Source organism: Metopolophium dirhodum, chromosome 6 (genome assembly GCF_019925205.1).
Source record: "Metopolophium dirhodum isolate CAU chromosome 6, ASM1992520v1, whole genome shotgun sequence".
Lineage (NCBI taxonomy): Eukaryota > Metazoa > Arthropoda > Insecta > Hemiptera > Aphididae > Metopolophium > Metopolophium dirhodum.
The window spans coordinates 37,243,554-37,315,642 of NC_083565.1; the positions used below are offsets into that span (position 1 = coordinate 37,243,554).

General features: G+C 29.9%; 1 protein-coding gene and 6 pseudogenes across 1 annotated transcript; all 7 read right to left on the minus strand.

The window, feature by feature from the left end:
* Positions 1 to 2,984: 2,984 nt before the first annotated feature.
* On the minus strand, positions 2,985 to 5,025 carry LOC132946971 (cleavage and polyadenylation specificity factor subunit 5-like; annotated as a pseudogene).
* Positions 5,026 to 20,426: 15,401 nt separating this feature from the next.
* On the minus strand, positions 20,427 to 22,599 carry LOC132947781 (uncharacterized; annotated as a pseudogene).
* Positions 22,600 to 25,567: 2,968 nt separating this feature from the next.
* Positions 25,568 to 30,865, minus strand: LOC132947782 (uncharacterized; annotated as a pseudogene).
* A 9,292-nt stretch (positions 30,866 to 40,157) lies between these two features.
* On the minus strand, positions 40,158 to 41,826 carry LOC132947281 (uncharacterized; annotated as a pseudogene).
* A 91-nt stretch (positions 41,827 to 41,917) lies between these two features.
* Positions 41,918 to 43,408, minus strand: LOC132946085 (uncharacterized). The gene is made up of 4 exons (XM_061015907.1): positions 43,259 to 43,408; positions 42,948 to 43,148; positions 42,769 to 42,837; positions 41,918 to 42,674 (listed from the first exon to the last, which is right to left on the minus strand). The coding sequence occupies exons 1-4, from the start codon at positions 43,341 to 43,343 to the stop codon at positions 42,460 to 42,462; spliced, it is 570 nt and encodes a 189-aa protein (XP_060871890.1). The 5' UTR covers positions 43,344 to 43,408; the 3' UTR covers positions 41,918 to 42,459.
* Positions 43,409 to 51,870: 8,462 nt separating this feature from the next.
* Positions 51,871 to 52,439, minus strand: LOC132947784 (uncharacterized; annotated as a pseudogene).
* Positions 52,440 to 55,470: 3,031 nt separating this feature from the next.
* LOC132947785 (uncharacterized) lies at positions 55,471 to 56,004 on the minus strand (annotated as a pseudogene).
* Between the last annotated feature and the right edge of the window lie 16,085 nt (positions 56,005 to 72,089).

Here is a 72,089-nt window from a genome sequence, read left to right on the forward strand (position 1 = left end):
ATAATCTGGTCACAATAAATTTATTCATGAAAAATCACAATCAAGGAATAATAAAATAATAACAATACTAAAGTAGGTAATCAAATTAACATTGTTTTCTCAAAATTATTTTACTTGAAATTTGAAATATTATATTGTTTAAACTAAGAATTATACAGTTGTAAAAGGTTAGACTGGAGCAATGCTGGAACCATGAATTGCGGCCAATAACTATTTATATAATGTTGGACCACGCCAGAATAGCACACAGCAAATATATGATAACTTTTTTTGAGTTCATGAAGAAATCAGTTCAGTAATTTCTGTTTGACATATGTTTTTAAGACAAAATAAAACACAATATACACAGTATTAGGCACAGACGTATAAAAAAAAATAATACAGATTACAGGCAATACAGAAAATCAACAATATGTCAATACACATTAATCGCACTATTGCACAAGTAAATAATATAATAAGACGATTACAGTGAAAGTTAATTTTGAAAAAAAAAGTGATTTATCCGTACACGGTTACCCCTATTTTTCCTTTAATAATTAACTAGTTAATCTTCTGATTTTTGGAATAGGTAAATATAATTAAACGAGAAATTTCTCAGTTATTCCTTAGGTCTTGGACTATGTTTAAAATTTAAAAATGTTGATTGTTGACAGATTATTATTAATTACAAAAATTTTCAAATACCTATATTCTATACCTACAGCTTCCTAATCCATTATCATTGAATATTATTTGTACAAAAAGTTAATGTGTTAGTAAAAACTATTTTTAAGAATTTTGAATGACCATATTATTGAAGAAAAAAGGGGGTTGGGATGATTGGTTAATCTCTGTAATAGGTAATACCATTAATCTATACTATTATATAAAGAGGAGTTGTTAGTTACGGTTGTTGAGGGTAATCTCTGGAATTACTGAACCGATTTCGAAAATTCTTTTACCAATGGAAAGCCACATTCTTTGTGAGTGTCATAAGCTAATTTAAAAAAGGGAATTGATCACCCCCCCCCCCCCCCTAGGTTCTCAAACAGGAATTTTAAGGTTTACGATAGACATTTTTGTTTATTTATGATTGCTATGGGTTATATAAGTTGAGAATAATATTTATTTATTATTAATTTTTTTTTTAATTTGAATATTAATGAAGCTTTTCAATCTCATTTGTTTCAATTAGTCGAAGTTACGATCAGACTAGTACATCCACTTGCGTGACGCCATCGCTACTGAAGGAGACGCGGCCAACATTGGTCGTTTGACCATTCTCTCAGCTACTAATGTTAGAAGCCTTTGTATTATACATTCAATGGCGAATTGCAATGGGAGCAAGACTATGATTGAGATGTGCTGGCTGAAAGAGTCGAACAAATGTGCCGAAAAAAAGAGCCAATAGACACCATCTTCATCTTTTGTTTAACATAATCACAAATCAGTGGAAAACTATACCAATACTAAAACCACTAAATAGTTATGGTGAAACTTATTTACTCGATGATATTCGCATATTTGATCTTTGTGGTATTAAGAGTAATTCTCAATATTTTCTTAAATCCGGTCATATTTTAGATTCAAACTATCATTGAGTAAATAAGTATAATACCTATTTAGTGGTATAATTTTCCACTGATTTTTGATTATGTTAAACATAGAAGGAAGATTGTGTTTGGATCTTTTGCTCATAATTAAAACATAATGCAACAAGTAAAATTTAGTGCTTCTAACTCATTACCAAAGACTGTATGACAGCATATAAAGCTTCATCTAAATATTTTCTACCTACCGACAAAATATATTTGAAAAAATAAGAAAATAAAATATAAAAGTATTATATAGTTGCAATTGTTATTTAACTCCGAAAGTGGTTCTTTATCAACAGTACACTCAAAATATTCATGGGAAACAATTGGTAACCGAAAGTATTCCATTAAGTCTGGTAAATGTTTAATCCGATTTTCTCAATCATACTTGATCCATTTCATTAGAGATTTATACACCTATTAATAATTAGAATATTATTCAGTTTCAGTCAAGCCGTTTGGAGCAGTTCAATAACAAACGCAGTGGCACAACATTTTTTTATATTAGATATACATATCTACTTGATATGCTGTTGCTCAATGTCCGCGATCCGACGTAGTCGGATTGCCTACCACTGTGGCTGAATTGCACTTACTGCTGTAAGATACATCCAAAAGGATTTGAAAATGGGCAACTAAGTGCACAGGGTCAACTATTATAAATAAATGTAGGTTGTAGGTAGTATTATTGGTATAAAATATAGTAGTATATTAAATAAAGTATAATTAAATATTTTTTGTGTAATAGTTTAATTATTTTTTTTCATAGAATTATGAAACATGATCAAATTATTATGTTTAAGTTTAGGCCAGGGCATTTAAGGGTAGAGTTAGTGGGTGTAACTATCGCGAGTAACTATATGAAGTAAAAATACCATGTTGAAAAATAATAAATTAATGTGTCAAAAGGGCATTTGATCATAAAAAATTGAATACAAAATTTTTATACTTTAAGATCAAAGAATATTTTATTAATCGCGTTGTATTAATAAAGAAAAAAAAATACAGCGTTTTTTTATAAAAATACCCAGCACAGTAATTTTGATGTGTAATACTAAATTTATTATAGTACAAAAATAACCAGTTCATGTGTAATTCAAATTACTATACATACAGTACAGAAAATTTGGTTTAATGTATTAATTGTTCAATTAACAATAATGAAAATAAAATTAAGATAGATATTTAAAATTCTAATACAGTATCAAACTGAAATTAATGGGAAATTGGGTAATTTACAAAAATTAATGGCTATAAATCACTTAAAAAACCCACAACAATAATTTAAAAGATTAGGTTCTTAATTACATATTATAAATGAAGTTGAATCTGAAAAAAAAATTATACGTGTTAGTAAAAATAATACAATTGTTAACCGTATTAAATATGTGAAAACAATCAATAATGTTACCTTCCGAGTGCTTGAGGCAATGTGGAAATAATAGATCCATACCCTTGAGAGGTTATCAAACAGCTCAAACAAAGGGGCTGCCACCAATTTGTAATTTTTTGGCACATCAAACTTTGCTAAAAAACATTCAAATTACCACATAATTTAAAAAACAAAGAGTTTGATTATATAATATAATTGAATTTACAAATGAATCAATAAATGTAATACATAAAATAGTATATTTCAATTAAAGAGAGTAAAAATTTACACCTATACATAATTTTACAATATATTTTAATGTTTGTTTAAAAACATCTGTACAGAACAAATATAACATAATAGAAATTGAGGGATAAGAAGATGTTAAATGACAACTTTGTACACTAGTTCTTAAATTATATTTTTTAAATTTAAAATGGAATTTTTTGAAATGCTTAGAAATACAACATTTATTTTTAACTGCAGACAGAATTACTATATTTAATAATAACTTGATACTATTTTTAACAAACATATTATATGCCTTAGACAACGGCTATAAGTAAAAATGTTTATAGATAAATACATTTTCAGTACTTTAAGGACAATTTTAATTTTCAATGGCCTCTTCAAATATTTAAATCCAAAAATTGTTTATTTAGATAAATAATCTTAAATGTAATAATTTTATTTAAAACATTACAAATCTTGTACACATAATTAGATATTTTAAAATTATTTACTGACAAAATAAACCCCCAAACAGATATTACAAAAAAATAAATATTGTGACAGAACATTATGATGTTTGTAAATAAATAAGATATTTAGTATTTAATTTTGTTAAGTATTAACCTAAACCCTGAAGTTTCTATAACTCAATAGGTAACTTTGTTATGTTTTACATATAATACAACAACAAATTGATTCATTATTCATTTACCTTACCTTTATCAGGCAGCTGAACTAAGAAAAGTTTTTTATGTTCCTTGGGTTTAGTTATGTGTGGGTGGTATAAACGGATAAATTGGAGGTTCAAAGTTAGGTCGCCACCAATTGCCAATGGTATCTTCAACAGTCCATTCTGTCTGAACACCATCTTGTCTGCCTAGAGTCTGACATAAGTAAATGCAATAAAAATATTTTCAAATGTGTAATATATAAACAAATTAATGATAAAATAAATTGTGAATTTACTTCAGTTAGTAATCGTTTAAGTCCTTCGACCTCACCTTCTGCTGGATTTAGTTCTCCACCTGGCCTGAAAAAGATTATTAAAAACCTATAAAATAATTATGAATATTGAAATCTTAATGATATATATTTTTTATTCTTGTCATTTGGGCTATGTCATGCCTAATTAATTATAATATCCATTTAATCTTACAATTTATAAAATGCTGCGTCAGCTTCAATAATAAAACATGCGGGAACCCATTTTTATGAACTATTAAAACACCTTCAACACTACGGCGCATACCAGTTTTTTCAAATTCATCATGCATTCGTTGAAATCTAGCTGGTACAGAAGGATCCTTTCAAATAAAGGTTTTTTTTCTACCAAATTTATAATTTGATAGAAGATACCTAGAACAAAAGAAATATAGATTACATAGCATTGTACCCTGCATTGTACAAACTACAACTTATATATATAGTTGCTTTAATTTTGAATTTGATACTAAATACAATCTATTACTAATATTTGAAAGACAAAATATACCCATCACCAAACAAAATTAAGAAAAATCGTTTTCTTTCTATTTATTAATATCATAAGTAAGCCTAATCTCAACCATACTACTTAGATCCAGTAGTAATACTACAAAACTAGTGTAATAGTCATCAAATGTTAAATTGATGACTACTAGGGCTAATAAAAAAAGAGGATAGGAATCCTTTGGAAACACCTAAAATATCCCAGCTCACGACTATATACTAACAAATTTATATTTCCTGTAGAGTAATTGACACGTAGACGATTTGACTGGAGCGGTGTGCATAGGCCACCCGGTTCTTAGTAACAATTGGATATTGTTCTGTTCCGGGTTGGCTGGTCGTTGTGCTCAACGCCATTTCCGATACCGCGTTATTCGACATATTGGCGATTTTCGATAACGACTGTGACGAAATAATATTTAAAAATGTACACGGTGTCTCACGTCTTAACGTCAACCAACACTTAATCCTGTGGAATATATCGTTGACAGCTATACGATCGATCAATTCCACGTACTTCTTCGATGGTGACCGGTTCAACGTTTTCGTTGTGTTAAACACAAGTATACGACGTAAAAATATTGTAAAAATAATTTAAAATTTTCTACTGACTATTGCGAGTTGAGCACGTACGACGGTAGATCAGATGTACAACGAAACGCCGCTTCGTTCTCATATATGAACTATGAAGGCCTGAGCGCCCAAAATGGCGAAACTCGTTTGTTTTTGTTTGACGTGCTGCTTACCAACTACCAGAGTTTTGAGATTATCTGACATTGAGATATCGGACGATATCATTCCTCAAATGGATCGATATCGAAAAACTTGGACGCGTGATTAATGATCACTGATTACTGATAATGTAAATTTAAAATTATTATAAAAATAATTTTATACTTAATTTTAACCTGAATTAAGAGCATGAAATATATTCATTGTTATGGAAAATGCTATATTATAAAAAGACATATAATATATCATTTATTGTTACATTAGTATAATAGGTATAAATATTTGGAAGACATTTTAAATTATTAATAAAAATGTATGATATTGTAATTTTGTATCTTTTTATGTTGTAAGAAAACTGTTGCAACCCCTCCCCCCCATCACTCCCACTGAGAAGATAATTGCTTTGTATCCTTGCCCTGACATTATGTATTTTATATAAATAATATATATAAATGAACAGTTAACTACTTAAAATGTTTAATGTAGCTCACTTGTTGGATAAGATTGACGACCTCTGATATAGCAGGATACTAATTTAAATCAAATTTCAGTAAACATCAGTTACTTGACAGGGAATACTATCTTCATAAAATATTTTGATATCGCCAGCGCTAGCAAACATAAATTCAATGCAATTTTTAATGCACTTCAATAAAATTGGTCCGTCGCATCCGAGTTGGGTAACCAATTACTATTAAAGAGGGACTGATCGCAGGTACTATACACTAGTTTAGTATAGTTGGGGCTTTGTTATTCAGGTACCTTATAACTACTCTATTAAGATTCCGGATTTTTCTGTGTCGTTATTAAACTATATGGGTCCCATATATTTTTCGATGAGTATCTACTAATAATTACACTATGTCAAACATTTTCCTTCCAATTTAAACAGAATTCGGACTGTCTATGATCTGTTTGGGCTAATATAAAAGTTTTTTTTTTTAGTTTCTTCGCTATTTAAATTATAAATTACCAAAATTTTAGAAATTAAGATATGATATGCAGTCTATCCAGATATCATACAAGTATAGGTAAAATACCAAGAATTTATGTTGTATACATTTTTTACCAACACAAAAGAGATTATTTTAAACAACATTTTTTTTTTAATGTGGCCTATATTAATATGTATAGGAATCCTATCTAATATGTAGGTTGTAGGTATTTTAGATTATGAGGAGACTAATGAATGTATTTATTCTACAATGTGTTTTTGTTGTGTATCAGTCATAACTTTTTGGGACGGTCAAAATGCTTAGGCTAGTATCTTAAGTGTCTTTGGGGAGTCAAAAATAAAGAATTCCCAATAATTTTCCAAAGCGTTATGGAAAAACAAACAAAAATTTAAATATCTATGCTTTTAATATGCAATACAAGTTCGGTTAAAGTTTTCTATATCAAATAAAAAAAAGTTTACTGGGAGGTCAAATCAATATTTTACGAGATTTTGAAAGCTAGGACACTGGATTATCACCCACATTAACAAATTCTCATACATACAATAATATTCTGATTTTGTCGTTATTCTAAACCTATTAAACCATTTAAATCAAATGATTTATTTTATAACTTTCTATAAATGACAACATTATTCAAAATATTTTGCCTCTTTTTGAGTTATTTGGTAGACATTTGAAATTTGAAATTATTTAGTTTTTTATAAATTTCAATACAATTTTAATCGTTGCGTCAAAAAGCTTGAAAATGTTATACAAAGTTCCATATAAGTTGTTATAATAGCAGTTGTTACTTATAATAGATCCATTAAAATACTTCATTTTTGACAATCTATGTAGGTATATAATATATTATATATTAATTAATGTTTGTGTGTGTGTGTGTCCTTTATGCATTACTAAAACGGCTGGATCGATTGCTATGAAATTTGTTACAGAGATAGATTAGATCTCTGGGAAGAAGATAGGCTAATTAAAAAGAGTAAATACTAAATTCAACCCAGGGAGGGTGCTCAAACAGGGATTATGAGATTTACGATGTACATTTTTTTTTTAAATGGTTGCTATTGGTTTTGATAATAATAATTATTATTAAAAACGATAACCTGATAAAATACTGTATAATACGCATGTTGAGATGGCGATACATTAAAATGTCATATATTTACAATTAAAAAGATATTGCTTCCACAGCGTGTTACATCCAAAAAGAGTTGACAATCAGGATTTTTTTCCGATAATGCCGGGGTAACTTCAGCTAGTAGCTTATATTATACAAACTAGTTAATCCCCGTGCACTTAATTGCCCGTATTAAATGACAACTCTTAAAAAATTATGATTATTTAACTACTTTTGGGTGTAACTTCCTGCAGTAAGTGAAACTCAGCCACCCTGATACGTAATCCGACTACATTGAATCGCGGAGAAATGCAACTCATCTACCTTGGTGGGCAATGTTCGAAAATGCGATTTGATTAATTATTTCTATTTATTTCTAATTATTTATCCTATAAACCAATAGCAACCATTACGTATATAGGGTATACAATTTACACATACAATTTTGTTTTTTTGCTGATTTTAATCCCTTAAACTGTTGAAATTATAATACTTATCTGGCTATAACACGATTAGCGAACAGAACCGCAAATTTGCCGGAATTGTTTTGATCTTTAATAGCCATTGAAATAGATACACCGAAGTTCCGCAAATTTCATAAATACATACACGATTCCGCATAATTTTAAATGCAACATTGCCATTCCGAAAACAAAATATATATTATTGTAACATAATATTATATTACAAATCATTTTGCAAGACTGGACAAGTTAACGATTTTTTTAAACTCATTAAGTTAAATTATTTTTAAATAATTATAAGTTAAGTTAAAATTTTTTTTAAAAAGAAACTCAATGGTGTCAATATGGAAATATGTCACTGACTAAAATTCATTTCCCCTGGACATGTTAGGATTTGGGAAAATATTGGAACTAATTTTATCTCAGTGCAGTAGAAATGTAAAATATAATATAAATATGTATATAAATATAATATTTGTAGTGTTATTACGTTATTACGTAGCGTAAACGTAATTGACATTAAATTTTATCTAATATATTAGATAAAATTTAATAAAGTAAACTTTATCTACAAAATTAAATTGATGGACTTATAACAATTGGTATTTGATAATGTGGGTGGCATTTGAAAAGACGAGTTTATGTACCTATATAAATTAATGCTAATGAAATTTCATATAAAGCCTTTTATAATTTTATTATTCTATTATTCTAAAATATATCTCATCATAAGGAAACAATATTAACCATAAGCCCAATTTACAATATAATGTGTAAAATGTAAACTAATATCATGTTTTCTCAAAGTTTTATTTTCAAAAGCGCAAAATCGTTTAAAGCACAAACTGACAAGGCTGGGCCTCAAATTAAGTTTAAACGTTAAGTTAATTAACTATTTACTTTTTTTAAAACTATAATATTATTATGTATAGATAATTAACTTAGAATATGGAACTTAGTAATATGAATAATACAACCAGAAACTTCAGAATGGATTTTAGTTTATTTAATAGCATATAATGCACAAAGTGTTTAACACTTTGCTTGTCATGTGACGCTGACGGCCATATGTTATTCTCAAATTGTATACTTTTGTGATTAATGTAGCCCATAATTCATCATTACTACGTGTTAAAAGGTAAATAAATAGTTTTAACTATTATTTTGGACCAACAATGATAAAATTAAGTAAAACAGTACCAACAATAAATTTTCCCGAAAACTAAAGTTCAAAAATGATTTAAATTTATGATTAAACAATTTATCATGTGTATATAAAACAAAAATTATAACAAAAATTGGTCTAATAGAAACTTTGTTAAATAATTTATGGCTCTCTGATAAAAGATTCGTCAATCATGTACCTATACTATTATTACGTGCTTTATATTATGACGACTAAAAGAAAAAAAAAGAGAAAGTAGGTAACCCCACTGCTATTTAGTAGATATTCAGTATGACTTGTCATTGAGTATCAGTTACTGTAATGCATGTTTAATATTTGAATTCGATAGGCATATAATTTTAAACAAAAACCAAATCTGAGCAAAGATGATCTGTGATCTGTTGGTCCATATTACTTAGTATATTTATGATATAATTAATAAAAAAATTATTCGTATTATATTTTATTTTATTATAAGTATTAGAGTAAGTTAAATTAATTAATCCTAAGCGTCCGTGACCATGACATGTTCAATGTTGTCTGTTATATTGAAGTGTGATCCACCGTCGAATGACGTTAAACCGTAGGTATTGGTGTTAAATAAGTAACACGTAGATTACGTATACTAAGATTACCAATTTATTAAATTAGACACTTGTTGTAATAATGTATATAATGCTTTTATAAATTGATATTAATACTAAATATTTCAATTTGAACACAAAATAATTAATGTATATATAATTTAGGTAATGAATCTATATAAATACTGACACTGAGAGAGGTTCTGATTAAACACTATATGAGGCTCTGTAATAAACTATAAAAGATGCTCTGACCAGTAACACGGGTGTTACTCACTCTTTCGACCTTACACGACTGCCGTCCGCCGGGCGAGGCCCGCCGCAACGGTCCGTCCAGGCCTATAAGAATGTGCTGACCCAGCCCTTTCGGTCACGTAGACCATCGTGAGAACCGAATCGGTCACACACTCGTCTTACCCCGAGTCAACACATTTATCCCTATATATGTATTACATACATACATATATATACATATTACATACATACATATATATACATAGTACATACATACATACATACATGCATACATACATACACGTGCATGCATATACAACAATATTATTAGGAAAAGGCCGTGAGCACGGTTATCTACAACACGGATGTATGAGCTTCGACATATAAACTATAGTTTATATGGTCAAAGGCCACGAGTAAAAAAAGGCCAGACATGAATTAAAAAGAAATCGATTGATAATGTTCCCGATATCTAGTCCGTGTCACTTTTTACTTTCTAGCACAATTTAAGATAGTACTATCTATAATTCATAGACCAAGGTGTATTGATACACACCTTGAATACACCTTGTCGTAGACTGTCCTAAGTCTGTGAAGGGGGAAGGAAAAATGTATGTACTTTAATAATTTACTTATTAATAAACAAATATTAATATTAAGGCATTAAACTAACTATTAAAGTCTAAAACTCTAAAAGGTGACTAACCATGTAGTTTTGTGCCCAAACAAGTTGTCTTTTTGATATATGTGAGCAAACCAGTACCGCCCGGCCAGAGATCGTACCAACCTACCTGCGTTAACGGTTCTCTTTTAGAGTAGGTACTTCATAATATTATGCCCTTTGCTAGATGATATTTTTTACTGGTTTTCGTATATAATACCGATTATTATAGACTATCTTCTTATTCTAACTGAATTGTATGCACCTTTGATACGTGCAACGTGCTTATATTTTATATTGAAATATAAAATTAATTAAATATAATATTGATTTAATTAAATAAATAATAGGTAGTCATAATTTTTCTAAATTGTTGAAACCGATTGAAACTCGATTTGATTGATTTTTTTCATTCGTTGCACTTATAATAATTCAAAAATGAAAACAAACTATTTAGTGATGAAAATATTTTAATGTTTAAATAATATTTAGATACTTAGGTACTTAAATACAAGTCTATTAAATCGGAATTAATATATTACCGTTTTACCCCGAATCTGACATTAAAAAAAACTCCTTTTTAAAAAGCAACAGTATTAAAAGCAAAACAAAAAAATTAATTATCTCATAAATAAGGATTCAGCGATTAATTAATATTAATATTAATCAACGTACGTTTCTCCAGCCCCCCCCCCCCACCCACATATCGAATTTCAAACTTTTTTTTGGTTAAATATTTAGCGTGCAATTAGCGTGAATTGGCGTTACTGGTTTTGAAATTTGCGTAGCACTAGGTCAGGTTTAAAAATGTAAACAAAGTGGGGGGGGCTGTAGAAACGTTTCTACAGCCCCTCCTCATCCGAATTTTGAACTTTAAGGACTTTTTTATGTCTCAATATTTAGCGTGCAATTGGCGTGAATTTGCGTGACCTATTTTGAAACCGTAAACCCAAAGCCCCAAGTACCGTGGGCTTTTCCCCTTTATTGCCATTTCCCCAGCCCCCCCAAACGACAAAAACATTTTTTTCGAATTTTTTTCAACGCCAATATTTAGCGTGCAATTGGCGTGAATTTGCGTGACCTATTTCGAAACCGTAAACCCAAAGCCCCAACAACCGTGGTCTTTTCCCCTTTATTGCCATTTTATACTGGATTTTATAATGATTAATATACTATACAGTCTACATTTAAAAATCAACGTTTAATTGTTAATTATTACATAATAATAAAAACATATTATTACATATATAAACAATAAATACATACCTATATATTTATATAGTTTATAACTTTCGTAAATTATTTCGTATGTTCTTCGTATTTCGTATTTGCAAAGCCCAATAATTTTTTTGTCGTTTGGGGGGGGGGGGGGGCTGTAGGAACGTATGTTATTAATCAAGCGATGAGGCCGTCGAACTGGTCCGGCGACGGCTATGACATTGACATTAGCCCACTCGTACGGCGACGGCGTAAACAACAACAGTGTTTTCCCTCTGCCCGTAACACAAAGTGCCATAATACTATAATAGCTGTGTTGAGTAAATTACCTTTAAAAAGTAATGACATTACGTTATTCGTTACTTCAAATATTTTTTATTTTAATTACATTTGCGTTACCTAAAATTTTTTTTATCACGTTACATTACTTTTTCATTTATAAAGTAGTGTGTTATAAATAACGTTACTTTTTTTATCATTTTTTTTAAACCATATTCAATTCATATGATTCAATTATTATGTATATATTTTACAATCATAGTGACCTAGTGATAATAGACCTATTAAAGTATTACGTACAAATGTACAATAATCTCACCTATATGGCTATATGCGGGCTATACAATCATAAGTCATAAATCATAATTAATTTGTATTCAATTTTATTTTTAACCCCAATTCTATTCTTTCTGCTAATAAAGTGATAACATTTATTCCTGGAATGTTTAGTAATATTGTTGACTATTATCGGAATCAAAAATAAATTGTTTTTTTTTTTTATTTTTTTTTTTATTAGGATTAAGGCTTCGACTACTAGGATATTAGCCTGTGGTACTGTAGGGGAAGGTACTGTTGATTTGTTTTACACGTGTGTGTTTGTTTTGGCAGCATTTTTAATTTGGGCACCCATAGGTATCTGCCATGCCCGGGTGGGGGATGGCGGCACTTGTTCTCCGGACATCGTGACTTGCCAGAAGAAAAATGCCGCCCGCGACCGAGGTGTCGAACTCGGGTCGGCTGTGCTGCAGCCGACGCCTTAGTCCACTCGGCCACTCCGTCCCCCAATTGTTTTATTGTAATACATTCAAACCTATTATTTTAATAACGTGGAAAATAACGCGTTATAGTGCGTTAATAGAAATTACTTTTCAAAAGTAATTTTGTTACAATTGCGTTACTTTAAGTAAAATGTAATGAAATGACTGCTGCGTTACTGAAAAAGTAATTGCGTTACAGTAATTTCTAATTTACGTTACGTTACTACTCAACACTGTATAATAGTTGTGTAAATGATAATAAATAAAGTAATATAATGCATTAATGCTATCCTATCACTTATTGTATATTATTATGGCTCGAGGAAGATTATTTTATAAGATTAACTTTTCTGTTGCCCGGAATAAAAAGTCTGATTCTCAGCAGTATATTTTTAGGTAGGCAATCTACCTGCGGTACCCCGAGCTTTTTGTACGTAAGTGTATGATTTAACTCTAAAGTATCAAAATTGTACCAAGTTTGACATTTTTACTTAATTCCACTTACGGACGATTAACACAATCAATTAATACAAAAGCCTAACGCAACCGTACTAAAATCCAATGAATAAAAAAAACAAATTTAACACTTTTTAAATTAGCCTATCTTCTTCCCAGAGGTCTAATCTGCACACAAACATTTATTTTTATCTATACTAATATATACAATGATATTGTTTGTTTGTATGTTCGGGATAAACTCCGAAACTACTGAACTGATTTCGAAAATTCTTTCACCAATATAAAGCCATTCTTTGTGAGTGTCATAGGCTAATTTAAAAAGGGAAGTGATCACCCCCGGTAGGTGCTCAAACAGGAATTTTGAGATTTACGATAGAAATTTTTGTTTATTTATGGTTGCTATGGGTATATACGTTGTTGTTGTTTTTGGCCATGTCGCCAGGTGTGCACTTAAGAGGCCATAACTCCGGAACCACTTATCCCACAGCGTACAAATTTCACAGAAACCATTTACATATCAATCTTAATATGTCTTGAAATTTTTATCGAAATCGGTTTGGTGGATCTTGAGTTATAAAATTTATTCAAAATGTACACTTATTTTTATATATGTATAGATACGCGTAGGTATATGGTAATATTAATACACGCATGACCTATAATGTAATATAATAATCACTACGTCATTAAGTGTCTATCAAGTAACAATTAAGCATCTGAGTAAGCCCTATAAAATCGACGAACATTTTTCCAGATCATAAATTGTTGACCAACCAAACTATAATATTATTATGTCCATCTCGTGTTGTCATCAACATGATGCCGCCGATCTTATTTTGAACTTTTAAAGACGCTTTTTCTTAAAATCCGTAAAATATATTACTTACAATGTCCGTTAAATATTTATTATATATAATTAGTGCCGAAACGTTTGCAATATCTAACTGTAAAGTATAATATGTGATTATACGATTATACCGATAATCATAATTCACGAGCAATATAAATACTACGATAAAATAATGCGATTCATGCACTTGTATAATAAAATCCACGGTCACTAGGTGCCTAGGTGGGACTTGTAGCATGCAAGACATTATTGTATATTATGGCTCGAGGAAGATTTATAAGACGTAAAGATATAGTAATATCAACACACATGACCTAGGTATGCAGGCCTGGCTCAAAGGGTAGGCGACATAGGGCCACGCCTAAGGCGGCACTTTAGTAAGTGGGTGGCATTTTCAAAATACTGATAATACTCTGTATTATCCGAGGTATTATCAATAATTAATTTCAAGTATTTTACACAACTAAAGTAACATAAAAACATATTATATTATAACGCTTGTAAGTTTGATTTTTGAGGAGCAACTGTAATATTGTAATTTTATTCAATTATTTACTTATTTCGTTAAATTTAAAATAATATATAATCCTCTAGTTAATTTACAGACTAGATATGGAACTAAAATTCAGTTAAAAGTCTATTAACTTTACTATATAATATATAACAGAATAAAATTGGGTATTATTATATGTTATATTATATACCGTGTATGTACAGAAACATGGGAAACTGTCACTCAGTACCATGATTAAGGATTTAATTGTTAGATTGTGCTCAGTACTTTCTACATATATTTGAATTTGGTTTGCAGAACATACACAAACCGAATTCAAAAATATGTACAAGGTATTCTATACGGTAGCTATAGAGTATTCTTTGTTTACTCACTGAACACAAATATCTATACCAAAATATGTAATATTATTCAGGTAAAGTATTACTTAACTTTAAAACAATCAAATTCATATTGTTGATAGTGAAAATAATGACTGTAGTATGATGAGTATTTTTAATAATATTTTAATAAAGTAATATGTAGTCATCATAGGTATGTAAATTAAGATAAATATTATTTTATTTTTTACCTAAATATTAAAAATGTTGATGGATGATGGTAAGTGCATCTACATTCTATATTATATCTCTGTTTCAAAATACATACATTATGGTTTTGCATTAAGAGAACGCCACACAGGGATTTGTTGTCTTCGTCTTGCAAACATACAGCATTTTAAATTTGACGTTCATATAATTCATTTTACTCTGTCATTTCTGAATTTAAAATTAATTTACCTCTTATAAAATTTAAATGCAAGATTATTGTCTAGGGAATCTCTGAGGCTTTTAGTTATATTTTTATTTAGAACTAAGAAGGCAGTTATGACATTTTTTAGAATGATTATAACTTACTTAAAAATATTAATATAAATAAAATCCTCTGAAACGCTCAGGATAATTTTCCTGTAAATTCACTTCAATTTTAGAAATTACAGAGTAAAATGTGTTATGGGGAAGGTAAAATTTACAATTTTGTATGTTTGTAAGACGGAGGCAACAAATGCCCGAAACAAACTTCTTTCCACTTCACTTACTCTATCTTGAGCTACTTCATTAAAGTAGTCTACCCCTGGTTGTATTTTGTCTTATTATCTTGAAACAAAAAATAAATTATCTTATCAGAAATGTTTTGTTAAAACTTCAATGGGGACAATACAGATTATAACCTGTTTTGCATTAGATATTGTAAGATTCTTAGCTGGGCGATGAATATATTGGTTTTACAATGATATTATGGTTTTACTCATCCTTGTTATAATAGGAAATTGAGTTAAATATATTGCAAGAACCTATAGAAGTTATCCTCATAGCATTTTTTTAAGTGTATTAAGTTTAAATTTTGACACAATTTTCCTAAATTAAAAACATAAGTAAATTAATTTGTGGATAGTAATATTAATTAAGTTTATAAAATATTCAATTTTTATAGCTAATGCTCGAACATTTAGTACAAGGTTCCTCATAAGGAGTTCTTGTTAAATCCCGAAAATCTATCAATAAATAAACACTATTTTACTTAAAGTTATTTGATGTTTAAATATTGACAAAATTGTAGCAATGTATGTTATTTTGTTGGAATTCAAAAATATTATTCCGAGGATACACATTGTCTGAGATATAATTGTACTTAATAACACAATAACATATAATATTCAAATTATTATTTAGATTACTTTTCTATAACTTATGCCTACCGTTTTACTAATAGTAACATTAAATTACTTATTAATATAAGACAACAGACTATCTCCACTCAGAATCATTTGTAGTTTACCATGATTTATCATTGAATTTAAATTTAACTCATACATTACAGTTACTTACTCAATCACGAGATACACTCAACATCCACAGAAGAGAAATTCCCATTATTTTTAAATTTTTTTCAGTATGAAAAATGTTGTCAAACTTCAAATAACTATGAAATTAAAAAGAAAATGCCTGTGTAAAGAACAACTTATGAGGAACATGTATTACATTTTCAAGTTTTTTGCCTGATCTTTGAATTTGTTTTCAGTACTTATAAAAAAAAAGACGAAACTTTTTTAGTAATTCACTGTTGAAAGTATAATCATATACTATTGTCAACGAAATAATTAGTCTTAGTTCTTTTAGATTAAAGATTGGTAATTCTAGACTTTAGTATTACATTATATTGATACATACCAAAAAACATGTTCCAACAAACATTTGCGCTGCTGGCGTGAACTTGGCAGTGCGTAATTGGAAATTGGCCAAAAAATTCTGAAAATTGTCCAACAGTGTCCAACAAATGGAGACGAACAAGTCTAGCACAAAAAACATGTTCCAACAAACAGTTGCGCCGCTGGTGTGAACTTGGCAGCGCAAAATTGGAAATTGGCCGCCTGGTTAAAATAAGGCCCAACAAATTCTGAAAGTTGTCCAAAAGTATCCAACAAATAGAGACAAACCTGTCTAGCACAAAAAACATGTCCAGACAAACAGTTGCGCTGCTGGCGTGAACTTGGCAGCGTAACTAGAAATTTTTTTTTACGGTGAAAATAATGTCCAACAAATGTTGTAAGTTATCCAACAATGTCCAACATTCCACCAACAAATTTGTTGGATTGATTGGATCGATGTCTGCTAATGTTGCGCTGCCAAGTTCACAAGGATAAGTTTAACTGTATGTAAGATCTATAAGACGTGTAACTCATCATACGCGGTCGTATATCGACGTGGGCGGCTGCAAATGGCGAATGTAAATATTATAAATTATAATGCAATATTGAACCAACAAATGGCACTTATGAATTTATTACTTGTCTTACATGAGTGCACGGTGGACGACAACACGAAGTGCCTATCTTCTTAATCTTAATCTTAACATATTATTATAAAACTAAGTGCCTTTTTCTCTCTGTATGCTTAGATCTTTAAAACTACGCAACGGATTTTGATACGGCTTTTTTTAATTGATAGAGGGATTCAAGAGGAAGGTTTATATGTTTATAACAAGCACCCCCGGGAGGTGCTAAAAGCAGGAATTTTAAGATTTACGATAGACATTTTTGTTTATAAATGGTTGCTATTAGTTATACGAAAAACATAGACAAATTATAACTGGAGGGTGTATACAGCTTGATTTTTCAACTCGTATAGGCTGTAAATAGGCAAAGGGTAGCTCAAAAAGATTTTTTTTAGCATACTCAAAATTAAATTTTTTATGTCATTCTAAATGGTTGCAATTTGTTACATATTATATTAATATTATAATTATAAGAAATATGGTATATACATTTTGTACAAATATATTTATTAAAAAGTGGGTATAAATAGATGTCACTCTATTGTAAAGTAGGTTACAAGTGGGTCACTGTAATGGATGGTGTAAATTTGAATTCAATGATATAATATCACTGGATAAGAAAAACGATTCTGAGCGAAAACGGTCAGTCAGCCTATGATATTACTAAGTATATTTGATGATATTATTGTGAATAAAGTAATTTATATATTTACCTATTTACGTGGAATTTTCAATCCGTAGTTTAAAAGTTGAACATTTTATAAAATTTTAACTAAAAATAATTATTAAATATTAAATTTGATAATTTTTTCAAAATTCAAACTTTAAATTCTTATAAAAAAAAATTGTGCCCATGTATTTCAATATTTTTCAACTGCTATTGTAACAATATATCCAGAGCCTTGCATTAAATTTTCAAGCTTCTTTACCCAACAAATAAAATTTTATCGATATTTATAAAAACTAAAAAAAATTGAAAACTGACAATAAACAGCTCAAAAATAGTGAAAATATTTTCACAATTTTATGGTGTATAGAAAATTATAATATAAACATTCAGTAAAATTTTCATGTATCTACAGTTATTTGTTTTTGAACAACAATAAAATAACAAAACCGCTAAATGAGAAATCGAGTGAATATCCAATATTTTAAAAATATTCAAACTTCAAACGCTCATAAAAATTTATTTTGATTTGCTTTAAGGCATTTTCAAATCTTAGATTTAAAAAGAAAAATTTTTATGAATTCCCAACTCAAAATAATATGCTAATTTTCGTGATTTTTTGGTATTTTGGCAGGATTTGGACTTTAAATGCTTATAAAAAAAGGCTCTGACTGACTAAGAATTTTTAACGTTTTTCAAATGTCATCGTAACAATATAGTAGGAGCCTTGTATTAAATGTTCAAGCATTTTTACCCAACAAACAAATAATGTTTTATTGACATCCATACAAAATAAAAACTAATAAAATTGGAAACTGAAAATGTTTCTAAACAGTTCAAAACAAATCAAAATATTTTTAAAACTTTATCGTGTATAGAAAATGCAAATATAAACAACCAGTGAAAATGTCATGTATAACGTTAACCTATTTTAAAGATACACCAAAAACCAAAATCGATTTTGTCAAAAACTGATTTTGCGTAAAAATTCCCGTTTTTCCTGGCGCTTTTCAAAACTATTGAGGATTTTATCCTGAATGCACCAACTATAGACTTTGGTATCAAACAAGATACTGTTGAAAAAAATCGAAGCAGTTTTACTGCCCCAATCCGTGATGACAGATACCAAAAAAACATATATCATTGTTAAATCAATAAATAGAATCGGCAGAATCTAAAATGAGCAATTTTGAAATAAAAATGTATTTTATATACTTTAAATGACTATAAATTAATTAAGTACCTACCTATTTAATTTAAAACAATATTGAATACATAGGGATTTAAAACATTCATATTTAATTATTATTATATTAATTATATAAATGTATTATCATTTATGTGTTTATTTTATAATTGTTAAGTCTACAACTTTAATAAATTATAGATTAAGACGTATACACGAGATAGATACAATTGTAAAAGATATAATTTTTGTTAGGTAGGTAATACAAAATATTAAAATATAATTTTTTTTTTATGAAATATTTTCAAAAACATTAAAATGGGGGTGTACATGCTTGGTGAAATGGTGAATCGTCCTGTATATTATATTATGATATATTATCAACACGTCGCGTCATCATCATGATTTGAACGAGTAGTTTTTGAGTTGTTATATTAGTTAACGTACAGGTATGAGGGAGGTTATGTTAGGTTATAACAAAATTACCATCGTCGACATAAAAAGTACTACTGATAGAAACCGATAACAATTAACATAAATCATTTATTTTGATATCAAAAAAGTAAAGTTTTTACAGTAAGTAGATAATTATAGTAGTTATAGATAGTATATAAATATAGAATATAGATAGGATAGAATATAACCATAAATAGTTTTCAAAAAAATAGTTCCATCAATCAAGTTACTCAGTATAATATTACAGAACCTATTGTAGATATTTAATATTATTATCAACAATTAATATTGTATGCATGACAAAATATCTGTACACGACATAGTTATACATAATTAACATGAAAGTCTATAACAAAAGACAAACAGTACCTAAGTATGCGTATATATAATTATAGCTATATCAAAATGTAAATACTTTATCGACATTTATGTATACTTACATTTTGATGAAGGTTTACTAAGTTTTATTGTTTTTTGTTATACTTTTTTATACACTTTCATGTACCTACATATGACGTGTACCGATGTGTATCAGGTCATATATAATTAATAATAAATTGTTGATAATATTTTTATATTATACTAGGTTCTATATATTGTAATAGTTAACTTGACGGTCAAATTTTTTTTTGGGCATATTATTATGCTGTGTCCATATTGTTGAGTTCTAAATAGGTATCGTCTTTATGGTTGGAGTTTTTTGGGCATTCCCGTATCCATACATACGGCGAATCTAGAATAAATAACAATTTTACATAAGACAAGACGTGCTAATAATTGCTCGGTATGTGTACTCTAAACGTTAAAATGTTATAGGCTTACAATTTAACGATTGCCGGTGATTTAATTAAGTTGTACTATAGAAATATACAATATAAGTGCTTAGCTCGAGTTCGGTTTATAAATTATAGGTACATTAATATTGTTTGCTAATGTATTAAAAATTTAAATTAAAATTCGGTAATTAAATTTAAATTAGGTGTGCATTACATCACGGGGTGACATTGCCCAAAGTTTCTCGACTGATGTAAAGGGAATGTATTGAACATATTAAATACCAACATTTTAGATTATAATATAGTAGATAAACAAAAACAAGGCTCCTAATTTTTAACATAACTCGAAAACACGAATATCCGGGATTGTGACCTTTGTCGATGAATTTCTCGTGCATCAAAAACCCCCCTTTGACGAATGTACGAATTCTGACGAAATCCTCATGGTGCCTTATCGAGAACAAATTTATAGGTAAACGTGCAATTATTCGACAGTTAATACGATGTAATATTATACTTTTTCGACGATATAACTCCATTTTTGTTTTAATCAATTGGTCTCTCATCCTATGCACTGTTTCGGTGATGTTCATCAACTTTTGCAAAAGCTTGGTGCGCTCGACCTTTATTTCCTCCAACGATTGACCGCACAAGTTCGACATCTCGACGGTGCGAGCTTTCACCGGTTTGTTCCGAACCAATTTATAAGGTAAACCTAAATATAAAATAACATATACTGCGTAAGACAAGTGCTGTACGCGGTAAATGTGTACTCAGATAATTTAAGAAATATACTCATGTCAGCAAATTCCCCAAAAAAATAATATTTTGAAAATGTTATTAGGTAAGTACATTCTAAATTAATTTAATCAAAAAAAATATTGGTATTTAAAAAAAATTCTAAAAAATTAACTACTTGACTTAGATGAATGTTTTTACCATCAAAATTGTTCTTATTATCACAAATTGGCTATTTTAAATTTTTCCAAAAAAAATCCAATTACAATCATATTAAATTTTTTTATACTATACGTGTATTGCAAGTGACAATAAATTATATATATCAAAAAATATTTTTAATTATTTATTAAAAAAAAATTTATTTCATCTGTCTCTCTATTATATCCTGTATATAGGTAATATACCTTGAATTCAGAACTAAACCTGCTACCGCTACCTGTTAAAAAAATGTATTTAAAAATTACTTTTTATTACCTATACAATATTTAAAAAACCACAATTTATTAGGACCAATATTTACATGGAGTAAACACAAGATACAAACATTTTTATCATAAATAGATTTAAATATACCACATCTGGTAGATATTTTGAAATATTTGGAACTAACTACCAAATAGTTGGTAACCTATATAATAAACCTCCCAATTAATTTATTTAAAAATAACATTTTCCAATGGTTATTGCTTATTGGAATCTCCTGTCAAAATAATAATATTGTATACATTTGCCCTAATCGATGTAAAATAATTCAATTTTAATCCTGTATACAAAGTTTTATTATTTATATAATTTGATTTAGAACCTCTGGGCCCCAACACATGTCTCCTCAGTAGGGCCCAGTATTTAAATGTATATGAAATTAAATAAAAAAATTACAAATTCATTTCAACGGGCTCCTAAAATAGCAGGGCCACAGTACTCCAGATCTAATAGCCCCCCCCCCCCCCTGTGGGGTCCTGGTTGTACTTTATACATAATAATATAATATTATACTATTATCATATTATAGGCTTACAAATAAACGATTTAAATACGTTGTAATAATAATATAGAAATTTACGATACTATAATATTGAATTGTATTATAAAATATTATACTTTTTTGACGATATAGCTTCATGGTCGATTTAACTATATTTTCTTGCATTTTGTTCACTGTTCTATTGACGCTTAAGAGTTTTTGAAACTCCATTTTACGTACATCCATATTTTCAAGAATGGTTGTATAAGGTACCTGCAGCTACTGGAAAAACCTCAAATGTTTTTTTACGGCGAAACTGTAGTGTAATGGCATTTATTATTATAATAACATTTAAAATGTTTACAGGCATAAACAATTTTTTGCGTCGCTAGGTATAAGAAATACAAAATAAATAGTTGTTATGTGTATCAAATAAAATCAATAAGTTAAAAACAGTAATAATTACACGCGAAAAATACAGAAGTCCAATTTATTTTTATTCTACTTGAGATTCGAGCTCGACTGTATTTAGTTCATATTATTGCTGGACAAGAAAAATAAAATTTGTCCTTTTTATAGTGATCGATGGATACATCTAAAAACCTCCTCAATAGACCAAACAATAAAATGATTTTCGAGGGGGTGTATTATGTATACTTAATTTATGATATTATGTAGGTATTCATTAAGTCAAACATAAGTCGGTAAACATTTTATAAGAATGTATCTACTTTATTAATTTTATTTATTTCCAAAAGCAACAACAAATAATATTTGTTACAGACATTTTCATAAAAATAAATTTGAAAAACTTGTAGTAGGTACTTAGTACCTACACTTACCTGTTATATATAATGTAATTTTTTTCTGTTAAACTACTCTACTTAGTGAATTATTATTATTATTCTAGGATCGACTTAATACAGCCGGTACACATTATGAGCGCGACATGCGACGAGATAACACATGCTATCCCGCGGACCTCAGGTCTCCGCCGATCGATGACCGCACCATCTGTACGGCAGTCACACACACGCTCCCCTCCTAGTACCCATGGCTTAGATATAATTATAAAGTTCTTATAATCATCAACGATCACCATACCTTTAACTAAATACCTAGAGTATCGGCCACTCATTCGCTATCTGCGCATATGTGACCCTCCCCCCTGTCACCTGTCGTCTGTTCGTGCCACCTAAGATCGCCGGGTATTGGCTGACAGATCAAAAAGCCCGCACTACATTTTTTCCCGTCTCAGCGAAAACAAAAGCATGAGCGAGTAGCAGCCATTTTTGCTGGTGGCAAAAAATTACCTCCGAGTAGTATTATAATATTATAATATTACAAAATTGTGATTGATCGTTGTTGTATTATAGTTGTGACTCCTCGTTCAGCGACATTGTATTGAAGTGGTACTTACCGCGTGTTCCATCATTTAAATTGACTGTAAGGTTATGACAACTGTTTACTGTTCAGTCGATTAGGCATCATAATATTTGTTTGTTTGATTAAATAAATGCTTGTAAATGATTTAAAATCAATTATTATTAATTATTGGTGCAATTACTTATCAGATATCGTATTTTTGTTGAACTATATATTATTATATTATTGTTATTATTACGACAGTGTGATGTTCATTTTGCCTTACGTTTACGGTCATATTTTCGTGTGTTTTAACAATAACGAATTCATTTTGGGTTCTAATATACCATCATAACATATTTGTCACAACAAATTTATTTTTAATTGCCTTGATGCATTCGCACCGCCGACTGCACCACCGCGCAGTGGCGGGCTAATATCAGGACGGAAGGATACCTTTCCCAGTGTCTGTTATAGTTATTAAAATAAAATTAGAGTTAGGATGTTTATGACTTTTATGACCTGAAAAATACTAAAAAACCGCATGCAATTATAATTATAAAAAGGTGGGTAAGTGGATGTCACTCTGCTGTACAGTAGGTTACAAGTGCGTCACTGTAATGGATGGTGTTAAATTTGAATTCAATAATATAATATCATTGTATAAGAAAAATGATTCTGAGCTAAAACGGTCATAGAAAATGCTAATACAAACATTCAGTAAAATTTTCAAGTATCTACAGTCATACGTTTTTTTAAATACAATGAAATAAGAAAATCGTTACATGAGAAATCGAGTGAATATCAAATGTTGTAAAAATATGAATTTCAAACGCTCATAAAAATTTAATTTGACTTTCTCGTAAACATTTTTTTTTTTTAATAAAGGTAGACAAACTTATGAGGAATCTTGTTTTAAAAAGAAAATTTTTCATGAATTTCTAACTCAAAATAATTTGCAAATTTTCGTCATTTTTACGTATTTTGTCAATATTTGAACTTTATATGCTTATAAAAAAAATTGTGACTGGATTTTTAATATTTTTAATCTGCTTTTGAAACAATATACTATTAGGAGCTTTCTATTAAATTTTTAAGCTTTTAACCAACAAATAAAATTTTATTGATGTTCATAGAAAAAAAAACTAAAAAAAAAAATGGAAACTGAAAATGTCCGTAAACAGCTCAAAATAATTCAAAATATTTGGAAAATGTTATGGTGTATAGAAAATGCTAATACTTGGTACTAATTTGTATATTATGTGGTACTAAGCAATATGGCCTATGGATAGGGGGGCTTGAGTCCCTCCAAAAAATGTAGTCAATTTACGTCTATGCAAATAGGTATGTATTGTAAAAACATTTATAAACACAGTTGTACAGTGACAACACCGTAATTTTGTCCACCATTACACTTTCGATGTACGGAGTTCGTTGTGCACCATAGCATCATAATGGCATGTACGCAAAATAAGAATGGTTTCAAACAGACACCAATACACTTTAACTGCACCGTCAAGTTATGCATGGTTGTATCCTTGGTGCACTGTACATAGTTTGCACGGCTGCGCCCAGTAGAAACGGTTTTTTTTAACCATATTTAATTTTCCTTGAGCACAGAATGTGCACCATAAACAATTTATCCTGCACGTTAGGACAGTGTGTGCACTGTGTTACATACACGGTTCTCCAGAACCGACACTGAATTTTAAAATTGTTACTCGTGTACATACTACTCTCATGAATTATAATCATTGAGTTCTTTTGCATCAAACATTAAATTATTGTATTAGCAGTGAGGCACAACCCTTAAATTATCTGGACTTTAAAAGTCTGAAAAATTTGCATTGCATTGAACAACCTATTCATAACATCAGTTTAAACGACGTGTAAATCAATAACTCACAGTACCTAAACGCATCAGCTGTCTGCCTGTCTACAGTTTACTTGGAAATGTATTTTCCGATTTAATATTTTTAAACTGTTTGTACTTACCCAAAAAGTCCATACAGATCGTATCTTCCATTACGGTTTCGGCGATAATTCCAGTATGGAACAAGGTCACTGTGCTGAAAAATAACCAAAACAGCGGTGACTTTATCACGTCATCGTCGTCTATTTGCGTTTCGGAGGCCGTGCCCAATATCAACACGAATGATAGCAGGCTCATGATAACCATGATCAAAATAAACACCAGCTTGCGGCATTTGTAGTTATCTGTTATGCCACCGACAATTGGTCGTATCAATAATTCCGGAAGTGGAATAAGTGTAAATGTCAGACCGACGATGACTGACGAATAGTCCCGTTGTCTCAATATTGTTGACAATAAAATCGAGTAACGTAGTTAATCCTGAATGACAAGTAAATAAAATTGATCTCAGTGTAGGTACATAGATTAGTAATTACGTAATAATATTTTTATTTGTTTTATTTGGCTGCATCCGAGTTGGGTCCGGGTTTTTCAGGTACTATACTAGTTGAGTCCCAAATTATTTTGGGTATTTCACTATATTTGGGTGCTTAATAGTTTTTAGTGAGTACAATACTATACTGACATTATTCTTCATACTTTAACAGACTTGTCATAGACTGTCTATGACATATTTAGAGTGTTGACCCGTGTTTTAAACCTTTTATTTTTTTTTATTTCTTTGCCATTAAAAATATAAACAACAAGAATTTTACAACTTATAATATGATAAAAATATAGGTACATATTAGGTAGGTATCATACAAAATTATACAGTTAAAAACAAAATATGTTGCTTTAAAAAATAATTTTTGTGTATTTGACATTCGTTTTTGGCATTGTACCCATATTTTTATTATTGGTATATATCATAATTTGTAAAATTCAAATAATTTAGATTTTTAATATCAAAGAAACTAAGAAAAAAAACTGTAAAAAAATATTTTTAAACATATACCTTTGGTTTAAACAGACTTCTGAGTCTGTTAAAATGTTAGTATAGTGACCTACTCACCAAAAAATATTAGAAACCCAATTAGTGTAGTATCTGAGATTAGCACCTAGTATTTGGGACCCAACTCGGATGTGCCGAATATTATTATATTACGATAACACAATATAAGAGCAATTATTAAACAATAAGTATATAATGCAATAAATATAAATTATATAATAAGAAAAGAGTGGTCCTCTCATAGGTAGCCTTCAGACGTCGCTGAAGGCTTTGAAAGTTCACAGTGTCAGCCCCGTCCCCTATCACCTATCGCACCTGTGCAGTACCATACCCGTGCAGTACGCCCAGTTTTGTTCGCAGGACACTTTGTCCAAATCTGTTAACGATCACTTAATCATTAATCACTTAACCACTTCATCATTTCTTTTGAGTTTGCCAGTCTTATATTTTTTGTCCCCTCAATTACAGCCGTTAGGGCAGGTTTTTACTCGTTTCCCCTAGTCATAATATGCGCTTGTACTAACTTTGATTGTCGTCCACTACCTACTTTTAACTATCTAAAATAAGCTTAAAAATAAGCAGAATTCTTGCCCTAAACCTAAATAAATAATTATGTAAAACAATTATACCTATAAATTATAAATATTATGTCATATGCGCTTGTACTGAATTTGCTTTTGCACAGCTGATTCGCCCCATTTATTCCTGATACTGTGGTCAGAGTTCTTGCCCTAAACCTAAATAAATAATCATGTAAAAATATTATACCTATAAATTATAAATATAATATATTACCCTAAACTTGTAACTATGTGAATTTGTACTATAATTAACGATTTTGTAATGTAATTTATTTGGTTATTATTTGATATTATTCTTAATAAACGCGTAGTAGTAAGTCTAATAGTAAGTCTAATACTATAAAATCACAAGAAAAACAGCTGTTCTATAGGGAATTCATGGAGGATCTCATGCTGGAAAAAATTAAACACCGCTCCGTTTCCCCAGTCCGCCGTACCGATCCCAACGATTCCCTATAGCGTGACCAATCGCGTACCTTCGCCGCAGTGGCGGTCGGTTTTAAAACATTTTCGAAAAATGTTAAGCTTTTTACGCCGTTTTTCGCCTTTTCGACATTTTCTCATTTCACATAATATGTTATAGTATAGTACATACTATATTATAGTTCGTTTGTTTTAAAAGCCGCGTCGTTATTATTGCTTTTTTCGTGTTTCTCGATTCGTTTCGTCTTTTCAATAAATTGCCGTTTGTGCTCTATTTGTTAAGTTTATTTCTTTTGAACCTCGTGAATATGCGGTTTGTACGCAAATTCGGCTTATACACTTAAAAATTCGCGTTCACGAAATGTCAGTCGGTCTTCGTTCCAACGCACAAGTGCACAATTAATATATTATATTGTTTTTTTGTTTTGTTTTTGATTCAATAAATATTGCATTATGTAATTGTAGACATATTGTTTGGTCCTTAATAACGTAGCTGGTATATTGCTTAACGTAAACACAATTAAATGTATTATTCAAGCATACATAATAATGTAATAATAATAATAACGGTCAGATAAGTGAATAAAATACAATTAAAGTTTAAACAGTGTATAGATACATGGAATTATATACAATTACGTCGATGTATATCGAATATATTGGTTAACGTCGCTCCGTAGACACACAGCATAACTGTTGAAGTTTTAACAGTAATTTGCATCACAAACTGTGACTCGATAGGTTAGGCGTAGGTTTCCCAAACGTAGGATGTTAGGTAGGTCCGAGTTATCGATACCGGTCGTAAGTTGTAACTCTCTTCGGGCGGCTACCAACTGTACCGTATTCTGAAACACGGCCGCCCATAAATTGACTTTTCTTCATTTTTCACGTTATATTTCATAAATAATATAATAATATACATGTTAATTTTACATTATATGACTGTATATTATATATTATGTACCTATATGTTATTTAAATTATTAGGAATTTAACACATATTATTTTCTTTAAATTGTCATTGTTATTATATCATACTAATTTGTTTTATTTTTCGTAAGTTATTTCGAATGATGTGTGATTGGGTTTTTGGAAAATACTATTTTTTTCTCTTCATTTATAGCAGCTAGACATACTAGACTGATTTTCTGCAGCACATTGTTCATTATCCAACTAAGTCGGATAGCCTACTGTTATGGATTTTACGCACAACACAAAATAAACGTACGCACCAATTTAAGATTAAAATAATTAATGTATTTTTTATTAAAATTGGTAGTAAAAATCTTAAGTATAGCTACAAACTGTTAATCGAACACTCGTAATTCTACGACTGACTGACTCCCTGTGTGTTGTCGTGACGGTGCCCCGTCTCACATTAAAAACCCTTATTCAGTGGTTCCCACGGTAGCAGCGTCTTACGACACACACTCTGCATTATGATTGTCTATATATGTTGTTAACATATATAGATATATAAAAAATAAAATATGTACTAATCAGGGGTTCTTAACACCCCCCAGACTAAATGAGACACGGGGGTCCAATGACCACAGTGTTTTACTTAAATGTTTAAGTTTCTGCAAAGTTTCGAATTTTCTGTTATTTGGGGGTCAGTTCAGTTTGACAAAAAAATAATAAAATATTAAAAGGAAAAAAAATAATAAAAGTAAGAAAAATAAATTACACTGTGTGTCTTCCTGAATACCATTAGGTTTTTCATGCTTCTGGTATTTCAGGGTTGTATATTTTTGTGACATTTTTTCTTAAACTAAAACTTAATATACTAGTTGTTAATATTGTTAGTATTACAATAATATAAATGACAATAACGTGAATGTTAATGTTGAAAATTAATGAAGGTTCAGCTAGGGTATGTGAAAGTTCATTTAACTCAACTGCTTTATTAGTCAGTTGGTTCAAATTTTAAATTAGGATTTTATTAGTGAGGTTTTGAGGAATAATTGTTTTGACTATATCTGCCAATGTGTGTAACGGTTCATTCTTAGAATTTTCTGGTATAATATCTGAATGACTATCCCTACTAGCTTTGTTATTAGAAAATAATATAGAGTTTCTGAGATTAATTTTACAAAATGGGGTTATAGTTATTCTACCTACGCCCTCGATTTCTATCTTGGAATTTTCTGTTGGATTTGTGCAAGTGATGTTACCTACTTCCCGTTGGGTATAATAGATCCATGAATTAGTTTGTACTAACTGATGCCATATAGGGGCTTTTAATGAAACGAATTTGAATTTTCAATAGTCTGGATTAAATTGATTATTCACTAGTAATGAAACTACACATACATCTGATTCTGCACAATGCTGTACATGTTGATTACCTCTACAAACTTTATAGGGCTTTAATGTTGTACATTCTTCCCACTTTGCGTTATCTAAAGCAATAAAATTTTCGTTGTCTCTGCTTACACCTAAATAATCTATTTCAGGGTCGACTAAGAAAATGGTTTGTTCACTGTGGGGTATGGGTAAAGGTATAGGGTGGTATATACTATATTCCTCACTGGTAATTAGTGGGATTTCTATGACGTAGATAAGATAGTTGTCTTTTAAGAATATGTTTTTTTCAGAGATTCGGAGGATTTCATTAAGAGATTCTATATTAACTTCCAATGGAAAAGTATTTCCAATCGGCAAGTCTACCTTAATTTCGAGAAGTTCTTTAATAATGTGCTGTGGAGTAAAGACACTAGTGTGAATTTTTCCATCTAATGCTGTATTTATTATGGAGATAAGGTTCTGGGTTTCATAAGCGTACTTGTTTAAAACTAGTTCAAATAGTAATGATTGTTCTAATACTTTGGTTCGGAATGCCAATTTATTAAGGTTTTGGATAGTAAGATTTGTTTGTACTTGTAGGTACTGGAGGTTTTGTTCTACTTTTTGTTGTTGAAGTTCTAATTGTTGTGTAGAGTTATTTACTTCTGCTTGTAAGAATCTGATCTTTTCCGGAATATTGCTTTTGCTAGGTACTTTGCTTCGATTTAGTTCTGTTATTTGATTTATAATGAATTCAACATCAATCTTTGAGCATACACCATACAGAACGTTGGCCATACGCCTGAATGTCTGCCCCAATCCCCGTCGAACTCTATTATCATCATTATTAATGGCTAACATAAGACTTCTGTGATTAGCTTCGATCTCGTTTAAATAGGGCAAAGTTGCTCTAGAAAATTGTTGTATAAACAGAGAGCAAATCTCCTCAATTTCCACATTACCAAGTCTGTTCTTCATATTTTCACAAATGGTCGTGGTTGCTTGATAGTGAGCCATGATGACATGGTATTTTGAAATTAGTAATTGTACATCCAAGGAGATTACCAATTCCCAACTTACATGTGACAATCTGGCTACTCCATGTGACTCATAATAGATCCCTTGTTGGCTCTTGAATGACGTTAGATTAAATACTTGGTGGTGATTTCTTTGGTCCGAATCATTGATGGAAGGTTCCGTGACGCTTATTGAAATTATGCTGAGTCTGAAACATAGTTATGTTCTTTCATGAAATTGTTTTAGAAGGTTCCAGTGTACCTTTACAGGTTTGGTTTTCTTAAGTATCGTGACATTTGGTGAATCTGGTTGGATTTCTACGATGGGGTAAGGACCTAACCATTTTGGAGCTAGTTTTCCCTTACGGGCTTTGTCTTGTACTAGGACCCTATCTCCTTCTGCAAGGTTTAGAGGTGCTATTGATTTGTCATAACGCTCTTTAGATTTGTGTTTGCTTTCTAATAGCTCTGCTCTCGCTAATTTATGAGCTTCCTGCATTTGTTTCTTCATCTCAAAGTAATAGTCCTCATAGTTGTATTGAGGTTCAGGATCTCGTGTGAATGAATGAGGAACTGTTATCTCATTACCATAAACTAATTGGTATGGTTGAAATTTGGTTGCAGTATGTACTGTTGAATTATGACAAAACATCGCGAATGGAACATAAGTGTCCCAGTTTTGAGGATCTTTGTCAACGAAACTGCGTAAGTAGTCTCCTAATGTTCTGTGGCTACGCTCTAAAGACCCATTACTTTGTGGATAGTATGGAGTGGTCGAAGTTTGTTTGATCTTAAGAAGTTGACATACTTCTTTGAATACATGACTCAGGAATTCCGTGCCACAGTCTGTGACAAGACTTTTCGGAAGTCCATGTAAGCACACAAATTGGGTTACAAAATGGTATGCTACAGTGTTTGCTTCATGGTTTATCATAGGTACTGCCCATGCGAATTTAGAAAGGTCATCTTGAAGAGTTAAGATGAATATATTCCCTTTATGAGATTTAGGAAATGGTCCTACAATATCCATGAAGATTTTCTCAAAGGGTCTGGAAGAGGTTGTGGTTATAACCATCGGTTCCTTTACTGATCGATTTGGTATTTTCTGACGTTGGCAAGTTTCACAGGAAAGGATATATGCTTTGATCATCTGTCTCATTCCCTTCCAATGATGCTGCTGCAATATTCTTTGATATGTCCGATTTATTCCTTGATGTCCCCCCAAAGGAGTCTCGTGGAATTCTCTAATGATTCGTAACTGGTCTTCTTTCGATAACTGTTCTTGTGTTACGATTTTTATTTCTATTTCCGAATTTCAGAACGTGTAGTAGAGCATGCTCCGGACGGTTTCCCATTTGATACCGTCTCGATCTATCACTAAACGTGGACAAGCGAGTCGAGTTACTTTCCGCTCGTGGCAAATTTTCTTGAGATTCTGTAGACTCTGAAAAATATCTTCGCAGGTCGGTTTTTGCCAGAACTTTTCTTTAGTAATGAGGTAGAATATGTTTCTGTCTGTTATCTCTAGGGATGCTACCTCGGTAACCTTTTTCTGTAGTCTACGTAGCTGTGCCAGGTTGCCAAATTTTCTTCTTATTTGTACAGCTATTCCGTGTGTCATCTCGAAATCCGCCGAAACGCAACATGCCAGGGAAATGCTAGGATCCATTTCAAATATATTTCCTGATACTTCGCTAATTTTTTTAGTTGGTTTCTTAAGACTTGAATCTGCTTGCAGAAATTCCTGATAATTTTCGGTGATTTGTATTTCTATAGAAGAACTAGCTTGATGAGAGCTGTGATCGTTCTGAGGTTCTGAAGTTTTTAATGGTTCTGTATTGTCTGGATGTTTTGAGTTCTTTGCGGCCTTTGATGATCTGGTGACGATTTGATTTATCCGACTTAAAGCATCTGCATTTGTGTTATTAGTGCCAGGTTTGTAATGAATGGTGTATTGGTGTTCTTCCAATTTTAAACGCCACCGCGTTAGCCGTGAACCGGGGTCCTTTAGGTTAAACAGCCACACCAATGCTCGATGGTCCGTTATAATATTAAACTGTTGACCAAAAAGGTACGGGCGAAAAGTTTTAACTCCCCATACTATGCTGGCTAATTCCTTTTCAGTGGTATTATAGTTTATCTCAGCTTTATTTAATGTTCTGGATGCATAAGCAATGGGTAGGTCCTTCCCAATTGGACCTTGAAAAAGTACACAACCAATTGCGTAGTTGCTAGCATCACAAGTGAGATTGAAGGCTCTGGTGAAGTCTGGATACTGAAGGATTGGATAATTTATTAGAAGGTTTTTCAGTTTTTCGAATGACTGTTGACATAGATCACTCCACTTCAATGGCACATCCCTCTTAAGTAACGAAGTTAGTGGTTTAGCGATCTGTCCATAATTTTGTATGAATCGCCTGTAATACCCAGAGAGTCCCAAGAACGATTTGATACCTTTTACGTTTTGGGGTACTGGAAAATTCTGAACACATTCAACTAATTTCGGGTCAGGCTTAACGCCTTCGTCAGTAATTTGGTGTCCTAAATAAGTGACCTCTTTCCTCAAAAATTCACATTTCAAGGGCTGTAGTTTTAGATTGAATTGTCTGAGCCTTTCCAAAATTTCTGTAAGTTTTTGTGAATGATCTGGGAGGTCCTTAGCATAAATAATGATGTCATCAAGGTATACGAACGCTTTTAACCCATTCAGGCCGGAAAGTACCTTGTTCATCATCCTTTGAAATGTTCCGGGAGCACCCTTTAGACCAAACGGCATCCGCAAAAATTCGAAATGGCCTTTATCCGTAGAGAAAGCTGTCTTCTCGCGATCGGCCGGGTTCATTGGCACCTGATGATATCCTTGGGCCAAATCGAGTGTACTGTAGTATTTGGACTTGCCTAACTGATCCAAGATGTCCCTGATATTGGGAAGTGGAAAAGCATCTCCCACTGTAACTTGATTTAGTCGTCGAAAGTCAAGGCATACTCGATATTTCACTACTCCGTTAACATCCAGTTTATTCGGAACCACCAAAAGAGGAGCATTCCATGGAGAGTCACTAGGGGCAATTACACCTTCTCGCTCTAAAGTCTCCATTTGTTCTGTTATTTCTTGTCGATGTCGCTGGGGTAGTCGGTTTGGTTTTTCATGAATTGGGTGAACGGCTTCAGAAGTCTTGATTTCGTGAGTAATGGCGGTTGTTGCGGTAATTTTATCCCCTTCCAATTGAAACACATCAGAGTATTCCTCACAAACAGTAAGCAATGAGGATTTTTCTTCTGAGTTTAAATGGCAGGTTCGCAGGGCTGAATGTAAGCGAGATATTCTGGTCCCATCAACACAAGGTTCCGTATTTTCCGAAATTTGTGATAAGTGCACATTAGCTTCGTTGAAATCTTCGTGCTCGAGTTGCCCTAGTTGAGGGATTTGTAATTGAACTTCATTGTCTGTTGGATTAATAAAGGGAACGTATATAAGATGATTTCTCACTGTGGTAACACAATTTCCACAGGTGAGGGCATTGGTAATATTTTGGCTTGAAATTAAAATGTTTGAACCCTCTGTTTTATTGGGAGCTGGAATGGCAACGAGAATTTCTGTTCTTGGTAGTATGGTTAAATTCACAAGAGGAGGGAGGATTAATTCCTTTGACTGGTAGTTGATTATAGTTCCATGTCCGATAATAAATGGTTTGCCTAAGATTCCTTCATTTGGTACTGGGAAATCAGATTTGACAACTTGGAATTCAACGCTTCTTTTTTTACTTCCAATTTGGAGTTCGATAGTGACGGATCCTAGAGTCGTCACAAAATTATGTGTTATTCCTTTGAGTTCGTACACGGTATGGTCGTATACTATTACTTCATCGCGCAATGATGAGAGTTTGATTAAATTTAAGTCACTGCCAGAGTCGATTAAAAATTTGCTGTTGGCTGGAATGGTCTGAGGGCTTTGAAACTGTACATGATCCTGTTCAATTTTCTGCCGAGCCGTATTATTTAAGATATTTCTGCGAATGAGATTGCGGCTGTTTTCAGGCTTCCTGCCGGGCGCCCGCCGTCGGCACTCGACTGTGTAGAGTTTTTTGAATTGTGTGAGGTAGTAGCTGGAGATTCTGCGGATCGCTTTGAATTTACGTATTTTAGTTTCCTGCATTCCTCCTTGGTGTGACCTGGTTTCTTGCAGTAACGACAAGTAATTGTATTAACGATCGCCTTTTGGGCGTTTTGAGGTGTCTGACCATTATTTGGCTTCACTTGGAGAGACCTGCAGTCTCTGGCCCAACGTCCCATTTTTCCGCAATGGAAACAAGGGGTACTAGGTTTCTTTGTAAGTGTTTTCCCATTGTTTTGTTTAGCAGACGGTTCATAGAAACGCTTGGACTCGTCGTGCGATTTTCTCACCCTTTCTTCTTCTCTTGCAGCTTGAATCGCTTTGTCAAGAGTTGGTGGATTCCGAGCCTTTATGAAGTCTTTCAGTTTTCCCAATCCTTCTATAAAGACTTGAATGGACTGTGCTTTCAAACTGTCCTCCAATGCTGTGGCGACTTCTACTGATTTTCCGTTTGTTTCCTGTTCTAATATGAGAGTCTGTAAGGCCTCAATACGCGATGAATATGCCATTACGTCCTCATCTCCTTTCTGTTTGATAGAATACAGTTCTAAATATAAATGTGGCGTAGTTCGCTGGGGTTCTAGGGACGTTTTTAGGGTATCTTTGAGCTCAGTCCAGGATTGAATCGAACGAAATTTTACTGCGGCCCGGGCCTTTCCCGTAAGCCGAATAATAATGCCTTGGAGCAGTCGCTGCTTAGCTTTCTCATTGGCACACATAATCGCGAACTCACATGTTTCTAGGAACAGCTCGAGATCTTCTTGATTTTCCCCACTGAATGTCGATGGTAATAACTTCAAGGCTGCTTCTAGTCCGATGGTGTCCACGGATTTCCCAGATTGTGATAGGAGTTCTTGTGGGTTGTTCTGTGTTGAAGTGTTTGTCAGTGGATTTTCGGTCTGTCGGGAATTTCCTGTTTCGAGGTTGTTTGGTTGTAGAAGGGATCCGTCTTCGGTCATCGTGATGGTCTGATCTAAAATATTTGTATGCAAGGTATGGTTCGTATGAACAAGCACGCTATCTACGGCAGCCAAGGTTTGGTTAACGTTTTGCAACAACGTCTCGTTAAATTCTATGATTTCATTGGTCTGGTTGATAAAAAGATTATCCCCCGAAATTTCCGCAACAGGTCGTTCGGATTCTGGAATTTGTGGATTTGCAAACCTAACAGGGAGACTGAGACGTGGAGCAGGGAGAGGGTCCTCGAAAGTTTCCTCTCTATCTTCCAATTCAGGGGTAGGGGTCCTACTATTAGTATCTCCCGGATTACTCATCAACTAAGTGTTACACAATAACGATTTATGCAAACTACTACTACTGTTGTTAACAGTTAAAATAAATTATTAAATGTTATCACTTCTAGGTTTGATGACAATAATAATAATAATAAAAAAAAATAAAAAAAAAATTTTCAATAACTAATTTAAATTGTTAGTATGTTAGTAAATGTTCTGTTACTCACAACACCGCAAACTGTATTGATGCCGCCATGAGTGTTGTCATTGGAAATGTGTGTTGTTGAAAGAGTCTGGATAAGTCGGGTTGGCTCTGAGTGTTGCCAGTGAAAAGAATTATAAACGACGTAAATCCTCTTCGACAGCTCTTGTTGAATGGACGTTCGCTTGCCCCGAAACTGCTGGCGCGAGGACCACTACAGGTAGTGGGTTTCAATTATTGCTCCGTTATTGTTATTGTTGTTGTAAACAATGTTATCAATACTCTTATTAATTTTGATAACTCTTATCAATATTGATAACAATATCGATTTTGACTATCGATTTCGATTTTGCCTATCGATTTTGATTTTGATGTCTTACCGTTGCTCGAACTGGTTCGACTGATGTCGGCTTCGGGCGGCGCACCAATGCCACGCCCAAGAATTTGCTTACGCCGATGGTAATAATAATAATAATAATATTATTTACGTAATTTTCAGGAATGTTCTGTAGAATGTCTGAATGTTAAAGGTCTGAATGTCTGAGTTGATCTGGAGTGTTTGAATTTTCTGCGGCTCGTATTTGAGTACATAGACGCAGTGCGCGATTTACTTAGCTATTTAAACACTTAAAACAAATTTTACTTTAAGCGTAACACCGGAATCTACGGATCCCACCGCTGCCACCAAAAATGTTATGGATTTTACGCACAACACAAAATAAACGTACGCACCAATTTAAGATTAAAATAATTAATGTATTTTTTATTAAAATTGGTAGTAAAAATCTTAAGTATAGCTACAAACTGTTAATCGAACACTCGTAATTCTACGACTGACTGACTCCCAGTGTGTTGTCGTGACGGTGCCCCGTCTCACATAAAAAACCCTTATTCAGCGGTTCCCACGGTAGCAGCGTCTTACGACACACACTCTGCATTATGATTGTCTATAATATATGTTGTTAACATATATAGATGTATAAAAAATAAAATATGTACTAATCAGGGGTTCTTAACACTACCTAGGTGACGAACTTGAAAGTTAATAGATTTTGACTTGATATGACTGACTTTCTAGACACTCCAACACGGTTTTCGACTTTACACTTTTTACATAAGAAAAAGCACCGGGCATGCGACGGTACATACCTACCATTCTATCCGCCGTAGACGGATTGCTCATTTTAGTTTCGTCTTAGACGGTGATGACTGACTTGCTTAACACTTAAACATGCAGGTTTTTGCATTTTTTTTTTTGTTATAAATATATATACAGGTACATGTTTATATGTATTGTATTGGTTAATATAATATTATGTATCTATATGTTATTTTTTTATGAATTATAATAAATAGGTACAATCTATTATATTTGTTTGTATTTATATAGTATAGTTATAGTTTGTATTTTTACGTAAATTATTTCGGAAGTTGTGTGATAGGGTTTTCACTTATAGCCGCTCAACGTCGGGTCTGCAATCCACCGCAGGTGGATTGCCTACTTGATATGCTGTAGCACATTGTCCGCGATCCGACGAATTCGGATTGCCTACCTAGGTGGCTAATTGGATGTTAATCGATTTTGACTTGCTAGACAATCCAACTCAGGTTTTGACTTTACACTTTTTACATAAGAAAGAGCACCGGACATGCGACGGCACATACCACTCTATCCGCCGCAGGTGGATTGCTTATTTTTGTTTTGTCTTAGATGGGTAATGACTGATTTGCTGGACACTCTAACATGCAGATTTTCCAATTAACATTTTCTTACACGTACAAAAAAAGCACCGGACATACGCTGGGGGATAGTATCATCATTGAATTGCCGGTTTTCGTGGGCCAGTCGGATCGCCTACCTATGTGATTTTATGACTGATAGCTGGACAATCGAATAAACCTATCGACTCTACACTTTTTAACAATTTTAACAGCCAAAAGCAGCGGAGAAACGGGAGATGATCCTGGAGATCATATCCAGCCTATCCATTTACAACGTTCGTGACGGATTGCTAGACGCTCAAACTTTTAAACATTCCCGCCAAAGCGCCAAGCCTTATCTCCAATCCATATCACTAATTCTTATCACAAATCCTAAACTTTCGTCTTACAGCCTTTGCAACTTTTATAATTCCAACAACATTGTCTCCAAAATTGGTATCCACTCTCAGCGAGTTCAACCCTCCCAGAGTTTCACTTAGATTTTACTATTATAGTAATCAATTACTAAATTTTACAACTTAACTAACTACTATAGACCATTAGGTATCTACAATATAATACGTTATTATTATAGTAATAATATTATATTATCAAATATTAATACAGACGTGCACATTTCAAAACAAATTTAAAAGAGTTTGCCTGTACTTATTGTCGTGTAAAACTTAAACTATTTTTATAGGAAGATATGTGGTCAATAGTAACACCTAATTCTTTTGGTTTGATTTTACAAATTATCATTAGGTAGATATGTCTAGAAAATATAATCAAACTGGATGTCAGAAGCCATCTCTCAAGTATACTATACAACAAATTCACGCTGCATTAGGTGACATCGATGCCGGGCTGACTTATTGTAAGTGTTCTGATAAACACAATATTCCTACTAGTGTGTTACATACCCAAACCAGGTAAACATTTAAAGAAACAAGGTGGCTAATGCACTTTATTTTAGCCAGTTTAAAAACCAATAATCAAATAATTAATAACTTGATCTTCATGAGGATATCCTTTTCACATAGACTTAAGGTAAAACTGTTAAAAGTTTAAAAATAATAATCCTTGGACCGAAATTACATTTATATTCCTCAAGCGTAATAGATTCTCGTTAAGTCTATGTCAAAACATTATACAGCCTGCACACAAGTTTCAAAGGAATGTATTAGTTTGTATTTTGATACTCATAAAAAAATAAAAAAATGTTGAGTGATGTTCTACCTGAAGAAATCATCAACTGAATTATGAAACAAATCTTAGCAATAATACTGGTACCATGGAACTAAAATTATGCCTATACTTCAATTAAGATACTATAAATTTAAAATTAAATTAGTAATTGATAATCTATATACATATAATATGTTACCTACATATTAAAATGATAAAAACACAATATATTTCATACATTTATATTATTTTATTCATTAATCATTGATACTTATTACTTATTATAAATAATAGCATACTTGTACAAAATAAAAAAAAAATAATGTCTATTGTTTCTATTACACTTTATAAAAGAATCAAAATAATATATACCTATATTAAGTATATTATATAACATATATAACTTTAAATATTAACCATGTTATATTTTAAACAATTAAAAAAAAATTAAAATTAAATAATTTTACAAGCAGTTTCCTGTTTTTAAGAAAAAAAAATATACCTTTATTAAGTATATTATATAACCTATATAACTTTAAATATTAACCATGTTATATTTTAAACAATTTAAAAAAAATTAAAATTAAATAATTTTACAAACAATTTCCTGTTTTTAAGAAAAAAAATTATACCTATGTTAAGTATATTATATAACCTATATAACTTTAAATATTAACAATGTTATATTTTAAGCAATTTAAAAAAAATTAAAATAGAATCATTTTACTAACAATTTCCTGTTTTTAAGAAAAAAAATTTAGTTCTTCTTAATTCATATTATAATAATTATTATCTTTTTAACAATTAAAAAAAAAAAAATAATTTAGTGATCTTTTCATATCATTTTTGTTAAAAATTTTTAAAATATATTATAATCATTAAATGTGTTTATTTTTTTTCTGAGAATTTATTTTGTTGTGTACGAAGTCTTTAATTTTTTTCCAGTGCTTGTTTATTTGAGGATATAACTTCATCAACTGTTCACACTCATTTTTTTAGGTGCCTTACCTAAAAGTATATTATTTTTAAAGTGTGATGTGACTATAGCTCTATCTTCTTCAGACCACGGTACAACAATTATTTTTTTTTTTTTTGAACCTTTTATCGCCAATATTACATGGTTGGATACTTGTTTTAATGAATCTTCTCTAGATGATTTTAAATTGTTTAAAGTGGGTTTGAGATATGTTACTTGTTTCAGATTAATTCCATTTTCTTCATATTCTTCATATTCTTCAGCAGAATCTTCTTCCTCTTCTCCGGATAATAATTCATCAAGGTTAATATTTATTTCATCTAGACTCTTTCCACGATACTCATTTCCTTTACCTTTTTCCATCATCAATAACAGCTTACTTACTTTTGCAACCGGAAACAAAAAAATTAAATTTCATACTATATATTATTTTATAGGTACTATAAATATGATAATTAAATTTATAGAAATGATTAATGAACGAATTAAAATATATACCTGGAATGCATTGTCAGAAAGCCTATAATATTCTTTACGGACATTTATTGAATGTCCCATAAATGTTGACAGTTGTTGAATGTCCCCTTCTGATAATTTTAGTAGTTATGTCACAGTAGCAATATGCTTCCTTAATCTAGTTGAAGTTATACTTTCAGGGTGTTTAGCTCCAGAATCATTTCCAAATTTACGAATAATATCAGATGCTCTCAATTATTCAGACAATTATTCGGTGATTGAGTTAATGGAAAGAGATATGGATTGTCTTTATTTATAAAGCTAACAATTTGTCTTAATTGCCACAAGTATTGTAATCGCTTTTGTATGTGAGGTGTAAATAGTACTGGTACACCTCTTCCACGTTTGCCTCGTATTACTGCGTTTCAAATTTTTTGTTAGTTCTGTTTCCATAGGTGATAAAGCCTGCACAACTTCTTCTTGTGAAATTTCTGATGAGGAATTAGTGTATGTATTAAGAAGTATTCGTTGAATTTCACCTGATCTACGACGGTTAAGTAAAATTAACTGGGCTAGTATACTATCCTGCAGATTACGATAGGCTTGTACATTTTCAGGATTTGTTTTTAGTTTGCTGTAAGATTCAATTTCAATTTTTAATAAATGATCTCTAAATAACTTTATGTCAGAAGTTAGGGGTAAAATTGCAGGCTTATTCCATTTCTTCTGGGTTATATCCTTTGAAGCATTGGTAGATATTTCATGAGACCATTGTGTTTCCATCAAATATTTCATATTCTTTACCTGCTTGATTTTTTCAGATTGACCATCTTGTTCTTTTAATAAAATGAATTCAGCAATATCGCAACATTGTTTAATTAAATGTCCAAGTTTTAGAATTAAAGAAGGAGATGCAAAGCTATCTGTTAGTTTATTATAGTTAGCTATTTGCATTGAACATTTTACAGCGGAATCAAAATATTTAGGTGTCAGACAGTCTTCAAGATGACAAATTTCATTATTTTCACTCTTCATAGCAATTAAATAAGGAGCCAAAGTTCTCATTTTTTGAGAGAGTACAGTGACTAAATGTTTTTCTTTATGACTCTTTAAGTACCTAGATTCAAAAGCTTTTATTAACCTGTCAGACTTGGCTACAAAAGATATTTTATCAGCAGCCATTCTAGGAAAGACATTTTTTACTAATTGTTCATCTGTATCTGTAAATGATAAAAGGTTTTGGCCATCTGCCTGAGCTTGATTTCTTTTTTTAGTTTGAATTTTAACATTTTTACATATTTTAAAATGTCTGTACAAATATTTTTTTTAAAACATACCTAAGCAATGCTTACATGGTAAATAATCACTTACTGAAGATTTTGTTTGAAATTAATATGGACGACGTACCGGTTTTATTTTAGACTTCCCATCAACATTAAATAAAAATTTTCCACGCTTTCTCAAAATATCTGCTTCTTTTTTACGCTCAGCAGAGCCTTTAGGTAACGCCATAAACCTAATAACTTCAATTTCTTCATTATGTTTTCGCAATAAATGCCTAGTGAAATTTGTGACATTTGTCTCACAACATAAACAATGGTCTATCTTATCCCAAATTCATGTTGGTGATATTTTTTTTTACTCGTTTCAACTTCTCCATCAAAATTAAAATTACTTGATATAAAAGGTACAGATAACTTCACATTAGATATGCGGGAAGGTGTTAGAATAACTGAGCCATTAGATGTACTTGGAAGTTGTTGTTCTTCGATGTCAGACTCATTGCTGTCCATTTCATGTAATAATGAGCTACTGATTGACAAAGTATCATTATGATGTTTATATTTAGAACCGGAATCTTGTTCATCAAAACTACTTGATGAGTTATTATATTCAATTTTATCATACTCGCCATAAAATTTTTTTTTCTTTGTAAGTCTAAAAAAACAAAATATAAAACATGCAATTAATATTAATTATTATACGCCCATCAGAGTAATAGAGTATAAAAAATTAATTTTAATAAAATTACTTGGGAATTGAAAATGACTGCTTAAATTTGTTGTCTGGTTGTCTAAATATTTATTTATTTTGAAGTTTGCTATAAATGGAACAAAAGACTGTGTTAAAATAATGCATATTATATCATGTGACAAAATTAAAGAAATTAAGTGACGATTCAGTGTCAAAAAAATATTATTTTAATCATACCTGTATGATCAACTTCCGGTATTAAATCAACATCAACTAGAGTTGCCATTTCTTCAGCATACTCTTTATTTTGATCAATATCATTTATAATATAATTAACAGACACCAAGTTGCGGTTTGATGTTGGATGCTGTCCTTCAGTGATTTTATACATGTATTGTTCGTCATCGACGACTTTTTTACAAGGATCAGATGGAAATGCTATGAACACAGAAATTAAAAAATGTATAATATAAATAAGTAATACATGTGACATCATTTATGAAACTGACTGATGATCAGTGTGAAATAACATATTATTTTATTTATACCAATATGGTCAACTTCCTGTATTAAATCAGCATGAGCTTCAACTGAAGTTGTCATTTGTTCATCAGCCTCTTTATTTTGATCCATATCATTTATAATATAATTAACAGACACCAAGTTGCCGTCTGTTGTTGGACGCTGTCTTTCAGTGATTTTATACATATTTTGTTCATGAACAACAACTTTTTTACAAGGAACAGATGGAAATGCTATGAACACAGAAATTAAAAAAATTATGATATAAATAAGAAATACATGTGACATAATTTATGAAACTGACTGATGATACAGTGTGAAATAAAATATTATTTTATTCATACCTGTATGGTCAACTTCCTGTATTAAATCAGCATTAGCTTCAACTGGAGTTGTCATTTCTTCATCAGCCTCTTTATTTGATCCATATCATTTATAATATAATTAACAGACACCAAGTTGCCGTCTGGTGTTGGATGCTGTCTTTCAGTGATTATATTCAAAACTAAATCACTCGTTATAAGTTTTATTGTATTCTTGTTTCAATACTCGGAGATAATCTAAATCAAATCTGTAACAAATAAAACGATTTCCATACGAGATCCATATTTTTCAATTAAATCAATTTATAAAATACGAAAACACAATATTCAATGAGTCTTGCGAGATCCGTCTATAATATATTGGCGTCCTGCAAAACGCCATGAAAAATCATGTAAACTAAATCTCTAACCATATGAGATCTATGTTTTTCTATTTATTAAATCCGAGTAAGTCAATTTAAATAATGTGGATCTCGCAGAGTACTTTAGCTAGGTACCTAGTGTGTGTGGAATGTTTATACAATATTTTTAAACGGATCTCGTAACGAATATCAAAAAATAAATCTATTTATCTATTTATAATGTGGATCTCGCAGAGTACTTTACCTACCTAGTGTGTATGAGACTGTAATTAATATATTTTTAAACGGATCTCGATAAGTCGAAAAATAAATCAATTTTGAATTTATAATATAATGTGGATCTCGCAGAGTACTTTGGCTACCTCGTGTGTGTAAGATTATAAACATGATATATTTAAACGGATTTCATGACGAATATCGAAAAATAAATCAATTTATATAATTTGATCTCGCAGAGTACTTTACTTACCTAGTGTGTATGATATTGTATACACTAAACAACTTGCTCCGGGTTGCACTACCCGAAACGTACACAAATATTGCATTTCACCTATGCAAAAAAGAAATTTTACCCAGATCACATGTAAAAACAGTTGTACTTCACGTACATAAGACTTCGGAAAAAATTAAAAGGTGCCACGTTGAGGTACCAAGCCACACGCACAAAAAAAAAATGTCTCCGGCCGTGAATAAGAACTCCATTGGGCGCCACTGTTGTTCGGTGATTACTTCTATCGACACTTGAGTTACCAAAATACCATAAATTAACCGGTTACAGTTTGGCTTTCTAGAAATCGATATCGCTACCTTTTACCGTTTAGACTTCCACATGTATATTAAATAATATTATACTGACGATTGTATACAATATACCACATTACCACAGTAGCTTTTTCGTTTTTGAGTTCAAACACAGTGTCAAAACATCAATAACTAAAAAAAAAAATATAATTTTAAAAATACTGATAGGTAACTTAAAAGCTCAAAACAAATTTAAAATGAATAATCAAGAAATTGATAAGCCCAATTTGTTTTTAAAAGCATTTCAATAAGAGTAGTTCTGTCTATATCATCTTTTTTTCACAAAATACATCTGTTATATTTTTCGACTAAAATTAGTTTTCAGTGGACACTGAACAGAGATTATAGTTTATTTATTTATTTATTTATCCATTAATACGGACAAAAGTCCAATTCACAATATATTTGTATAGATAACAATAATATAATATAATTTAAAATAATAAAATATAACATAATAATAGATGAAACGATTAATATATAGAATAATAGGAATAATAATGATAATAATAATAAAAATAATAATAATAATAATAATAAAATACATTCAATGTTTATTAGTTGTGTATAAATCAAATATTCTGAACAAATTATTTGGTTGTATTAGTTATTTTAAGATTTTGAATTTTCGAACAAAATGTTAATGTGTTAAAAATGTTTTTGGGAAATATAAGTTTCGTTTATAACTGTGAGTATAATAAATGAGTATTAAACTATTATCTGATCAACAAAAATATTTGACAAATATCATTTTCCGTTAATATTATATGAGCATTAATTGGTTATCATCATTTTTAAAATTATGGGGTTGGTTTTTTTCTTCCAAAAATAAGATACCATTTACCTCTAAATAATTTTTGGACCAAAAGTCATGTCCATTTGCCATTAAATATAAAAATATTTAGCTGACACCGGTGATATACGTCCATGAACTTGGCCCACCGACATTAACATGCCAACATGAAAATTGTGCCTTAGTAGTAATTTGCAAGAATTTGCGAGTTTACTCCTAGAACTTGAGAGAATCTTTTACACAATCAAGTGGAGAGGAGGCCAACTTCATGTAGCCCACCCAATTTACCCGATTTAGTCGAGATTAGTGTCAAAAGCTTTGTATTCATTAGCGAGAATTTGCGAGTCATCCAAAGCTCAGATATGAGCTTTCAAAGTTTTGAAGTTCGCCCACCCACATTAGTTTAAAGAAGGGTTTCGATGAGGTTCTGGTATTAAAATGAATTTAAATATAAGGGTTGCGGTGAGGTTTACGTACCGAATATTCAAAGGAAAGATTACTCTTAGGTACCTACTTTGTAATACATTTTCAATTCTATACAATTGATCTTAAAAAATATTTCTTAGGCATAATAGGTACCTATAAAATATAATACCTACCTTATACATAAACAATTTAGGAAGAAGGCGATGTACTGTACGAACACTTATCAGTTATCAGTATTGTGAGTATTATATTATATTACATTATAGCTATCCAAGAGAAATGGAGTGAATATCAAATGTTGTAAAAAATACTTTAAACGCTCATAAAAATCTAATATGATTTTCGGATAGACATATTGTTTTGATAAATGTAAACAAACTTCTGAAGAATCTTATATTAAATTTTGAAGTTTTGGACCTAGCGGAAACATTTTTATCGACATAAATTTTCAAAAAACTAATAATAATCGAAAATGTTATATGGCTATAATTAGCTAAACACGAGTTAAAATATTTTGAAAATCGTATGGTAGATAAAAAATGCTATAATAATTGTATTAACATGTATTGTATAATTAATTGTTTTGTATTGTGAACATTTCATGTATCTACGATAATTTTTTTTATCATAGAATAAAAAATTCCCGTTTTTCCATAGGTAATTTTTTTGTTGTTTTTTCAGGCACTTTTAAAAAATACTGGTAATTTTATATTTTGACCACCACCACGCACCAACTACATGACTTTCTTACCGGAAAGTGAAAAAGATTGAAAACGAATTGAAAACAATGTATTATTTCGACTAGGTAGTAATTATCAAGGCAATGGACACAATAAATTAAAAAACACACATCATTGCAAAAACAATACATTCTCCGCCCCTCTCAGAATAAAAAATAAGGAAAAGCGAGAATTTTTTTATTTAGGTGTAACTATCTCTAGGGCTGTTCAATTATTTTTTTTACCTCTCGATTATTAATTTCACGTTTTAATTGATTATTTCGGTTAATCGAAAATTAATAGCAGTTGGTGAGTTGATTCCGGAGACCTACTTTATGTATTAGTTGATTCCCACGTCATTATTATGTATGTAAGACGTGATTTCCAGGTCATCAAGAGGTATGTACGAGTTGATTCCTGGGTCATTATATGTCACAGTATGCTGGTAATTTCATTACCATATACCAATTTTTAAAAGCTATGTGTTATACATTTTTACCAAATAACTAATTACTAAAATGCTTTGCGGTATAACTTTTACAAAGAATTGTAAAATTCAACACCAATAATAATGCAAATTGTTATTATCAAATTAAATAAATCAAAATTAATATTTATTTTCATATTATATACTCTAGATTTTAGATCAAGATGAGAAGAAAACCGAAGGTAAAAGGTTCAATAACTAATAAGGAGATAATTAAATACAAGGATGAAATAATTTGTCAAAATATTCAAAGTAAGTACACTAATTTACAAAAAATGTATGTATACTGGCCAACCTAGAATACTTAATATTTATATTGATTCTATATAAAACTGCCAGTCACCTAAAGTAACCTCACATCTGACCTTCAAGTAAAAATTTTATTTTATTTTTCTATTACTTAATTCAGAAATAGCTGGTATAAATGTGGTCGTTTGGAAAAAAATTGCAGACAATCTCAGTGCGAGTCTGATGGATAAAGTAACACTTGAATCATTGCGTATGAGAGTATGCTGTGATGGAGGAAAACTACTTGATGTCTAAGGTTTGGTACCATAATCCATATCTACCAAATTTGATGGTGAATATAACACCAGTTCAGAATCAATTTTAAAGTAAAATTTGTTACCTTCCTTATCAATAAAAATTACATACATTTCATAAAAATTTTTTATACTTATAAAAATGTATAGGGAATTTCTACCTAATATACAAGACGACCCTTCAAGTGATGAAAATGACTGTAGTTCACCGAAGGAAAAAATAATTTTTGATGTAACGTTCTCAGTTAAAGAATGGGAATTAATAAGACCCAGAGAAAATGTTTATAATAAAAAAAAGAGGTGCAAGAACGTATACAATGCTAACCCGTACGAGTGGAGTAATGTTATACACTTTTTTTTACACACTCGGCTACCTTGTTGCTTATCATTCACAAAACCTTACAAAACCTATGTGAATGGAAAATGTTCAGACTGTCACTCCGTGTTCTACGGAACAATTGATGCAATTCCAGCAATGAATGCGAGGTCAGTATATATTTCAGAACTATTATTGATTCTGAGTAGAGTAATAAAAATATTAATTTTACAATTATGGTTGTTTTATTTAATGGGGTTGGCTGTGATCTGTATTGCAGTTATCGGTATTGTGAGGAGCCTTGTATTATATATTACATTATGACTCCATGAGAAATCAAGTGAATATACAATGTGGTCAAATGTTGAGATTGGTGTCAAAAGCTTTGTTTAAATTTTCGAGAATTTGCGAGCTTGATCCCGGAATTTGCGAGTCATCCAAAGCTAAGATATGAGTTTTCAAAGTTACAAAATGAACTATTTATGAGAAATTTTGTTTTAAATTTTTCATCCTTAGTTATTGAACATTTTATATTGTATAATTATATTAACATTTTATTAATTACAATAATTAATAATTTTCGATATTTTGATAAATTAACGTATTGAAATTTGAAATTTAAGTGCTTATAAAAATAATCTCTTTGAATTTTTAAAATTATATGACAAGCCTCATATTAAATTTTTATGCTTTTTGACACAATGAATAAAAAACAATACTAAACTAATTATAGTAAAATTTTCATGTATCTACAGTTATTCGTTTTTGAATTCCAACAAATTTACTAAATTCATTACATGAGAAATCAAGTAATAATCAATCTCGTAAAAACATATCATCTGAATAACCTCTGACATAGACGGGAATTTTTGAGGAAGGTAGAGGATAGTAAAACATAAATTCTGTCCTCTTTTTAAAATGTTTTCCTTTTGTAGTATGCATAAATAATTAAACGTAGATAATTTTTAAAAATAGCAACTCATTATTATCAATTTCAAATATCCCTATTTTTATCAAATAACTAATAAATAAACTTTTTTTCTATCCCAAAAATTTGCTGATTACAGCAACTTCAAAGATAAAACAAATACAGTTATTCTTAATAATTAAAAAAAAACCATTTTTTTTCAAAAGTATAGTGTTCTAAATACATTACTATGACTGTAAGATAGAACCTAAAAAATACGTTTGGAATTCTCAATTATCTAAATATATTATGTTCATTATTCATAGTGCATCTTTCAATTGTATTCAAAATTATTAATAATATGTGTATTTACATTTTCAGATAAAGGAGAAAACAGTAAGGTTCAATTTTCAGTCAAATATATTATTTCTAAAACTAAAAAAAAAAATTGAGATAAGCAAATTTCCAATGCAATTTTTCTACCTAACCTAACGCAAGTACTTCAAGTAATTTAGCAAACTAAAACTTAAGTAGAAATGGTGTTTATAACATCAAGGGCTACAAATTTCAAACCAAAACTAATAGTTTAAAAATAGTAAATAATATTTTGCTTATTTGTAATAATTTTTTGATATTAACAAATTTGGGGTAAGTATCTGTGTAATGTTTTAGGTAAACATTGTTTCCAACTGGTTTAACTATGTTCATACTTTAAATTGGTTATGAACCAAATTTTAGATATTTTATTATAAAATGAAAATTTTACTGTAATTAATAAGAGTTGTATTTAGTATATAAACTTCTTGTAAATATTGAACTGAACTTATTTTGATGCGCATAGTTTATGCTAATATTTATTTTTATAGTTGAACATTATAAACCAATAGTCGCAAAAACTCATGAATATGTGGTAGTATATTCTGGGATTTATAGAGGGAATTATAGAGCTATGGTCTTGATGCCAGATTTTGATACAAATATGGTCAAATGTACTTTAATTGATTTTGGTAAAATTTATATGATTCCGATTTATATTTTAGTATCCTCTACCTTCCTCAAAAATGCCCATCTATGTCAGAGGTTATCCAGATGAAATATTTGGTGTTTAAATTTTAACTAAATTAATGAAAGGTGTGCGATATTTGTGATTATAAACTATAATAATAATTATAAAATTCAACTGAAACAAGTATAAAACCCCTATTGATGCAGTATTAAACTGTTAAGAGGCCCAAATTTATTAATCCTTTCCTATATTCATTATTCATGCATACATCAATATAACCAATCAATTAGTCAAAAACAGTTAATCGATTAAACTGAAATTTAAGAAATATAGTTGCTATGCAATATAATAATTTTGAATATAATTGAAAGATACACTATGAATAATAAACATAATATTTTTAGATAATTGAGAATTCCAAACGTATTTTTTAGGTTCTTACAGTAATAGTAATGTATTTAGAACACTATACTTTTGAAAAAAAAAATTTTTTATGTATTAAGAATACCTGTATTTGTTTTATCTTTGAATTTGCTGTAATCAGCACATTTTTGGGATCGAAAAAAAGCTTATTCATTAGTTGTTTGATAAAAATAAGGATATTTAGGGATGCCTAAATTTTATGAATTTTGCCCATTGAAAAAAAGAAAGTTAGGTATCACTGCTCTTAAGATTCTTGGACTTATAACTCATTTTCAGCTTACATTATGCTTCCATTGTAATTTCGAGTTTCTTTAATTTATTTATTTTTAAATTTGTTTTAGTATTAACTCTGCTAATGATTCAAAAATTATAAGTACAACCAATGGTTGTATGATAACAAATTAAGGTAAATATAATTTTCTTTCCTTTTAAGTACTACTTATGATTATTATGTTCATAGAAAAATTTATATTTGAAGCGTATATGTATCTAGAACTTTCAGAAATAATGGTAGTTACAATTTTGTTGATAACGATACTTTATTAAACACTTCTAGAGTACAGGTAAACTAAATTTATATTTCTTACTGGTCAAATCATTAAAAAAAACTTGAGAAATTTGTAAATTCAAAATAGAGTTTTGTTGTTATATTATTTTTGTTACTTTTAATTTTCTTTCAAACTCATATTTAATCATCTAAGTGCCCTTCTTACAATGTTCGGTAAAGTGTCGATTAACGCTAACCAACTAATAACAGATTATATTACTGTCAAAATCGGACGGTTAAGTATCGGTTAATCTTAACCGGAAATTGTAAGAACCGCCCTAAGTCTACTTGTAATATTGACAGTTGGTGTTTTATTAACCACAAATTGTATATTTAAATATTCAAAGAGTTCACCTGAACATGATGATATTTTATCGCTGCATCGACTATTTACATATTCCAAAATTCTATACTTTGAATTAACTGCATAACATCTTTTTCTGTCTTAGTCGAGTATCTGTAAAATGCATACAGTTAAAAAAAAAATCAATCAATTGTGATTAAATATTTTGAAAATTATAACTGATTAGTAATGGTAATTATTTTTAATAATATTTTGAGTATAACCTTAAAACACCATATTTAATAATCAAAATTGTAGCCATACTAACTAGTATAGTTTTCATATTATTTTAGCCTAAAATGACCGCAGGTTTCAAAACGGGCTTTATTGCTGTAAACCTTTACAACAATTAGGACATATTATATGCAAATTACGAAAAACTAAGGTTATCAACCCAAGTACCTGTAGAGCATAACTTTAATTATTTTATAAAGAAAACAATGAATTAGGGGCTCTATTAAAATTAATAAGATAAGACGTCTAGAAAACATACCATTTTAAATTTGTATAAAGTACTAAAAGAGTGGAATTCAAAATAAAGATTTCTATACTATACAATTTTAACTATTCATTGCTAACAATAATAAAATATACATTAACCAAATAATATTAAAGTTAATAAATTTGATAACTTACTCATTTTTGATTCTAATAATTGTTTTTCATCAACACAATTTTTCAACTTTGTGTTATTACAGTTAATATCAACAAAAACAGCTCCTTTCGTGTAGATTCTAATAATAAATAAATAATAATAACAATAATAATAAAATGTACAACAAATAATATAATAAAAACTAATAAGTATAAATAATATTAGTTTTAAGTTATAACTCAATATTTACACTCTATGACAGAAGGGGTTTAATAGAAAATGTTGTTTTCTTCGGAATAAAATCTTTGAATATGACTGGTAAAACCTAGAATACAATAGTTGTTATCACATTAAGTGAATAATTAAATTTAGGCGTTTAAAATGTAAATAACTTTACTTACTAATGGTTCATACATAAAATAATATGGAAGGACACAAACAGATTTTCTAATTTAGTTTCATAAACATTTCCATAATCAATTAATTGAATTATGGTTTTGTCAGTTAGCAATTCATTGAAACTAATTAGTTTCCCTCTGAACCTTAATAAACACAGAAAATAATTTATAAAAGTTAGACACTTGCTGCATGTTGTGTATAATATAACTAAAGTACATTATTTCTTAATTATATACTAAAAAATTACCATTTGCCTTCAATTTCAACAGCTACTATTTTTAATCCTTCAAATTGTGTAACTTTATTAAATAAGCTACTCTCTATATTTATTGCATGTCTTTCTTTCGTTTTTCCATTTTATGATAGGTTGACAACAAAGTATACATTTTTAAAATGACTGGGTTGCAAATAAATCTATTAAATTAAAATAAATATTATAATCTTTAATATTTAAAAAAAAAAAAAAAGATTATCATTGGTAGGTAGTAGATATGATTTTACTGATATTCAGTTCAGTCAGTTTAGTGTTAGGCATGTAAGTGGTATTTTTTCCATACTATGTATTATTGTTTTTATATTTATCTAATGTTTAACATATTAATATACATTTTGGTCACAATCTTATTTTGGTGCATTATTTAGCAGTTTATATAACTGATATGTTTGTGAGTTTCGGAATTAATTATTTCATAAACGTTACATTAATAATAAAGTAAATATTCAATAAATAGCTCTTTCATCTGATTAACCTACTTCCTTATTGGTTCCTATAAATGTATTCTTTATGATTATTAAAGTTATTTTAGAAATAATAGATCTACGATTTTATCAGAAGGTAATTGTGATGGACTAGCATATGTTGAAATTCTTATTTTTTTTAAAAAAGAATTATAGAGAATAACATGCTGCAAGAATCAGGATATACACTACCTATACACAGGTTTAACAGTATGCACTACTTTAATAATTTCACTTTAATAGTTAATTTATGTTATAAATCATTGTTTTATAAGATAAAGAAGGTATAATATTGTAACACTAAATAGTTTTATTATTTCAAAACTGTGCGGAGTATGATAACGGAATCGTTGTTTCCAAACTACTGAGCAATAAGTTGTTTTAAGCATAATACTCTAAACAATTCAAACATAATATCAAAGAAACATAGTGTCAACAAAGCGTAATGTAGTAGTGTAAAAAAATTATAAAGAGTAGCATAATGCAAAATGTATAATATATAATATCAAGTGTTTAGTTTAGATACATTGAGTTTAAGAGTATTTAAGTACATAGTACATAAGGAACATGAACAAAAGTAATCCATAGAAATCGCTAACTCTAACCCTAGGCACCAACTTTGTGTCATAAATTGAAGTGTAATGATGTTAGTATATCTAACTTATCTCTAACCAACAGTAATGGGGATAGAGAACCAGCACTTGACATCAATCAAAAACTTATGCAGCACAGTATAATATATTAAAGAGTAGTGTATGTATAGAATTGTTTGTGTACCTATACCAAATATCTTATTGCTTTTAAGAGAAATAAATCTGTATCCCTAGCTGAATATAAACAAAATAAACTTAACTTTAAATTTGTGACTAAATGTTGTTAATATATTTGGCAATAATGTGTTGTGATTGTTAATAAGAATGTATCTTTTTCTAGTTACTCATTAAAGTATTTGTAACTAATTGAAAATGGTTGAATGCAATCAAAATACAAAATTTATAAATGAATGTTGTCAGTGTGCAGGTAAATCTACAATGACATAAGGCTAATCAAATAGTGCAATTAATTATTACAATATTGGAATAATAACATGTGTACTTGCTAGCTGATTTTGAGAAACTAAATGTCAATGTTATGAATCAATGTGAACATGGTTTGTTTGTAGTGTATAGTAATACAAATGTGAATTATTCAGTAAAATTAATTTAATATATTACTCAAAAGCCTGTGCGAATAGATTTATGTCCCGTAACAGGTCGTCTAAGTCTTTGAGCACACTTGACAATAGACAATGTGTGGCAGGCAGTAGTTGCTGCTGCTCCATACAAGTCTGGTTTGCCTCACAGGATTCAACGAGATACAGCTGGCAGTATCTGCGTTGAATAAGATTGTTCCGGATCAAGTCATTACTTGTCGTCCAATATCGCTGAACAGTGAACACATTCGATCACCGACCTGGCAAGCGTGGTGTGTTGAGGTCGGTCGAGAACGCAGCAAATGCCAGCGGATGTTATTTCGGTAGTGTCTGCCTTTCACCGAATCTTCAACCAACAACCTCTGTATCTTCAACCAACAACCTCTGTAGTAAATGCGGTGCAGGTATCAACACACACGGTCCTGAAACGGCCATCAGACCGTCATTGCAGCATGTAGAAAAATGATTTAGGTTGTTTGCTTGCACCTAAAGATAACATTGTTAACATATTTGCACAAATTATAAATTTATAACATGAAAAAAAAAATTAGCAGCTATCAAAAATGTATTTATGTATGTTCCTATAACCTATACATATTTGGTGCCTCAGTTAGAATAATGTAAGAGTAAGGGCTAGCTAAGAGGGTTTTTATTCCAATCTAATTTATTTTTTAACTGAGAAAATCTGTTATTTAAAATTATAAAATGTTATCATTGCCTTGACCATAAGCGTCAGCTTAAAGAAGGTCGATTAATTATGTAATTTTGTTCTTTTTAATGTGTAAATATTGATAAATATGTAAAATTAAATTAAATTAAAATGTGTAATATAATCTTAGCTGTCACAAAGAATGAATCATCATTGATAGCATCAACCATTACAATATTGTCTGAAAAATCAGTATAAGTTCCTATATTTGGGGCTGGAGGCAAATATTGGACATGCTTAATATTGCCATTGGTGTCATCATAGACTGAAGGCCTGAATGTCCTTCACCTTTTGTTCAGTATCACTCAAGATCAGTATAAGATCAAATAAATATATAGTTTAATAAGATTATATTATTAATATTGAAATTAACGTTATCTATGGGAATAATATTATGTGAGAAATCAAATAAAACTTAAATAAACATACCTGGTCCAGTAATGATGTTTGTGGATGTCAATGTCGAAGACTTGGCAGTTTTGATACATCCTTGCCAATCTCCCTGCCCCTAAACAGTGAACACATTCGGTACCCAATCTGGTAAGCATGGTGTGTTGAGGTCGATGGAGAACGCAGCAAATTCCTAACCTAACCGGCGTATGTTATTTTGTTAGCGTCTGCCTTCCACTGAATCTTCAACCAACAACCTCTGTAGTAAATGCGGTGCAGTTGTCAAGACACGCGGTCCTGAAACAGCCAACAGACCGTCATTGCAGCATGTAGAAAAATGATTGAGAGTCGTTTGCTCGCACCTAAAGTGGCAGGCCCTACAATACGCAGACGTAATTCAACACGCCTATGTTGTGAGGGTGCTGTACGCCAGCCGGTCAATTTAGCAGCGGCATATGTCCAACAACCGGAGCAATTTGTTCAACCTGAAATTTAAGAGACATGATTGTATTTTGTTTTTGCTTTATCAACATTAAATTAATAATATAATAATACAAAATATTTACTGACCTATTCAATGTCCAATGACATATAGTGGTGAAATGTCGAAAACACCAACAAAATTATCATCATATGATACCACTACGACTTGAACTGGTACTTGTTTGTCTCCGTTCATGAAAACTTCAACGATTTCAACGTTGTTGTCGTCAATCGCGAATTGCACTTGCTCAACTTTGTCGTCGTCCATCATGACTTAAACTGTTCTCTTCCAACAAAACTTCATCCATCTGGACTTGTACACCGGCATCGATATTTTCCACATGATCTTCTCGTTCTCGGTGAGGTCCGGCTACCTATAGAATCATTATAATACAAAATATTTATTCAATGAGTATTTGTGTTTTACCGTTCTTTCGATAATCCAGTGCTGCTGTAAGCGTAATAGATGTGATAAGAAAGTATAATGATGTTGTGTCCATGGATAATATAAGAACTTATCAATAGAAATTTTAGTGATACGGTTTTAACGTTATATGGGGCCAATATTGATATTATGATAATTGATAAATGATAATAAATAAAATGTATGATTAATTAGTAATAATTAACGATCTATATTATTCTATATTCTAATTAATTTACCTATTACTTTGTTTAGGGCTCGTTTTACAATCATAGTTTAAACCTCGGTTACATTTAACCCACTGATTTTACCGGCCGAATTCCGCGGTTTAACCTAATGTAATACTGGCCTTATTGGCATGTCACCGGTCAATACAATAATAATGGCAGATGAGGTTATCGATGAACTGAGTATCCAAAAAATTAGAAAACTGGATTTTGAATTATAACTATTTTTTTTGTTTATTGTATTAAACACGGGATTGGAGCTAGTATGAATTTAAAATAAATGCTATTAAGTATTAGGTACCTACTATACAGTTTGTGTTAATTCTTATTACGCCTTGATCCACGCTTATTTCAATAGGTAACAAGTTGTTCAACAGGGATTTCAACAATTTATATTATGTACTTACGGGTAGTAAAAGTAACGTGTTACTGTAATGACGTTACTTTGATTGTAACGCGTTACGTAATTTCATTAGAATTATTTACAAGTAACAAAAATGTAATGGAAATTACTTTTGAAAAGTAATTTCTATAGAATAACTTTTTCATTTGAAAAGTAATGTAATTTAATTACAATTTTATTTAAGTTACGAGTAAAGTAACTTAATTACATTTATCTCTTAATAACGAGTAAAGTAACTTAATTACTTTTTAAAAGTAACTTATCACCACTGATTATTATATATTTCATCCCCCCTAGCAAAATTCCTAAATACACCACTGCACAAAGTGGTGATCATACCTATTTATTTAGTAATGGGTTTTATTATAATCCAGGTACCCGACATTTATATTGCGGTCGACCACAAGATGGAGAGATGAAATTCACCCTTATCATTGTGTGAACCATACTATAGCCTTCAGTGATATTATAGTAACAGGTGACCGACCATCCCGGGGGACCATGTTTCATGTGTCACTACTGATATGGGTGGGCGTGTGGTTTTTAACTTTTTTGACTGCGTTCAGGAAGGCGGTGCACACTTAAACCTACGTATTCAAAAAGCCAGGAAAATTCCCTACAAGATGACCATAATTCTAAAATGTATACAGTGTAAGACTGGCACACTTTTGGCCCATGGTTCATTTTTTTTAAAGGGCCCCATAGTGAAATACAAAGGCCCCAAAATAATGTACTTAACATTTTGTTGAAAAACGTTCTCACCATTTTTTTCTTTAAAAATACATTTATTCAAATTATGATTTGAATAAAATTTTTAAGCATACCTAAATACCACATATTTTTCAAATTCCTGATATTTTTTTACTACTTAAGGAGGGTTCTGTGGCGATACAAACTTCTGTTTTTCAAATTATAACCACACTTTTTTACTGCAAATTATTTAGCAAGTGAATTTCTTCAACATTTTGATGTATCAAAATCAAAAGATAAAATGATTACTCTTAACTTTGACTGAAACTTGAATGAAATCTAAATCTGTATAACAAAAAAAAAAACAAAGGTACATACGAATAAATAAAAACCTGCCGATTAAAGTGACCAGCGTAATCAATGTACAACGTAATTCGATAACTTTCAAAATTATAACTTTAGATACTACCTATGCAAAATCATTGTAGATTTACGCTCATTTTTTTTAGATTCTGAGCGGAGCAATGAATGTATTAATTTTACAATGATGTGTGTATTTTTAAAATTTTTTTTTATTGTGTTTCATCACCGTTGGGGGCAGTACAACTCCTTGGTTTTTCTTCAACAGTATCTTATTTGATGGGAAAGTGAATCTTATTCTTAAATTTTGAATTTGACAATTATTAATATCGTATATATATATTAATTATACTATAAAAAAAAAAAAAACTAAAATCGTTATTCTTGGTTATTTAATATGTAATACCTATATAATAATAATTTAAATATAAAATAACTATAAAAAACTGTTTTTATATATTATTTTAAATTTTTGGTTACAGAATTAAACCTACTTCTGTGGAACCTTGTTTTAAATTTTCAATCTTTAGCTATAAAAGTTGAACATTTTATAAATTTACAAGTACAAAATAATTATTAAATTTCAAATTTGATAAATTTTGTCAAAATTCGAACTTTAAATGCTTATAAAAAAAAATGATGCCTATTTTTTTTTAATATTTTTCAACTGCTATTGTAACATTATATTGAGAGCCTTGCATTAAAGTTTTACGCCTTTTTACCAAACAAACAAAATTTCATTGATATTTATAGAAAAAAAACTAAAAAAATTGAACACTGACTATGTCCGTAAACAGCTCAAAAAGAATCAAATTATTTTATACATTTTATCGTGTATAGAAAATGCTGATATAAACATTCAGTGAAATTTTCAAGTAACTAAAGTCATTCGTTTTTTAATTACAACAAAATAAGAAAATCGTTACAATTTCAAATGTTGTAAAAATTTGAATTTCAAACGCTCATAAAAATTTAATTTGACTTTCTTGTAGACATTTTTTTTTTGATAAAGGTAGACAAACTCATGAGGAATCTTGTATTACATTTTCAAATCTTAGATTTAAAAAGAAAGTTTTTTATGAATTTCTAACTCAAAATAATTTGCAAATTTTCGTCATTTTTACGTACTTTGTCAATATTTGAATTTTAAATGCTTATAAAAAAAAATTGGGACTATGGAATTTTAATTTTTTTCATCTGCCTTTGAAACAATAACCTAAGAGTCTTCTGTTAAATTTTCAGGCTTTTTTAACCAACAAAAAAATGTGTATTGATATTTATAGAAAAAAAAACTGGAAAAATTGGAAACTGAAAATGTCTGTAAACGGCTCAAAATAAGTCAAAATATTTGGAAAATGTTATGGTGTATAGAAAATGCTAATATAAACATTCAGTCAAGTGTCATGTACCTACGGTCATTTGTTTTAGAGTTGCACCAAAAACCGAAATCGATTTTCTCAAAAACAGATTTTGCGTGAAAATTCCCGTTTTTCCTTCATTTTTATTTGATTTTTCACGTCGCTTTTGAAAACTACTGGGAAATTTGTCCTCCCAAAGTACCAACAAGATTCACTTTCCTATCAGAAAAGTTACTGTTGAAGAAAATCCAAGCATTTTTACTGTCCTAAAAGGTGATGACAGACACAAAAATAAAATAAAAAAAATAAAAAAAAAACACACATCATTATAAAATCAATACATTCATCGCTTCGCTCAGAATCTAAAATTGAAAATTGAAAATGTACGTTAACAGCTCAAAATAAGTCAAAATATTTTGAACATTTTATCAATTATAGGAATCGATAAAATAAACATAATATGGTATACATTTCAAGTATCTACAGTTATTCCTTTTTTAATTGCAGCAACATAAAAAAGTCAAGTAAGTATCCAATCTTGTAAAAATTTGAACTTCAACAAACGCTCATAAAAATTTAATTAGACTTTCATGAAGACATTATTGTTTTTATGAAATTAGGCACACCTTTGAGGAATCTTGAATTCAATTTTTAAATCTTACATTTAAATAAAATCATTTTCATGAATTTCTTACTCAAATTAGTTTGCAAATTTTTTAGATTTTTACGTATTTTGTCAAAATGTGAACTTTAAATGCTTATGAAAAATTGTGAATATGTATTATTAATATTCTTCTACTGTCATTGTTACCATATATTAAGATTCCCGTATTAAATTTACAAGCTTTTTTACAGTTTGGATATTTCATACTACTAATATTTATATTGTTTTTACTTATTAGTTATTATTAATACCATAGCCGGTAAGTTGAATTAATATTATAAAATTACAACAAATTAACTAAAATCGTTATTCTTGGGTGTTTAATATGTAATTTCGTTCGAATTTGAACACAAAATAACTGTAAAAAAACTGCGTTTTTATATTTTTGAGATTTTTTGGTTACAGAATAACCTACTTATACGTGGCTCTTTGTTGTAAGTTTTCAATTCTTAGCTGTAAAAGTTGAACATTTTATAAGTTTTAACTACAAAATCGTTTTTAAAAGATGTTTTTTATAGAAGGATGCAGGCTTGCCGGGAAAAAACATTCCTGACGAAAAACTATAATTTATAATATATTAATTAACAGTTATTTTAGCCTAAACATCCAATTCGTATTCCATCATACTGATCAATAATACTAATCGAATAATAATAGTAATCCAATAATACTTTTTAAAACTGATTTGAATTCGTTATGTTGTCAAATTGAGACTGGTCTACTTTTCCCAATTTAATTATTTTCATTACTTTTCATATTTACTTAAATACATTAAATACTTTAATACATTTACTTATTTACTTTTATTTCGAAAAGTTCCACTAAAATGTATTTGTAATCTATAATAGTTAGAAAGGTTAGTAAATAGTTTTGTTGGAAAAGTTAGTAAATAGATTGAAAACTATTAGACATTTTAAATTTGGACCTCCGGAAAGCACCAACTTGATTCACTTTCCCATCAAACAAGATACTGATGAAGATCGAAGCAGTTTTATTGCCCCAACCGTGATGAAAAACAAACACACATCATTAATTGAATAATTAATGTAATCAATACATTCATCATCGCTCTCCTCTCAGAATCTAAAAATTAAAAATTAAATAATTACAAGAAAAAATATTTAAAAATATATTATTTTAAAAACCATTGTTTTGCAATAAATTGTAACCATGTAAAAAGATATTTAATATTTTTTTGAAATCATGAGTAGTTCATGATAAAATAATCATCCTGTATAGTGTATACACATATAATATATTATATATGTATTTTTTAATGGTATGTAAGTCAGGGGCTAGAATACTGTGTCCCCTGACACACTTTGTGTCCCCTGAATGAGAAACGTGTGTCCCAAGTTTTATAACGTGTTTTTAGTTTTGTAGAAATAACAAACATTAATGATTTAATATTTGAATTCACTTGTTACCTATTTTGTTGACTTAAGTTGACTACCTAATTATTTTACTTCTATACTATGGACAAGTTCGTTATAAAAAAGGTGGATAAGTGGATGTCGCTCTACTGTACAGTAGGTTACAAGTGGGTCACTGTAATGGATGGTGTTAAATTTGAATTCAATGATATAATATCATTGTATAAGAAAAACGATTCTGAGCGAAAACGGTCAGTCACCCTATGATATTACCAAGTATATTTGATGATATTATTGTGAATAAAGTAATTTATATATAACCTATTAACGTGGAGCCTTGTTTTAAATTTTCAATCCTTAGCCATAAAAGTTAAACATTTTATAAATTTTTAACCACAAAATAATTAATAAATTATAAATTTGATAAATGTTGTCAAAATTTGAACTTTAAATGCTTATAAAAAAAAACTGTGCCTATGTATTTTCAATATTTTTCAACTGCTATTGTAAAAATATATCAGGAGTCTTGTATTAAATTTTCACGCTTTTTTACCCAACAAATAAAAATTTATTGATATTTATAGAAAAAAAAACTAAAAAAATTGAAAACTGAAAATGCCCGTAAACAGCTCAAAAAGTGTCAAAATATTTTCAAAATTGTATGGTGTATAGGAAATGCTAATATAAACATTCAGTGAAATTTTCATGTATCTACAGTTATTCGTTTTTGAATTACAAGAAAATAAGGAAATCGGTACATGAGAAATCGAGTGAATATCTAATGTTGTAAAAATATGAATTTAAAACGCTCATAAAAATTTAATTTGACTTTCTTGTAGAAATTTTTTTTTTGATAAAGTTAGACAAACTTATGAGGAATCTTGTATTAGATTTTAAAATCTTAGATTTAAAAAGAAAATTTTTTATGAATTTCTAACTCAAAATAATTTGCAAATTTTCGTGATTTTTCCGTATTTTTTCAAGATTTGAACTTTAAACGTGTATAAAAAAAAACTGTGACTAAGGATTTTTAATTTTTTTCATCTGCCTTTGAAACAATAACCTAGGAGCCTTCTATTAAATTTTCAAGCTTTTTTACCCAACAAATAAAATTTTATTGATATTTATAGAAAAAAAATTTAAAAAAACTGAAAACTGACAATGTCCGTAAACAGTTCAAAAAAAGTCAAATTATTTTCAAAATTGTATTGTGTATAGAAAATGCAAATATAAACAACCAGTGAAAATTTCATGCATCTACGGTCATTTGTTTTAGAGTTACACCAATAACCAAAATCGATTTTGTTAAAAATCGATTTTGCGTAAAAATTCCTGTTTTTCCTTAATTTTTCTTTTGTTTTTCACATCGCTTTTGAAAACTACTGGGAAATTAAAATTTTGACCTCCCCAATGCACCAACGATATTCACTTTCCCATCGAACAAGATACTGAAGTCGAAAATCGAAGCATTATTTCGACTACTTATCGTGTACACAGACACAAAAATAAAAAAAAAAATAAAAAAAAATAAAAAAAAAAACACACATCATTGTAAAATCAATACATTCATCGTTTCACTCAGAATCTAAAAAAAGAAGAAATGATAATGGGTCAATTCAAAGTAATTAGGTACCTGCAGGTACCTAATATATTTAAATAATTCTATGCTGTGTCTATTGAAATACAATATTGTTTACTGTAATACCTACTGAAAAGTTAACTAGTAAGAGCATCGTAATTTATAGAAAATGTTCATAATATTATATAATTAGGTATAGGTACAATAGCATAATATAAATATGATTTGTTGTTTATTTTAAGTCTAAAATATGTTTAAATATTAAAAAAATTAAGTAGGGACTGGAACCGAACCTAAAAGAACCGGTTCTGGGACAGAAACATTTAAAATATTAAGAACTGGAACCGGAACCAAAACCTTTATTTTAATATATAAAGTACCGGAACCGAACCAGAATTTTTATATTAAAAAGGTACTTTTAAGTAATAAAATAATTGTATTTATCATAATTTGAAGGAATTACTGTTTTGTGTATAATCTTTGTATGGTCATATTATTATGATTTTTTCTAATATTTCTCATACTATTAATTAAACATTCCAGATAGGTATTTAAAATTATTATACTTTTCAGTACCGAAATTATCTTGAACCAGAACCGAAATTATTTGGAACCGGAACCGTTATTTTATTTTTGAAGAACCGGTACCGTAACCGATAAAGATAAATTCAAGAGGTTCCAGTCCCTGAATTTATTAAACTGATTATTATATAATCATAAATCGGATTTTAAAGAATTACATAGTTATTTTTTCTTATAATAAATATAACTAAAAGGATCTACGTATTATATAATAATTTATTAATATACATTTAATATTATATTATAACAGTTTATTTAACAAACCCAATATTATTTTCTAAACATAATCAAATTTGCTTTTTTAAAAATCTTGAGTATTCATAAAAACTATTTCGTTACCTACATAAATTATATTCTAACTGATGATGATAACATATACAAATATTTTTAAATATTTTTCAATTTACTACACACATAGGCTTTTACTGCTTATAGTACCTATAGTATATTATAATATTATTAAAGTTACCTCACTAACTCACTTACAGGGTAAGTGGTATATAAAAGTGGGGGGGGGGGGATTTTGTGTGTTACAACCCCCACGGGTTTTTTTTGGTATAGAAATCTGTCAAAGCCCAAAAGTAACAGTTAAATTAATAAATGTGGGGCGTGCCCCTGAAATTAGATGTATTTTCGGCTCTGATGTAAGTATAATATAATATAGGTATGAAGATATATCTAATGGTATGAATAAACACAATGAATACTCAGTAAAAATTTACTAAAAATTTACTTACGTATACATTAATGATTATATAATTTATAATTTTATTGTTAATGGTGTACGGGCCGGGAGCGGATAATAATAAAAGATGCGAGCCCGGTTATCTCAATACAATTACAATCTATTCAGCTATGTATATTATTATACATGTGGTTATCGGGGACTAAGCAATGTCGACAATTCATACGACAAATAGTAATTACATCGTTCTAAATTATTCGTCTGTTTGCTCGATAAATATTCTCAAGATAATTCATCATTTTATCTGTCCATATAATAGAGCAAACATGACGTGAAATGTATATTTTCAAATGATAACAAATATTTTAATTCGTAGAAAATTAATCACTGATAAATATAATTTTAGGGATGCGAGGACCACGGTGTAGGTCACTCTCAAAAACGGATCCAGTCAGGAATGCATACCACAGTTATTTAAGAATTACACACGACCTTTCTGCGTACACACGAATTCTATTAATTTTATTGCCTTCTACCACCCCAAAAATGACCACGACTGTCGCGCAGTACAATAAAAAAACTGGTTTTTTCGGCGTGAGTTACGACATTGTTACGATTACGATCGTTGGGGGAGAAACACGTTCACTGTCTCAAACAATAACCATAACCGCCTACCGGATAAGTGTGGAATTCCAATCGAACGTCAAGTAGGCGCCGATGGGCATTGTGTTAGTGCTACTATATGATGAACAATGATCGAAGGTCGGCGTCGCATCGCATCACCCCTCGCCCCGCCACCCCTGTATGAAACACATCACAGTAAACGATCGCAAGTGGTGCGACCCTATGTCGACGATTAATGATCTCCACGGTAGTACTTGTCGGTTATTATTATTATTATTATTATTATTATTATTTAGCTCTTCATATAATAATATTATTACCTATACCCACTAATATAATAATATACATGTACCTACTAATACTATACCCAGAGTCTGTATTTTTTCATTTTTGAAAAAAAAACAAAAAATGTATTTTTTTGTTTTAAACAAAATAAATTGTTAGAGTTTTAAACAGTTTAAAACAGTACCTATATATTTAAAATAACTAGGTATTAAGAGGGCATGTGTTGTCTCCGTTTTACACGTGTTTACGCAGTCTGGGTAGAACTCGCGCAGTTTTGATTTTAGAGTAAAAATACCTATTATAAAACTGAATTATCACAATATTTTTAAAGGTATTTTATTACAAGGTATTTTAAAAATATTGAAATTTTTCTATTTCTAAACGATATAATAAACATTATATTGGGTATAATGGAAAAACAGAAACTAGGCCACAGAAATAATGCCACAATTCAATTTTATAATAGGTGTTTTTACTCTAAAACCAAAATTGAGCGAGTTCTACTCAGACTGTGTAAACGCGTTTTTTCTATGTCATACGTGTGGAAGACGGAGACAACACATGCGGGTGTGTGTGTAAAAAAACGTTAAGGGTGTATTTCCGTGTAAAAAAACGCTTAGCATAAAAAAGGCTCTAAAATTGTTGATGTAATTTTATAGCTAAAACTTTGAAGCAGAGTAGGGCGTTATTCGAATGAAATTTTATTTAGTTGATTATTTAGATAACATTTTATTCGAATAAATAATTATCAACAATTATCTAGATACAATTTTGCCTATTTCTGATTTAAACAATAGATATAATTTATGGTACAAATTAAAATAGTCTGCTAAATAATTGAAATTATGGGTGTTTGACGTCCCCTTAAAAGTATACGAAAATTCCTTTGAAATATTTTCTGAATCGATGTTTTATGTGGACATTATATTATATATACATTAACAATTAAGTAAAAACTTTTTTAATTTAGTTATTTATTTAATAAAATAAAAAAAAAGTTATAAATATAATTATTTATCTATTATTAATCATTATTAATAATACACCAAAAAAACACAATATTTACTTGGATTTTACACTGTTTTAAACAATGAACAAAACGTTTAGAAGAATGGTTCAAATTCATTGTTAAACATGTTTAAAACAATAGTTGCTTAAAACATGGTGTTTTAAACATTACAACCCTGACTATACGTAATACTAATGGTGAGAATTAATAGTATTATTTTTTGTTTCTCTTCGACTGTAAATAACAAATTAACAAATAAACGTGGCCGTTTCGGTGACCCGTGATCTATACATCATAGTTTCTCGATCATATGGTGTCGCTATAATCGCTACCCAATTTCGTGTATCGAAAAAATCTTAAATGATCTCTGAAATATTAAGACGTTGATAATATAATATGTAATACGATATTAAAATTTAATTAATATTACGACTTGTTATTAACATATGTTACATGAGTAAAAATAAATAAATGAATAGTTTCTATTAATCGTTGTAATTGAACAAATAAATGGGAGGGGGAAAAGTTTTTGGCTCAGGCTCAGGTATTCGACAAATATTTGTTATATTATTGACATAGGTACTGGTCAAAGTACCATACGAGACTCAAATAAAAGCTAACAGTTATGTCAATACACCTATAGCACAAAATCAAAAATATAAAAGTAGTTCATTCGAATCCATCATTGATGAATTTTCATCTAATGATATATCCAGAACAGATTATGTAAAATACTCATGCCCCAAAAATGTACCTACCAACGTATAATGTTTTATATACAGGGTGTAACAGGAAGACCTAACAGATGAAATATATTTTCTTTTGTTCTAATCAATATTTTTATTTTTTTTAATATATTATTTATTTTTACTTGCGTTACACGTATAATATAAAAAAAAATATTTTTATTTTTTAATAGGTACTGAAAATAAAAATATTAAATTTTGATTTAAATTTTTTGGATGAATTTGAAATAGCCAATTTGTGAATCTGATTATAAGGATAATTTTGATGGAAAAACCATTTATCTAAGTCAAGTAGTTTATTTTTTTAGAATTTTTTAAAATATCAATATTATTTTGGTTAAATTAATTTAGAACGTAATTAATTTTTTCAAAATGTTATTTTTAGGAATTTCCTTATATGAGTATATTTTATAAATTATTTACGAATCATATAATCTTAACAAATTTTGTCAAACGTTTAAATTGGATTTATATTACATTAGTACTTATAATTAATATAGACCGCTAATTTTCATAATATGCTTACAATATAAAATTTGAAAAACACCGTTACATTTTTAACCGTTCGAGACAGTTTTAAGTATGTATGAAGCAGGAAAGAATTTTTGTTGTCAAAAACGAGAGCCGTTTAGGAACTTCTCTGTTTGTAAAACCGATGCAGAACGGGCTTTTGTAAAAGAAATAGCCATTGTGACGATGTACAACAACCGAAGGTCGTTTTCGCTCGCATTCACCCCTCATTACGCTACCCAAGTCGAAATGACTATCTAACACTTCGCAGTAAGTGATCACACAGGTGGTACCCACACTGCCACCCTATGTCAACAAATTAATTCTATAATAAATACGTATACATAATATGCACTATTCACGAGTACTGGTAAATTCAAGTATATATGGTATATATTATAATATATATACATGCAATAGTACTTAAATGCAATAATTCCTTATTAACTGTAATGAATATATTTTTTTTCATAAACTGCATTGAATTTCTTTATTGAATTATAGTAATGAACAGATAACCAATAAATATAGATATATATCAGACAGTGTGCGGCGGCTCAGTCGGTCACAATAATAATAGTGTTATCGACAATTTATACATTGATGTTATAAAAATAAAAGACGAAGTCTTGTGACTGAATATTATAACAATACATTTACATGGGATAACACAAAATATTAATTTTAAACAAATGAAATAGGTAATACATTTTGATATGGTGAACAGGGGGGGGGGAGGGAGGGCGGCCGCCCCTACCACCCCACTGGGTACGCGCTGCTAACCGAGTAATATGTGTTGCTTGCATTCAAACGGTTTGTAATGTATAAATGGTTCTTTTTTATCGGTATCAGTTTTTTTTTTAAACCAATATTTGAACCGATACCAAAGAAAAAAAATAACCAAATCAATCAGCATAATACCATTGATTATACATTTAAAAAATTACAAAAAAAAATGTAGTATCGGGTATAGGTTTTAGTATCGGTTAGTAGTATCGGTTATCATTTAATATCGGTTCACGGTTTATGCCGGAAAAGGTTGGCTTTCCAATATATCGGTTATCGGTAAAATGTGGTATCGGCCTATCCCTAGTTTTAAAGTAGGTACACGGGCCACAATTTATTTCAATAGTATATAATATGACTATGTTCTTTTTTCGGGGACGCAATTTTGTAGAATCAATATGAGAAGGAAACGTGTGTGTGTGAATCTACCGGATGTGATTTATAAGGCTATAAAGGTCCCAGAGTAGGTATATATAATATAATAAAGTCGTGACGAATTCCATCCAGTTCAAAATGAAATGCGTCGTCAAAAAAATGCAGTTGTACATAGATTGAAAAAATAAACAAACGATTGTCACCACTGAAATTTGATCGTGTCCTTCACCATTGTTCACCCTGTCTTTTTGGTGGGGGTATAAATGCGTGAACTACGACAATGTATGTTCGCAGCGCGCGTGACGGGAGAGATATCGAAATTACAGTTACCTTATGCGATCCACAGTTTATTATCGTAATTTTTATTTCGTTGGTGTGTACGACTGCTGGACGTGTGTTTACGAACAGGACTACCTATACATATAATTTTGTATTTTTGTACAGTTACTTCTAGTATCAATTTACTGGAGCTTCGTCGATTCCTATTTAAATCACAAGGTAATATACTATTCCAATACGTACGTATAATTGTGAAATATTCTAAAATTCATTAAAATGATTTACTCAACAATGCTCAGTAATAATCAAAAAACTGAACCTTACGATGGCTTTTAAATAAAATAAAAAAATACGTGAAATTATTAGGTACTGAAAGGAAAAATCTAATTAAAATAAACATAATAAAATAGGTACCTAGGTATGTAAGAATGAGTATTCATAGGTTAAGTACCTTTATTATTTTTGTATTTCATTTCACCTACATTTTTTCGGTACTAATTTGGTTACCCGGGATAGTGTCTGCTTTTTTATGCTGTTTTAAATTCGTATGGATCCGATATACATCGTAAAATGTACAACCATCGAACGTTTACATTTTGATTTTTGAGAGTTATGTATAGGTATTATTTTATATTATTTTAACTACCTATTGAATGCGACGGGATGAATCAATGGCGCCGGAATGCCGCTACCCGATCAATTATTATATCATTAGCAACTGCAGCAATAAAATGAATACGCGAACTCGTAAACTACTCTACGGACGAAAATGCTAACATTTCAAATCGATCGAAAGAATTTAAAAATCAAAAGAAAAAAAAATAATAATCAACTAAATTTGGCTAAATAACCTATCGATAATGTACTTTATAAAGTAATGAATAAATTAAGTGTTGGTACTTCAAATAAATAAAAAAAATAATTATAAAACAATATGTACTTATAGGGCGAAGTGAACGTTTTGAAAAGTCAGCCCAAAAGTAAACTTAATATTTTTTAGTATTATCCCATATCAATAAAAAAAGATAAAATGGAATGGGAAAATGATGATCTGCAGTGCGACGAAAGAAAATCTGAGGAATCAAATCGACGTTCAAGGGTAATTATGTGCTTCTACAATTATTGCATTATTGTATTTATTATTATTTATTACAATGAAAATTAACGTTAATTGGTGACTCGAACAGGTGTTCAATACACCGTAATAGTCCGTTATTGTAACACGGGTGGTGGTTGTGTAGGGTAAACAAAAATGCGGTGATTATAGTTGATAAGAGGGCGCTCGCCCGCATCCATTATCGCCGACTTACGAATGCACAACATAGCGAAAACTGTTTTGCGCGGGACAACTAATATGCGCCTACTGTATTCGTAGTGGAATTACCAAAATTCTACAACGCATAGGGAAGAACTTTATTTGTCTCGTAGCGTCTTTATTATTTGGATAACATAAATAGGTACAATTAAAGTTATCGGTTATATGGTTTTTTTTTTAGTTTTTTCCGTTTATTTATTACAAAATATTGGTAAGTGTTATAAAAAAAAAACAAAAACTCCTCGACACAGCTGATAATGTTCTTCCTTGTGTGTTGTGGAATTTGGGCAATTCTACCGTAAATACAGACGGAGTGTAATTGTCCCGTACAAACACATTTTTACTATATTGTGCATTTGTTAGCGCCCTCTAAGTGATAAACACTACCGAAAAATCACAGCTCGGCGCGAGCGAGGTTATAGGTACTTTAAATGTAATTAAAATATGGACCTGAATCAATCACCAAACTGGATAATGATGACGCATATCAAAATATGATAAAATATATGGTTTCTGTAGCATCTATAATATGGGTTATATTACATTATGATATTTAAAATACCTAAGTACCTAAAACATAAAATAAGTCAAAACCAAGTTTAGTTATGTTATGTTTTGTTTTAAATTAATTATTATTAAAACCAAGATAGGTATCATGTTCAAAAAAACGAATATATTTGTATTAAGTAAAACTACTAAATATGTGTTTTTTTATTTGATCACGCTGCATACATAACTAGTATAATTGAGAGGATATCAGCAGGATAGTCAGCACACTAATTGTTTTCTCTCTCTAGCCCACGCGCAAAATAGACAAAACGCATTTACACAGAATGCAAAAATCACCATTACAAATAAGATAGCGAATAATATTTTTGAGGAAATGTCGTATCGATTTGTCTAAATATTGTCTGAAAACAATTTAAACATCATTTAAATATGCAACATTTTTTTGTTCATTTTGAAAGTCGAATACAAAGTAAAATAACAATAAAATATAAAATCGATATGTCATCCCCTCAAAAATATTATTTTCTATCTTTTTTGTAATGGGTGATTTTTCTCTAAAATTACATAAAAACATAGAAAAAATTATTCTGCGTTAATGGGTTTTGTAATTTGTTTATGCTGTGCGTGGGCCCGAGAGTAGGGCTGCGCGGTTATTTTATATAATCGATAATTTTAATCGATTAATCGATTTTTTTATAAATAATCAAAAATTAATTATAATCGAAAATAATCCAAAATTAATTATAACTGAGATTTATTTATAAATTATAGTGAAAAATATCTTACGAATATACCTAACATAAAATATAAAATGTTCTCGTTAGCGGTCACAGTCCACGGTATTGTTATTGAAGTATTTATATTTATAGCTTAAATACCTCATTTACCACTATTAAAATAGTAACATTATCTGTGCTTAAGCATTTGCTTTTATTCGATATTTTAATTTTCAAGCGAGATATGATCATTTTGAATTTTTGATATTTAACTTACACATGTTATGCTTGAAAATGCAAATTTCGAAAAATCGGCACAGATAATGTTCTTACCTAAAAGTTTTGTATTAGGTAAATTCACTCTAGTATCAAAACTAACAGCCCACTATTGAAACTAGTGAACGACAATTTGCTATGTCCACTGAGTATGTAAGACGAAGACAACAAATGTATGAGTAGCGTCCTAAGTGTAATATTTATCAAATAATCAGTGTTTAGTTGTTACAGTTAATCTCAGATTATAATGTATTATTAATTGATTGTAAAAATTAATATTATCTACCAATTATAACCGATTATAATTTATGTCTAAATAATACCCGATTATAGTGTAAAAAGTATCGATTATAACTGATGATAATTTTTCTTTTGATAATTATCGATTATAATTTATGAATATAAAATAACCGATTATAGTAAGTATCGATTATAACCGATTATAATTTATGAATTAATAATAATTTATCATAATTTATGTATAAAAAAATAACCGATTATAACCGATTTTAATCGAAAAAATTTTCTACATATCGATTATATGAATATAATTTAATGGCGCAGATGAAAATATAATAAT

Bases quoted from the DNA above. Each gene is read 5' to 3' on its own strand.
- LOC132946085 (XM_061015907.1), bottom strand. From the start codon at position 43,343: ATGGATCAAAATAAAGAGGCTGATGAACAAATGACAACTTCAGTTGAA. The intron at 42,838-42,947 runs GTATGATTAAAA...TTCCATTTATAG, and splicing joins ACCGGAAGTTGATCATACAG to CAAACTTCAAAATAAATAAA. The intron at 42,675-42,768 runs GTAATTTTATTA...TTGTTTTTTTAG, and splicing joins CAGTCATTTTCAATTCCCAA to ACTTACAAAGAAAAAAAAAT.